The 72,089-nt window shown below is 40.2% G+C and overlaps 2 protein-coding genes across 4 annotated transcripts in view; one reads left to right on the top strand and one right to left on the bottom strand.

Annotated features, from left to right (window-relative positions):
• Positions 1 to 32,727, bottom strand: part of pkig (protein kinase (cAMP-dependent, catalytic) inhibitor gamma) — a 99,718-nt gene extending 66,991 nt beyond the window's left edge. The window contains exon 1 of one of the 2 annotated variants that reach the window (XM_039734760.1): positions 32,633 to 32,727. The gene's annotated coding sequence lies outside the window, so the exon portion shown is untranslated. Of the gene's footprint in view, positions 1 to 12,771; positions 13,162 to 32,632 lie in introns of those variants that run through there. The other variant, XM_039734759.1, reaches the window with a different exon arrangement.
• An 11,202-nt stretch (positions 32,728 to 43,929) lies between these two features.
• Positions 43,930 to 57,471, top strand: LOC120514899. 2 transcript variants are annotated; one of them, XR_005630536.1, is made up of 4 exons: positions 43,930 to 44,229; positions 50,369 to 50,665; positions 56,731 to 57,128; positions 57,218 to 57,286. XR_005630536.1 is itself a non-coding variant. In XM_039735534.1 (3 exons), exons 1-3 carry the CDS (start codon positions 43,996 to 43,998, stop codon positions 56,842 to 56,844), a joined length of 645 nt encoding a protein of 214 aa, XP_039591468.1. In that variant the 5' UTR covers positions 43,930 to 43,995; the 3' UTR covers positions 56,845 to 57,471. The 2 variants fall into 2 exon arrangements, 1 of the variants encoding a protein (XP_039591468.1); XM_039735534.1 differs by having other exon boundaries at positions 56,731 to 57,471.
• Positions 57,472 to 72,089: the final 14,618 nt, after the last annotated feature.

Raw genomic sequence — 72,089 nt, 5'->3', positions numbered from 1 at the left:
TGGTCTCACTCCTATAATTGGCCTGGAAGCCAATATAATGGAGAAATCAATAGAGATTCTGTATCACGGCTGTATGCTCCCGCCACCCACTAGATGGCAGCATCCATGTGCTATGGCAGCATTTCTCTTCCTTTAAGTATTTGCGATCCAAGTTTTCATAACAGTTTTAATTGTGCCTCCCTAACGTTTTTTTGAAAGGAGCCCACCAATACCAATTTGTTCTTTTTTAATTAATGATATATCATAGATGCATATTTTATTATAGCTACTTAACTTTTATTGACATTTATCTAACTCTATATTTATTTTTCTAGTATCAGAATGTAGTTTAAGTTAATTTGTTTTGGTTTCAATAGATGCGTTTTTCATATTTTCGATTCTTGTTTTCTTTTTTTCACACCTTCGCGCCCCCCTAGGGGGGCCCCCCACAGTTTGAGGACCACTGGGCTCTGGTATCCATTCAGACACCTACTGGGGTATGCTGGGAATTGTAGTGCAGAGAAGCAGCCCTGTTGAGGTCCATAGGTGCCAAAGGGCGTTGCACCTTCTACTCTGTGGGACTTCCATATGAGCCAGAAGTGCTCCCAGTGAGCAATGTCCTGGCACCAGAAGTACTCTCGGGTCTTCACTAAAATGAACCACACTGTCTTATCAAAGCGAGTCGGAGCCGGGAGAAGAGACAAGCAACACTTGTCTGGGAGGAGCAGAGTAGAAAAGAAAGAAGAAGAGAGAATTCTGTTGCTGTGCGCAGGCATTCTGTTGAATAAAAGCAATTTGAACCTGGGATTGTGTCAATGCAGTGGGGTTTGGGGCTCCCCCTGCTGACCCCATAGAGACAGTGAGCCTGCTGGCATCCAAACACAGTTTCAGAGCTATGAGGCAGTGCTGTCTCAGCGTGAAACAAACACATTATGCATCAGACATTCTTTGGCTTAATATTTACAAAAAAAAAAAAAAAAAATGAAATGACATAATGAACTGAGAATTAGAAACATGGGTGGGTAGGGGGGGTAAAGTCCACTGTAAACATCAAAAATTGTAAACAAGGGCTTGAAAAGCAGATTGCCTTCCATGTCACTTGGCTGTCTAACTGATCCCACATCTGCTGTGAGTCCAACCAGTTAGCCTAAAGAAAAAAAAAAAAGGAAAAGGAGCTGAAGGGAGAGTTAAACGAGAAACTCCCTTCACCAAAACATGAGTGTGGGCTTTGCCTGACAACAAACTCCTCCGACAAAGCACCTCGCCTGCCCATGCATAACCATTTTATGAAGTGATGCGATTAATAATTAAGCAGCTGGATAAACTCTATGTTTACAGTTGAACTTTGGGTCAAGGCACTTGGTAACGGCCGAGTTTTGTGATGGTCATCTTGTAAGCATCTGAGACCACTACGGCTGAGGAATCCTTTTAATAAATTATTTATTTCAGTGTTATTTTTGTAGAGCTATTTATCTTTTGGAAGATTCATGCGGTTGACCGAATACTAATGTGTGTGTTGGGAAGGCACTTGTCCTGTGCTCAGTGATGCAAGTTCAGGTTATGGCCCCCACAGTTCTGTAATGGAATACTACTTGGCTGGGAGAAATCGCCTTTACCAAGCTTTCAAATGATTTTTGTCACCAAGTTCTTACCATGTGCTACCAAAAATTACCAAAAAAGAAAAGAGAATGTACCATTCAGCCCAACAAAGCTCGATAATCCATTCCCACTTAATTCTTCCAAATTAACATCAAGTCGAGTTTTGAATGAATACTTTATCAGACCCAATTCAGGTCTCAGAGGGTCCCAGCAGCACTGGACGCAAATGAGGATACAAATTTGGGCACAAGTCTATGAAGGAAAATTCACACATGCACTCCAATATACTTGAGTCACCCGTTAACCTAACCTACATATCCAAGGAAGTATGGAGGCAAAGGAAAACCCTCAGGGACATGGCGACCCCAAGCAAACAACAACTGGGACACTGGATCTCGGACGCAACAACATTAATCCCATCACTGTTATACCACCGTTTATTATATTAATACTACTCTACATGTTGCAGAGGGACTAACCTTTGGGGAAGGGTGTCAAATTTAAGTATGTGCTTTTGAATCTTGGATTTTTTTTACATGATAAAAATGTATCAAGGATTTCATTGACAATAGAAATGTATTTTAGCTATACTCGCCCGAGTGTGCACAATGTTCTCAAAGCAGCAAAACCGTCAGCTCTAACTTGAATACTAAAGTACACCACACAATCTTAAGGTTGGCTGTCATACGTACTTCACTCCAGTCCTCTTTATCATGACACCAGAGTACTGCGATAAACACAACCACTACTTGAGGATGTTTCAGATTACTCTGATCTTGGTGCTGCGGGCAAAACAGACCAGACCAGATGATGGATAATCATTATATGACAGACAAACGAAAGTCACTATAAGACAGACAGACAGATATCTAAGGCACTTTAAAAGGAGAGACAGATAGGGAGATAGATCATGAATACTTCAGTATCTTTGACTGATTGCTTCAGATTTGCTCTTGTTCTTCTCCGCTCCATAAATAAGTAACCAGCAGCAGGCTGTCGGATCCAGTTTGAATTAGATGCCCTGTATTTCATTTAGATTTTTTACTCTTTCCTTCTAATAAAATTCTTAAAATGAACAAAAATTATCCTTTAGTTAATGACTGGGTATAATAAAAACTTTCATCCACCATGCCCACTGTGGACCAAGAATGGTATTCACGGTCTAGAGACATTGTAGGAAAACACTAAAACAACTTGTTGAATACAAGGCCTATTTTGGTGAAATTAACCTCCACGTAGTGGTCAATTTCTAGTTGAAAAATATTGTGTCTGAACATTCATTAGATGAACCTTTCCACAGCCTAATCTTGTATTGCTTTAATCCGATTCAATGTCCTAGGAGCCGATACTGGCATCACCAGGCACAAATTATTAAAGTGCTATGAAGGAGGTGCCAGTCAATTGCAGTCAAGCAGATTAGTCTCCAATTGACCTGATGTGTACATCCTATGGAAGTGGGAATAAGACCACTATTATAGTTACAAATGGTACTATAAAAATAGATATGCATGAAAGACACTATAAAATGGTTCGTTAGATGTGAAAGGCATGACCAACCGAACGATCTATAGACAAGCAGGCAGATGGTATGAATGACACTATAAAATGGTTAGCTAGATTTGAAATGCATGACAGACAGACAGATATACCCCTAACCCTAACCCTCAGTGCTCCTGTAGACTACAGCATATTCTCCTTTCCCATACACTCCTTTCTCCAACAGTTCACAATCTTCCAACAGTTTTCTCCATTGACTTGACCTCGCAGTGTGTGTTTCGGCTTTCCTCTTGACTCTTTCCTCACTAGATTTATGGGGTCATGTGCCCTGATCTTCCCTTTAGGTATTGTTGAATGCAAGATGGGGTAAAACATTCAACTCGAGCCAGAAAGAGATTCCTTTGAAGGCATTACGAAACCGGAAACTTAGAGAAGAAAATAAAACCCTACAGGCAATGCAACCCTAGTTGGCTAACTTTGTGACTTCCAGCTATACATTGGTTGTCAGCCAAATTAGTTAACATGTGATGGAAAAACAGTGTTATTATCATTAAAGATAACATCTGCTTTTCCTTAAAATATGAAGATCAGAGCAGATGAGGGACGAGTGGATGGTCCCGCATTATGGTTTGCTTTGAAGGCTGACTTAATTTGGTTTTCACAGTCACTGAGCCACCTGTAACAGAACCCTACATCAAAAGCAGGGTGGCTATTTGAAAATGTAATTACAGTTCCCAGTATAAAACTAATTCTATCAAAAGCAACAGAAATATTATTCTGAAGCCAATGAAAAAATGGACGTCAGAACTCAATTAAGTACGGACATTACAACAATATAATGCAGATGAACAAACGGCCACCTCAGCATTTCCTTTGTGCAACAACAACAAGTAAGCTACCTCAGAGTTAATCACCTAAATTCACATTTTACTCTATGGACAGCAAGGCAACCCCTTGTACTGCCTATTTCTGATTTTCTTATTGCTGCTGGTCTTTATTTATTTATTTACTAGTGAAACACACGGTCCGATCTACTACAAAAGTCTAGATACATATAACAGTTAACTCTCAACCCATCATGTACAAATATAAGCATTTACACTTAAGGTTTCTAAAGATGTATCCACTATGCCCTGGGGGGATTATCAATAGATGGACTTGCAGGGGCCATGCTTTAATTACAATATACTTTTCAACCTTTCCATAAAGTGGCCACCAGGTTGACACAATTTATTTTTTTGAATGTCCACAACATATGGGGTCATAGGCTTTCGATTAAGACCAAGGTTCTAGCCCCATTACTTCACGAATAACTCCATGACTGACAAACCCTTGCGCTATATCCACCTTAAGAAAAAGGATAAGTGTCTGTGTGTCCATCTAGTTGCAATGTCTGTTATTCCAACAGACAGCGCATCACAATCATTTTTAGTAATAAAATGTATTTCATTTGCTATTCTAATAGATGACGCATCACAAACTTTAGCACTGCTTTTACAAATTCATTATCAAATGGTATAGAACAGAGAAATAGCAACCAAATGGACACACAGATACACCAGTCCTTACTTTAAGGTGAAGAATTTACATCGGCGTGTTGCACTTTCAAGGTTATTTTTTTTTTTTTAAGTGAAGATGATTTCACCTCACCTTCCTTATCCCAATACCACTCTTATCTCTGAAAATCTGTAAAAGTTATAACGTAAGATTTCTAAATTTATTACGAATCTTTAATTACTAACATTAATAAAATTATAAGGAACAAAGCAGGCAACCGCAAGAGAAACAACACAAGTGCAGGTGCGAGAAATAAAGAATGAGAGTTAACGTTACACTTCTAGTGGTGAAAATTAAGTGATTAAAAAGAAAAATGAGTTAATGGAACAGTTGGCATTATAGGTGGGAAATGCACTAATAGAAACAATAAAAAAAAAAATGTTATTCCCAATTATACAGTGCCTGTGTCATCATTGTCTTTGGTTTCGCTGCCCGTTGATGGATGTGTAGGGCGCATGCTCAAGAACCGTTTGACTCATGAGTCTAAACTCATTTGAGTCATGAACAAGTTGCTACTCAAGAATCAGTCTAAGGCCGGGGATCTACTTAACGCTAAGTGACGTGTGAACCTGAGGACACGGCTGTTACACAAGCACCATACCATCTATACTTGAGTGCGTACTTTAAATAAATCTGGAGGATTCCACCAGGTGTCAGTGTGAGAAATCACCAATGGGGAAAAACAACGCCCGGTTTCGCCAAGTTGTGAGATGAGGGAAGAAAGATATTAAAATTCAAATTATTTGCATTCTGATACTGTTGATTTGCAAAAAAAGGACAACAACAGCGACACAGAATGTCGAGACAGCATGAGATACCTTTAAATTGATTGCGACATTACGATGAGGTATATGCAGCACTTGTATTGCCTCTGTAAGAAATGGATGAGGAAAAGCACCATGAAAACATTTGCATGTCTGCATTCAAGTCTGATGATTTGCTTCACTGCATCGAACCATTCACCAAACATCGAAGCATGCAGAGTTATCCTGTTGAAGCTGCATTGTCGTCACGTGTTGATGGTAAACAACGATGCAGACATCATGTACCAAAACTTGTGCGCGCGCACACACACACACACACACCACCCATAATTTTTGCTGGTACTGCAATTCACCCACGCGTTGCGTTAATTTCTGATGACATGCACAGAGGACACTTCAAAAGAATGCTGGAAATGCATGGCAGCCGGGATGTATGTGCGTGCACATTCTGAGTGTGAAGTATAACCAGGCCCTTACAACTCTTATTCAGTTGATTTGTCAACGAGTCAGTACCCAAAAGTCAGTCTACCCATTCTCAGACATTTGGCGAATGAATCATTACGAGTTGCACAATTCTCATTCACTTATGATTTTGTAATGTAACGTCTTATTTTTAATTATGCATCTTTGATATGTTATAATGCTTTGTGTTTGGAAACAGGGCAATGGCATATGAATATCATCTTAAATATATACAGTAATTAATCATATCTTTATAATGAATTAAATATAAATTAACAAGCAATAATATGAATTATATACTTACTAGCCGAAGCCCACCGTAGCATACGGCGGTGCAAGAATAGGAACGGAAAACGGTAAGAAAGGAATTCAGTATAACAAAGGCTTAGGAAACCACCGTCGCAGTATAACAAAAACAGCAAGGAGCGAAACCAACGCCGACAATGGTCGACAGAGTACCTTCCTGTAGCAGGCTATGGAAAACATAGACATATATAGATAGACGCCGCATTCACTGTGTTGCCCAGTCGACACGATAAGTCAGCGCGTCCGCCCTATTGCGAGTCGTAAAAGTGCCATTTAAACTAATACAGGTAGATGTAGAAAAACGGGTTTTGTGATGAAAAAACAATAACGTTTTAAACAGTATCGTTTACATACAACAGATTTTGGTGAATCGTTTATATGCAATTATTTATATCCATTTATACACTAATAATGGCAATTATTAAATAATAATTATTATTATTAAATAATTCCTCCCGTATAAGTAACATTTCTCTGACTGCTTTCTTCCATCTCTGAAACATTTCTAGACTTTGTCCTGTTCTTACGCAACACAGTACTAAAGTATTGGTTAATGCCTGAGTCACCTCACGTATAGATTACTGTAATGCTATTCTATCTGTCATCCCACAAAAACGTATCCATAAACACAATTTATTCAAAATTCTGCTGCCAGGATAATAACCTGCTGTTCTAAATCCACTGAACATACTAAACCTATTCTCTCTCAACTTCACTGGCTCCCTGTTAACTACAGAATACAATACTAAATACCGCTCTTAACATTTAAAGCTCTCCACAACCTCACTGATCTCCTACAGACTGACACTCGTCTCGCTCACTCTGATTCTCTTCTGCTGCTGTACTTTCTGTACCACACATCAAACACTGTGCTATGGGAGCTCGAGCATCTCTCATAGTACTCCTCAACTCGGGAATTCTCTTCTCTCTCATATACATCAGCTCGATTCAATAACACATTTTAAAACTAACCTCAAAACTTATCTTTTCAAACTGGCATACCAACTGTAAAAATTTGCCCTGTTACTGCCAGTTATCTTCGTTTGGTAATTATTGCTGTTTGATCGAGAGCGACGGTAGACACAGAAGTAGGATTAGAGATGGCGGGCGGGGCTCTGCTGTACGTATCCCACGGTCTTAGAGTTGGTGGGCGGGGCTCTGTGAGTTGCCGGGCGTAGCTCTCTGTCTTGCATGCCCTTAGTGAATTATATATATATATATATATATATATATAGATATACACATATAAGTTCTTATATATGAAATTAATGTACAATTTATGAAGTTATACATTTGAGATGTGATCAGAGGGACCCCCCCCATGGAACAACAGTATAAGCCATCTCTAAAAATGAATCAAATGACTCATGGTTCAAAATAATCGATCTACTTAAACGAGTAGTTTTCAAGACTTGATTTAGTAACCTGAATTGAAATGTTCATCACCATAAAATGGAGGAATTATAGAACAAAAGGCAGAGCAGAGTCTTCTTTCTCATGGGACTGCGGTCCTTTAACGTGGGTAGTGCCAGCCTTTACATGCCCCGTAACTCTGCTGTGGTGTACAGGGCTTCAAGAGAGGCCTGCAGAATCAACAAGCTAAATAAAAGGGCGGGTCACTTAGGGGATGCACTCTGGACCCCCTAATGGTTGTAGAGAAGGAGAGAATTGAAACAAAACTGTGTGCGATTATGAACAATACTGCACATCCTCACTCTTACACACCACCATTGAGGACTTTTAGCCAATGAATTATTCAGTAGATGTGTGGCAAGAAACAGCACTGGGGCCTCATTATTTCAACAGCAGTATACAGACCTTATTATTATTTTGATGCACATTTTCCAACTCTAAACCATAACCTGAATGCTTATTGGATGTAATCATTTTCAGTTGCTGTGTAGTTGTTTAATATGGGATGGTGTGGATTAAAGTGAACTTTTAACCCTAACCCTAATACTAAGGTAGGCATAATTATTAGGCATCTTTATTAGATCAGTTAAAATGGGTCAAAAAACAGATTTAACCGACACTTAAAAGTTCTAAATTGTGAAATGCCTTTCTGACGGATTCAACATTCTGGAAACTGCTAAACTATTGAGGCCTGACCAATAGACAATTAAACGTTTTGTTGCAAATAGTCAGCAGGGCCGCATAAAATACATGGAGAAGAAAAGATGCCAGTTCCAGCTCTAGCATTCTTGCTGCCCTAGGCAATAGTGAAAATCTCACGCTTAAACCACAGAGTCTTCAAAGCAATTGCTCTCCATATCATATAAAGTAATTGCTGATCAAAAAATGTGTGAAATCCAAAAGGGTACAGACTCCACACAAGTCGAGAGCGCACAGATGTCTGATCAGAAATTTGGGGATGGGGGTTGGGTTCTCCCTATGGACACAACGCTTAAATGGATGTGATATCCAAGGTTGGGGTGTGGGGGTGCCAACTTGGAGACTCATACAAGTCATACATCATGGAAGATCAGCAAAGCCATACCCTCCTGATGCCAACAATTTTGCCTCTCATAGTTGACAAAATACCACCCTCCCAAAACTTTGCTACATTAGATGACCACCTAGTTCACCTATATGTTAGAGATGGCCATCAAAGGTGTATATTAACTGCAAAAGACCTTAGAAATATTAATCAAGAAACTACCAGAAACCCACTACCCTCCACTGCCACCATATTCCAGAAATGCACCCTACCTAGAATGTCCAGACGTACAAGGTGTCAACCACCACTGAATAAGATTCACAAGATGAAGCATCAAGCTTGGGCCAAGCAGTAAGTGAAGACTGCTTTCCCAAGGATTTTATGGACAGATGAAGTGAGAGTGATTATTGTTGGACCAGATAGATGGATCACTAATGGACACATGGCACCAGCAGTGGGGTGGAGGAAGGTAGTGCTGGTGTGGGTGGTTATCATGAAGGAAAAGCTAAGAGTTGAAGATGGACTGAAAATCAATTCCCAGTTTCTTGAACATGTTTTCTTCAAACAGTGGGACAAGAGAAATCAGCAGCCTTGAAGAAGGCCATGATCTTTATACAGAACAATGCCCCATCACATGTATGTAAAATACGAGACAACTAAATAATGACCAGGCCCGTTTTCTCACCTGGCATCAGGTGCTTTCACGCCTTATTTGTCTGGTTTGGCTTTTTCAAACTGTGGAGCGATTTCCCAGAAAGACTAGTTCATTTAGGCAGACATGAGCACACCAAATGCAATCAGGTTCAGGCCAAAACCACCAGACCGAGATCCTGTAGATAAGGTGGTGTCGATGCAGTACCAAGCAAACCCTGGAATGTTTTATATGAGGCATAAATGTGATCTGATACATGACAAATTTAACTACCATAAAACACTGTGCATTATGGGTGAAATTCTGCCTGCTATGGTCCACCATGCTAAGCATCTGCTGTTGGTAATTAGGGAATCTCATTCACAGCATACATGAGTCGAGGGTTATCATGGAGCATTAAATCTAATGAAAAGGTAAAAATAAATATGCAAGTAAGTGCAAATGTCACCAAATTCGCATAAAACAAGTCGCACAACTGCCAGTCAATGAGCGCAACCCTAGCACCAGATACGCAGCCCTCCAGCACTCGATCGTACACCAGTGGATAAAGGAAAAAAAAAATGGTGTAAAATCACTTGTGATTGGGTCAATCAAAATAAATACAACGGTGGCAAAAAATGACTAGCAATGTCCTGTGAGACAGACAATCAAATCCCCTATTCTTACACCTATAAAGTGATGGGCACATGTGCGGCATCCTCTCAATGCGATTGCTTTTCAGGAAAGGTGTGGATACAGTATATTAACTTTGACGTAGGTAGTGAATGTTGATCAGACTCTCCAGAATAAACACTATTAGCAAATAGTTATAGAAGGCAAGACCAGTTTAAGTGAATTAAGTAATTGCAACACAAACACTGACTTAATCAGTTTTGACGTGAAAAGATGCCAACGAAAGAAGAGAAGAAGCGGGCCGCTACGGTGGAGAAAAGAAGAGCTGCTCAGGAAGCAGCAAGCGCATCAACCTCTGAGCAAACGGATGCTAAACAAACAGAGGAAGAAAACTAGGATTGCTCAAGTCAAGAGTATTCACAGCACGTTATGGGGCAGTGAGCCGTTACTGGTCTTTTTAGAGTGTCCTTCATATCTACCTATCTAAACATTTTATAGTGCCTTTTATAGCTATATATCTACAGTATCTAAATGTGAACTTTTAAGTGACCTAAATATGACTGAGTGTGGGTGAGGAGTCATCTGTTGTTTGACCACAGGAAGTGAAGACCCACAGTCTACTGTTTCAAACCGTCCGACTAAAGGTGCCGAGGTTCTGCTGCTAGTCTGACCAGGAGGCACTGCCAGGTGTGGAGATCAGTAAGGGTTCAACACGTTGGCAGGCCTAGTTTTGTGCTTGCTATTTTCCTTAGCAATCATAGATCTCTCTTCATGTACTATACTCGCACAGAACTGCACATTATTTATTGAATTTTATTCACTGAATAATTGAAAATGCAAATTCTCCTTGTGTTCTTATTTAGGTACATCACCTTTATCTACAGACATTGCTTACATGAAGATCTGTTGTTTGCGTGTTCAGATATGTTGGCAACAATTTCCATTTGCTGTTTCACATGACTGTAAACGATGCTGCTAAAGTTCCTAATACAAACCCCTACACTATTTTATATCAGGGCATCGCCGCCATTTGTTTATTTTACTCATTTTTGGTTTGAAGGGAGAAAACTGGAATGGGATTTGGAGTTGGATAAAAACACAGCACACCAACCAACGTGCAAACTCCACACAGTTAATGGCCGGCCCGAGATTTGAACCCAGGACTCTGTAACTGTTAGGCGGCAGCAGCAGCACTAATCCATGCATTATTCTGAGACTTCTAACAGATAAAATAGTGTTACAAAAAACAAAAATACATAAAATTAAAAACAAACAAAAACAATAGGAGTTAAATGTGTATACGCATCTATGGAATTTATATAAGTTGGGTTCCCATACTCCCTAATTTACACTCCTACACTCATTCCTAGCAGGGCATAGCTGCCTGTTTACCTAACATAAATATTTTAGGATGTGGGAAGAAATTCCAAATGTTCACAGGGAAAACACACACACAAACAGTATGGGAGAATGTATAAATTCTACACATATCATGGGCAAGTCACAAGTTGAACTCAGGCCTCTAAGACAATTATTTGAAAACGTAAAATGAGAATCAGTCATCCATCCATCCATTTTCTAACCCGCTGAATCCGAATAGGGTCACGGGGGTCTGCTGGAGCCAATCCCAGCCAACACAGGGCACAAGGCAGGAACCAATCCTGGGCAGGGTGCCAACCCACCGCAGGACACACACAAACACACCCACACACCAATCACACACTAGGGCCAATTCAGAATCGCCAATCCACCTAACCTGGAATCAGTCAGATATATTTAATAATATACAATTTATGTGCAGTACATTAGGTCCTTAAAATCCCTCATGTGAAATGCTTGCATATATTTAACACAGTAAAGAAACAATTAGCAAACAATAAAATAATTCCTTTCTTCTTTGAACATGCCTGCTGCAGCTCTGGTATTGTAGGTAGGATTGAGCCTTTCCTGACAGTCCTGGATGGGTGGCATTTGCTCACTCATGCCCACAACAGGTAATCTAAAACATACAGCACGTCACTGTGAAGTGACAGAAGGTAAGAGACCCCAACAGTGCGACTTCTGGACTTTGAACATGGTGCTATGGGGTTGCAGAGCATCAGTGTCTCCCTAAAAGAGACGGGTCTAGCTGCAGACCTCCTGATCTCTGCTGAACAGCCAATTGGACTGCACATTTTTATCATTGTCAGACAAACCTCCCACAACCCTAATTTTAGCCATACTGTAACGGTGTGTCGAGTAACGTCATTATTAAATAATGCAAATTGACAACCTCCTCAACAGGGGAGAGCTCTGGAGACCTACATCAAATTACCTTCACAAATTTATTTACATCAGCCAAACCCCGCCTCTTCGTTTGCATCTCTTGGCCACACCCTAATCATAGTTGCCTTCTCCAAAACTTTACATTCATCGATCAGTCACGCCCCCAGATTGCTTTGCATCGGTCGGCTCCGCCCCCTCCCACCTAGTCATAACACTGCACAGTGAACCTGAACGCTCCTGGCACCTAAAACCCTGAACTTCTCTTTGGCTTTGATAAAGTACTGTAAAATAAAGTAAAATCCTTTTAAGATGATAAACGGTTAAATTTTACGTGGACACCCTTGAACGAATTTCCCCACGTCTGCTTACATTTCTCCAGATATCTGAAATAATGACAGGTTGCCAGCGCCGAAACAAAGCAGCAGCTTTCTTCCTTTCATTTAAAAAAAAAACAAAAAAAAACGAGATATGTTAACGTTAGGACGCAGCGCGGATTTTGTAAGCGATTCCTTCAATATGCCACGTTCATTCCATATTTCAGAAATAAGCTCCTTTAAACTGACCGACGTTTAACAGCCTGTCGTTTTCCCAACACACAGTAGCAGGTACAACAGAAAGGATTTATTTAGCGCTTCACTTACCAGCTTTGACAGGAAAGATAAATCGCTCTTATTTGAATTCCAGCATATTTAATGCCAGGCCTTGAAATGCAAACTTCCCTCTCCGCTTCCCAGTCCAGTTATTGTTTCCAGACCCTCTCCCTGACGAACAGATTCCACATTTAGATCATGTGGTCGCGGAGCCAGTCCCGCAGGACGTGGGCGTGATGTAATTCGATTTGCTGGATAGCACAGAGAAGGAGGGAGCGACGGGGTCCCACAGCATAGCTGCTCATTTGCTTTCTTCGGGATGTGAAAATGACAATGTTTATCTTCACTTCGTAATTAGTGCCATAAACACCTCGGGCATCCCTGTCCCTGAAGCAGCCAGCCTGTCAGCTTTTCATGGAGCCTCCACGGTGCTGAACTCAAAGGACTGAGCGACTCGCCCACCGCACTTGAGGCGTGACTCATTTCAACGGAGCGCTAAAGAAAGAAAGGCGCAACAGACGGCAAGCTGAGGTTGGCGCGGATGTGTGGGCACTGTGGCACTCCGATGTGCAGACAATGCAGTGGCAGCACAATCGGCAGTGGCTGAAATCAGCTCGAGGGCTCTCTTCATTGCTTGCTAGCACGGAATTCTTGAACCTGGCGAGACCGAAGACGACGATCTCTTGAATATTGTACATACAATTAAAAATGCCTCTGGAGGGCAACTGTGCTGCACCCCTGCCAACAGATTTGCCCTTGGCAGCGAATTTATATGCAGTACATTTGTTACGCCTGTCACTACTCCTGTGTTTTATTATTAGTTTTACTGCTGGGATAGGCTTCGGCGACCCCGCAACCCTGTGCAAGACTAAACCGACTTAGACAATTACTATTATTATTTATTTATTACTACCTTATTTGAAATTATTACTTTCCATTCATTTACCTATTATCTGTTATAGTATAGTTCCTTACCTATCTTCACTTTATGTATATTTTGTACCGCGATCCTGGTGAACGTTATTTTGTGCCACCATATGCTGCAGTACGGAGTACGGATTTTATGACAATAAAGCCACTTGACTTCACTTGGAGTCCATCCACAATTCAGACATTTGTCACATTTCTATATTGCCTGTACTTAATTAAGCAGGTTTGAGAACTTTACAATAAATTGTACAGTATAATCACTGAATGCAAATAGTCTGATACCAGTCAGGCAAAGGCATCGTCAAAACATGGCGAAAAAGGCGTCACGTCCATTTATTCTCAAATCCTGCTTTTTGCCACTGTACACTGTAAAAAAAAAAAAAAAAAGTTTAAATTTACGGTAAAAACTGGCAGCTGGGGTCGCCAGGATTTTACCGTAAAAAAGAAGGCAACCATATTTTTTTGTCTACGGTACACTTTAAAAAATAATGTTCAATTAACGGTAAAATACTGGCAAGCTGGGTTGCCAAAATTTTACTGTAATAAATAAGGTGACAATATTTTTAGGCCTACAGTATAATTTTGTAGTAATAACTATTTGGTCTTTGCAACAAACTCCAACAGAAAGGAATGTTTAACCATAACCAGAAATTCATGTTGTATAATAAATATGACAATCAATAAACAATATGTACTGGCAGGGTTAAACCACAGCACACAGTTTGTATCAGTTAATTAACAACAACCAACAGCAAACATGTTCCACTTAATTATTCACATTAAAAACAATTCAGTGTTTAAGGAAATTACGGCACGTTGCCTGGTAGGGAAGTAAAGTTTTCTCTTTTGTGGTGTATGGTGTCCTACTTATCGAATACAACGCACCATAAATCAGCTTTCATAACCTCAAAAAACCTTCAGCACGTGGGGAAAAATAAGTCTGCTAAATTAGGTTAAGTTTTTTCCCTACTATTCAAAGGTATGCGGTTCACCAGGAACGATATTGTTAAAAAGGGGCGTGTCCTTATGCAAATATCGTAACCGGTTTTACTGAAACAGTGATTTACCGTTTTATATTTTACGGTTGTTTACCTTCGTTATTTAACAGTTTTACACTGTAAAATTAACAGATTTTTTTCAGTATAACTGTAATGCATCAATAAACGGTATTTAGCATATTTTGAAGGTAGAAAAATATTGATTTTACAGAACTTGGCTGTAAAAAATAATGAAATTTATTGTTTAAGATATACAGGTAATTTTCAGTAGAACATAAGGTAACTTTACTTTTTTTCAGAAAAGGTCTTTTACCTTCACCATTTACAGTATTTGTACCGTTAAATTTACTGACATTTTTTACAGTGTAGCCTAAATGCTATGAGAGAGCGATGAAATGTACGATGAACAAACTTAACTTAAAAATACCAGTCTTTGGGTAAGCAAAATTAACGATGACACACTGATCTTACTAGTACGTCATGGTGAGTCTGTGGTACAAAATTCAGTTCCAAGTATCGTAATACTTTCTGCAAATTTTCCGCACAATTGCCCATCTAAAGCAGAGTATAGGGTGGTCCAGATCTAAATTATGCAATTTTCATTACGCTATAACTTAAGTTTATTACATAGAAAAATCACCCGAAAAATCCCGGACCATCGAGAAGTATGCGAATTGATGACATGAAGAACTGGAATTGTCCCCGCATAAATCAAGGTCATCCAGACGATCTGGATCTGCATAATTAGATCTGGACCACTCTGTACATCCATCCATTATCCAACCCGCTATATCCTAACTACAAGGTCACGGGGGTCTGCTGGAGCCAATCCCAGCCAACACAGGGCGCAAGGCAGGAAGCAAACCCTGGGCAGGGCGCCAGCCCACCGCAGACTCGACATTCACACACAGAGTCATTTTCTTAACCAGCTTTGTCCAGGGCAGGGGGAAGCTGTAACATGTGGCAGCAAGAACAGGGCACAGTGTTTTATTATCAATGACATCATGTGTAGGTTGAACTAAAGCAATCCACTAAAATAAAAACAACTGTTCAGAGGGTATAAAACAGGGCTGAGACCGCCATACTAAAGAGGGTGAGGTTGAGGTAGATGTGACGATTATTTAACCAGCAATTCTTACACCGTTGTAAAAATGAGCATAGTGACAATACTTAAGGTGGTCATCCTGCATCATCAAGGTCCTGCCCAGATGCCAGATGTGCTATGCAAACTGAAGAGTGAGGCTGAGGACTGAAAACACAGTGGCCGGCTATGGAAACGTAGAGCAGCAAATGAGAATTACCATACGTCCTTCTGACTTCCTTTTGAAATAAATGATGTCTTGTACCGCTTGCCAAAACTACTGGGGTCCTAGGGTATCCATCTAGAGTCTTCATGGAAGAATTGCAACCAAAAAGCATCTCCCTCAAGGTTGAAATAAAGCCAAACAACTCAGCAATGCATGAAAACACAAGGATTCCAGTGCAGACAAATGGCAGAAGGGACTTTGGACAGATGCATCGAAATTTGAAATTTTGACTCCAACAGAAGGCAGTTTGTATGGGCTGCAGAATGTTATATGGATGAATGTCTACATGGTGGTGGTCCTCTGCAGGTGTGGGGCTGCATTTCTGCAAACTGAGTGGGTGATTTGACCAAAACCGATTCCTGAAGTCCAACTTGAGTCAAGTGATGGGAATCGAGTCTCCCATCTCTGGTCTTACAGCATAACAATGAAGAGCACATGGCCAAATTCATCAAAAGAGGAACAGGAAATCATGCAACAGATGGTATGCCCAAGTATTCAGGAGAAAAGTAGTGATGGTACTGAAAGTATACTAAGTACTAGTGCTTCAAGTTTAGAAGAAACAAAGAAAAAGAACATTGCTGATACTTCAGAATGTGCAATACAAACCAAAAAGAGAAAAGGAAACTCTGTTAGGCATGACGATAAAGGAGTATTTAAAGCTTGGTTTCATTGTAGCCCCTGGCAGTGAACTATCGCCATGGCCTTTGTATGTAGTATGTTCTGTCAAATGACGTTATGAAACCTTCCAAACTCGCTTGTCATTTTCATTCAAAGCATAGAGATTTTACTGATAAGCCACTGGACACCTCCCTTCAGGGGGTCTTGAAATATTTTTTACATTAAGAAATAAAATGGATGCAATCAAAATGAAACTGGCTCTTTGGGATAGTCGCATACAAGAGGAAGATATAGAAATGTTCCACTTCCGGGAGAATTTTTCGATTGCTGCAGATGTTAACCAGAAAGACATATTGAACATAAGTCAAAATTTAAGGGCGTTAGCTGAAAACTTTAATAATGATTTCCCTGAAAATGAGGATCGTCGTAGAGGTAACCTCTGGATTAATAATCCCTTCTTGGAAGATAGAAAATCATGCGCACTGTTGATCGAGTTGTCTTCTAATGTCACTCTGGTGTCCAGACATAAAATGCAATCAATGTCTCAATTTTGTACATCACTCGAAAACGAACATCCATCTCCGAGTTATAAAGCTATCAAATTTGTTGTTTGTTTTTTTCGACTTCCTGTTTGCGTGAAGAGACTTTTTCAGCCTTGTCAGTAATAAAAACCAAGCAGAGAAATCAAATGGATGTTAATGCAGCGCTTTGTCTCTCAGAAACAACGCTGCAGCCATGTACAGTGAGTACAGAAAGTATTCAGACCCCCTTCAGTTTTTCACTCTTTGTTATATCACAGCCATTTGCTAAAATCATTTAAATTAATTTTTTCCTCATTAATGTACACACAGCACCCCATATTGACAGACCAAAAAAAAAAAAAGAATTGTTGAAATTGTTGCAGATTTATTAACTGAAATATCACATGGTCCTAAGTATTCAGACCCTTTGCTCAGTATTTAGTAGAAGCACCCTTTTGAGCTAATACAGCCATGAGTCTTCTTGGGAAAGATGCAACAAGTTTTTCACACCAGGATTTGGGGATCCTCTGCCATTCCTCCTTGCAGATCCTCTCCAATTCTGTCAGGTTGGATGGTAAACGTTGGTGGACAGCCATTTTTAGGTCTCTCCAGAGATGCTCAATTGGGTTTAAGTCAGGGCTCTGGCTGGGCCATTCAAGAACAGTCACAGAGTTGTTGTGAAGCCACTCCTTCGTTATTTTAGCTGTGTGCTTAGGGTCATTGTCTTGTTGGAAGGTAAACCTTCGGCCCAGTCTGAGGTCCTTAGCACTCTGGAGAAGGTTTTTGTCGATGTTATCCCTGTACTTGGCCGCATTAATCTTTCCCTCGATTGCAACCAGTGGTCCTGTCCCTGCAGCTGAAAAACACCCCCACAGCATGATGCTACCACCGCCATGCTTCACTGTGGGGGACTGTATTGGACAAGTGATGAGAAGTGCCTGGTTGTCTCCACACATACCGCTTAGAATTAAGGCCAAAAAGTTAATCAGACCAGAGAATCTTATTTCTCACCATCTCAGAGTCCTTCAGGTGTCTTTTAGCAAACTCCATGCGGGCTGTCATGTGTCTTGCCTCTCCTCAGTGTGTGGAGACAACCAGGCACTGCTCATCACTTGTCCAATACAGTCCCCACAGTGAAGCATGGCGGTGGCATCATCATGCTGGCTGTGGGGGTGTTTTCAGCTGCAGGGACAGGACGACTGGTTGTAATCGAGGGAAAGATGAATGCGGCCAAGTACAGGGATATCCTGGACAAAAACCTTCTCCAGAGTGCTAAGGACCTCAGACTGGGCCGAAGGTTTACCTTCCAACAAGACAATGACCCTAAGCACACAGCTAAAATAACGAAGGAGTGGCTTCACAACAACTCTGTGACTGTTCTTGAATGGCCCAGCCAGAGCCCTGACTTAAACCCAACTGAGCATCTCTGGAGAGACCTACAAATGGCTGTCCACCAACATTTACCATCCAACCTGACAGAATTGGAGAGGATCTGCAAGGAGGAATGGCAGAGGATCCCCAAATCCAGGTGTGAAAAACTTGTTGCATCTTTCCCAAGAAGACTCATGGCTGTATTAGTTCAAAAGGGTGCTTCTACTAAATACTGAGCAAAGGGTCTGAATACTTAGGACCATGTGATATTTCAGTTTCTCTTTTTTAATAAATCTGCAACAATTTCAAAAATTATTTTTTTTGTCTGTCAATATGGAGTGCTGTGTGTACGTTAATGAGGAAAAAAATTAATTTAAATGATTTTAGCAAATGGCTGCAATATAACAAAGAGTGAAAAATTGAAGGGGGTCTGAATACTTTCCCTACCCACTGTATATCAAATTTTCTAACAAAGCAGCAGATGTAACACTAACTAAAAATTGTCATTTTATAACATTAGATTTAATAAATAAAATATTATCTACATTGGTTTTTATTCCTGTCTTAGTCTTCAGCCGGTCCGCGAAATATTTCACCTATTTTCGCTGGTCAGTCGGTGTAATAAGATTAGATTATCCTTATATATAATTTGATAGTATCCGTATGTATGGTATTCGTGTTGATACCCCAACTCAATACAAGTTAGAACCATGTAATGGGACTCTGCCTCTGTAGTTAGAACAGAACGTGGTAAACACTGACGCAGTATTGCATGATTGGCTAAGAATGTTCAAATGCTTCAGTGACGACGCTGGACGACCGAGTATAGTAAGTCAGTGTTGGTTCGAGCAGATAACAGCAAGTTCGGTTGGTTTTTGGAACGTTGGTTTGGTGGGGCGTACTTTCCAGGACTAACATCGTCGACTGACTTAAACACTTCGACAGCTCTGGAACCGTAAGTAATTTAGAATGCATCGCCATTTGCTTGGTACGTCGAAATCCATCTTTGGGCAGTTCGGTTATGGCATCCGTCCTTCTGATATCCGTTGGCAAACTGAGTAATGATGGCTGGGTATTAACAACAATCATTGTTTAAATTTTAGCCGATCTCACATCTAAAATGACCACGCCAACATAATTATTACTCCGACTAGAGTCGTAAAATGCGGTTTGTTTTGAAAATGTTTTGCTGGAAAAAAATCAAATGAGGTGCGCCGAAGAGCTGAGTTCACGTCTCGCAGCCACATTTGAACAGGAAGCTCTTCATTACGTTAGCCGAAAAGGTCTATTTTAAGCACAAATCAGTGCCATGATAACAAAATCATTTCAAGGACTTAAAAAAACATTTTTTTGCAGATAATGTATGGAATTCACAAATGTAGAATTTGTAGCCTGATTCGATTGGGCTCCCAGTCGCTAGTTTTATTTATAAAAGCATTAAAACAGCAGAGGTTGCGGCAAATTGCTGTACAAAAAAGCATTCAAATAAACAATACAATCATGCAAAAGCAGATAAATAAAACAAACAATTATAACATCCACCACAATCCCATCACACACACAGTGAAAGACAGGAGAAAACAAGTAGGTCTTAAGCCGACTTTTAAAAACCTCGATCGAAGATGAAGACCTGATGTGCAGAGGCAAGTCATTCCAAAGCCGTGGAGGAACACCTGAAAAAGCTTGGGCTCCCCTCGACTTCAGCCGAGATCTTGGTACTACAAGGAGCACTCGTCCAGATGACCTCAGTGCTCTTGGTGGCACACACGGGTGAAAGAGGTCACAGATATATTTTGGAGCGAGGCTTTAAAAACAAACAACAAGATTTTTAAATCGGTGCGACGCCACACCGGTAGCCAGTGGTGACCGAGAGGCTAAAACAGGGGAGATGTGACCTCTTCCTTTTTCTCGACCCAATCTAAAATCTAGCTGGCGCGTTATGAACCACCTGAGGGTGCGACAGAGCAGATTTTGGCAGACCCACATATGAGGAATTACAATAATCAAGGTGAGATATAATAAAGGCATGAATGACTGTTTCTAAATCCTTCTGTGATAGAAAGGATTTTAGTTTAGAAATTTGCCTCAGTTGGTAAAAGCTGGACTTTACTACCATGGAGATTTGTTTTTCAAAACTTAGTGATGACTCAAAGACGATACCTCGGTTTCTGACATCATTATGAATCATTGCTGCCAAAGGTCCTAACTGCATGCCGATTTCAACTGCAGATGTGGTAGGACCAAAAATAATGACTTCTGTTTTATTTTGGTTTAATTGCAAGAAATTTTCTGCCATCCAATATTTAATATCCTCAAAGCATTTCAACAGCTTTTTTACAGATGAAGTGGATATCAGAACTGACTTTGAGGTACAGCTGCGTATCATCAGCATAACAATGATACGCGACATCCTGTTTGTAAAAGATGGCCCTCAAGGGGAGCAGATAAAGGGAAATAGAAGGAGAGCCAGGATAGAACCTTGAAGGACGGACGCCATGTGTGAGAGGACCTGACTGAAAGAAACAGACATAGATCTGCCTTTCAGGTAGGACACGAACCATTTCAGTGCACAGCCTTGAATGCCTACTTCATCCTCAAGCTGTTTGAACAGAACTCCATGGTCCACTGTGTCAAATGCCGCTCTGAGATCCAGCAAGACCAAGATGGCAGAAGATCCAGAGTCCAAAGTTAATAGAATATCATTTGTTACCTTCAGCAGAGTAGAGCCGAATCAGTACTATGAAGTTTTTTAAAACCTGACTGAAACACATCACATACATTGTTATCCTCCAGATAGGAAATTAACTGCAAAGAAACCACTTTCTCTATAATTTTGGACAGAAATGGGGGCTTAGAAAGAGGCCTATAGTTTGAAAGAGCTGTAGGATCAAGTGTGGTCTTCTTCAGCAAAGACTGAACAATTGCATGTTTAAAGTTGTCTTTCATTATAGCGGATTTTAGACAGTTGTTAATAATAGCCAACACAATTGGACTAAATGCTCTAAAAGTATCTAAGTAGGCGTGCAGGTAACATATCTAGCAGATAAGTCATAAGGTTGAAGAACGCTGTTCTCGGACATTTATTGATTATTAAGATCTATTCAGGGCATTATTTTTGAAATTTAGCCAACTTTATAGTATTTTATTTTCACAAGCGCCTATGATTTTTGCACAGCAGTGGTTCTTAACCTGTGGGGCGGGTGCGAAGTAACAAAAAGAGGGGAGATGTGAAAAAAAGAAAACAAGAATCAAAAATGTTAAAAATACATCTATTGAAACCAAAACAAATGAACTTAACCTACATTCTGATACTAGAAAAATAAAGAGTTAGATAAATGTCGATAAAAGTAGGTACTGTATAATAAAATATGCATCTATGATATATCATTAATTAAAAAAGAACAAACTGGTATTAGTGGGCTCCTTTCAAAAAAAAGTTAGGGGGGCGCAATTAAAACTGTTATGAAAACTCGGGTCACAAATACTTAGCAGTTGAGAAACGCTGTTGCACAGTATACAATATCTGTCGTATTATTCACCCCTGACGCAGACACAGCCACACAATAAAGAAGGCATCTGTCAAGCAAGTCTACCAAAACGTCATAAAGGCCATCTATTTTTTTTTTTTGTCAGCCTAATGTTTTCCTTCCTTCCTTCCTCATTCAGTCATGACAAGCAAAAACAACAGTAATAAATGCCACACAAGGGCAATAAAGAAAAAAAAGAAGTGAGATGAAACAAGATTTTTCTCTCCTTTCTTATGACACAACTGAAACAAAATCTAAAACAGAGTGACATTTCAGGAGCCTCATTAGCCTAGCATTGCATATAAAGAGTTCATTTTCTAACACGGCAGCCCTTCCCGCTGTGTGTTAACCCCAACCTTTCACGTCAGACTGATTGTGGTGCCTGCCAACTGATCTGGCACGTCCTTTTCATCGGTCACACCGATCCATTGAGTCCACCATGGGGCATCCGATTACACAAACAGGGGTGGAGAGCCCACAGACTGGTGGACGTCAGCCCGAAGCGTGGAAATCATTCCCAGTTTCAAAGGAAAGCATCTGTAGAAGGTGGCTTTTTAAACAATGAAAAGAAATGAATAAAAAATGAAATACAAAATGCAGCATGAATTATAGAACAACGTATTAGAATGTTAACAGAAAGGGAAATTGTAGAATGAGAAATGAAGCACCTTGACATTGCGCTTGTTGAGCAGGGTACCGCAGTGACTATAAACAGATGTGCTGTACGGATAAATCTTATATTTGTAACGGCTTGGTATTAATAGGTTATTCTCAGTAATTCATCCAGGCCAAAGGTCCTGGTAGTGTGGCTGCCGGCTGGGTAGGAAGTCACACTACCAGGACCTGTGGCCTGGATGAATACTGAGAATAACCTATTAATACCAAGCCGTACCTCTAACAAATAATAATTTTTCCCTCCTCCCCAATCGACAGTTAAAGACTAGCAAATGAAAGCAAATATGTAAAAGAAGTGTGGAATATATTAAATACAATGACAAAAATACAAGAATATAAATCCGTGATGTAAAATATATCTACATTCCTCCACCAAAGCAGCTAAGTGAAACAACACCTGTATAATAACAAAACCCTCCTTGCCCCTGCAAACGTATAACAAACACAACACACAAATAATAGCAATGTACGAGTACTGAATGACAATGAACGTGAAATGGAGTCCGGGTAAAATCACTGTCCAGAATACGGATGACTGATCAAAATGGAAGTACTTAAATCTCCTGAAAACAGAACCACCTCACCATGCTTTCGAGACAGATGGTGGAGTATAATGTCCAACCCCGGGATTTCTTGCCGATGATGGTGTTGATGGTACTTCAGAGGAGTGAGAATCAAACTGGAACAAGGCACAATGAAAAAAATAGCAGAATGATGTTGATCGATTGTCGTTACTTGGAATCTCCGTCTCTCTCCCTCTTCCTCCTTCTTTCCCTCCTGCAGGTTTAAATAATGACGAGCCGGATGTAACTGTTAAAATCCCGGTCCTGACATGTCCAGGGGAACACTGCCTCCCTGCAACACCCTTCCCCATTTCTTATTACGGGGACAACATTTAAACAGATACACAATAGTTTAAATGGGGTGCTGAGACGAGACGCAACTGGATGCAACACAATAAACAACAATACCTATGTGGCTCCGCTACATATTTATCATTTAAATTTCATAATGGTACATGCTTATGGCTTCATTTAGTGGTCTGTGCCATTGTGTCTTCCTACCATACTGTTGATTTAATATTGTAACGACACGGACAAGATGCATCACCCAGGGATAAGTCATCCACAGTATGAACCAGCATTCCATCACCAGTGGCAGGGGTGCCCATAAAAATGGCAAACCTGCAATGTCGTAAATAGAATTCCATCTAGTGCTGCAGTGGCCAATACTCCTTTTAAGGACAGGGAGCCACCTAAAACATCCATAAAGAGCTAAAGAGAGTCCAATATGGTACTCAGTACAATCACTACACTATATTGGTGTTAGAAGTGGGATCAGGAGACCAACAATTCAATTTAGTAAAGTGCAGAGTGTCACAAAGACCTAAAATGGACTTGGCTCTTCTCAGGAGCTGCTGGAGAGTTCTGAGGCTGAGATCCACAACCTGGAGTACTGTTTGCAGGTGAGAGACTACGACCTCTATGGCTCTACCACCACTTGTCCATCTGCTAAGGTCCATTGGCCTGGATATGCAGGTGCCATCAGAGCTTCCAGCATATGGAGCATGGAGAAGGGTGGCAGATCAAGTTGCCACTAACACCAGGTGAGCCATATAAAGTGTGGCTGGTGATAAGACCATGCAGGCAAAGATCACAGCAGTGTTAAAGTGTAGCATGGAGGGAAAGTCTCAAAGCTGAAATCTGGACCTGGAACTCTGTCTGCATCATCAGTTTAGTGAAGAAAAACGGCCAAGAGACCAGAACATCTGCAGCTCCACACAAGGAGGTTCACCTATAAGTTACAGATCAGATCACCACACCGAAGCGCAAGGTTCAGCACTTGCCCTTCGCCACATGACAATGTAGCCTTCAAGACCCCCCTAGATGAGCCCCTGCCACCAGTGTCACAGCCACAGCAGAAGAGAAGATCACTCGAAGAGTTTCAAGGAGCGGGAACTGGTCACTGTCAACAGTGACATGGAAGGGACGGCTATGTAACGGCACTGACAAGATGCCTCTGAGCAGCTTCAAAGCCAGGGTCGGGGGCACCTCTATAAAAAAAAGTCTGCAAAGCTGCAAACAAAACTCTATCTAGTGTTGCAATGGCAAACAGTCCTCTTAAGGACAGCAAGCCACCTAAAAGAGCTGTGTAAGGAGCGAAGGATCCATTCCGGCACTCTGCGCCAGCACTAGAATTGTAAAATTTTGCCATGCAGCAGTCAGACGGAGATAATTCTCTGTGTATATCGTCTCTCCCGATCCTTCCATTAAGCAAGCGTCCTGGCTAGGCAAGGGTGCCAGTCATCCACCACACTACTTACGTTTTTGCTTAATATGAATGGACAATGTAGCTTTCACATGGATAACAGAAGTTTCAGCTTTACCCCTGTAAGATAACAACTTAAAGGAATGCACTTAATGTTCAGCCTTATCTCTGGGAGACAATAGAATGATCTCAGATTGTAGTTAGTCAGCTAGAGAGAAACTTAAACTGTTAGGCGGAAAGGCCTAAGGGCGTTTACTTTTCTGACCGCTACCCCTGCCATTACGTTAGCACTAAGTTACGTGCGTATGGTCCTAGTGCATGAGATATTTAGAAACTTTAAGAAGTCTAACCAAGACATTTAAGTTTTAAATGAAATGTCATCGACAAGACGCTCCTTTTCGTTTTTTGTGTCTTTTATCAACTTTCTTCTTTTTTGTTGTGTGACGTGTATACTTTGAACTTCACCAGACGTTTTAAAAATGAAGACACTTGGACTGTGGAGTCATTTTTGAACATGGGTCATGCTAATTGCTGAAGTCTTTCTCGTAGATGCATTTTGAACTGCTTTGAACTATTTGAAAGCCCTAGACAAATGCGGCTACACAGATAGATCAAAATGAATTTTCAACTGAAGGTTTAACGCAGTGTGCATTCTTAGAAATAAAGGTGCCAGTGTGGTTCTTCAGAGCGATGCCATAGAACAGGGGTCCCTAACTCTGGTCCTGGAAGACCACAGTGGCTGCAGGCTTTCATTCTAACCTTTTTTTTTTTAATTAGTGACCTGTTTTTGCTGTTAATTAAATCATTTTCCATTCATTTTAATTGACTTTTATTTTAAGATTTGTTCCTCTACATTTCTTCATCGTTCCTCTGAATTGCTTCATTGCTTTCCTTAAATGGCACCCAAACAGAAATTAAACGTGAAGTGAGCGAGCCAACAGAAGACCAACGAAGTCAGGGCCTCAAATTCCAACCAGTTGCTTCACTGGGTGCAAATTCTCATTGTTAACTAAACCCATTGCTTAATTCCATGGCTTGTTGCTCCTCTCATTGTGTAATAGCAGACATTTACAAAATTGTTGATTCTCTCTTCTTCTCTAAGAGCACTGTTAAAATGATTTGGAGGACCTGAGCAGATCAACGTTCCCAAGACCTTCATCTTTCTTTATTTTCAGATATTGTATGGTTGATCCGCTGTGGCAACTCCTAACGGGAGCAGCCGAAAAAAAAAGAAGAAGAAGAAGTATGGTTGACCAGCAAACGGTGTCCTGTTTTGGCTCATGTTGTGTCTCATTATTGTTTGGCAGTTAATTAAGGAATACGAAACAATTAAGGAATTTTCAAGAGCAAGTCAATTACAATTAATTCAAAAGAAGTTAAATTAGCAGCAAAAACAGGCTACCAATTAAGAAAAGTGTTAGAATGAAAATCTGCTGCCACTGCGGACCTCCAGGACCAGAGTTGGGGACCCCTGCCATAGAGGAGCTAGTTTTTGTTCCCAAATGAACCCTCCATATGAAGGTTCTAGAAAGATCTTTTATTTATTTATATCCATAAAGGGTTCCATACATAATCATGAACAGATGACAAATATGTGACATGCAATAGCAGTGAGCTCCTGGTTTTAAAGGACTATCGCTGCACACAATCACACGGGCCGAGTTCAGGTTTTCTGGATCGGTCACACAGTGGTGTAGCTAGAGTTTTTGTCGTCCAGCACAGTCTTTGAGTTATTCCGACCCCTCACTTACAAAATAAAAACATAATACATTACTCTATATGTAAAATCCAACATCTGCCTGTCTGTCCGCATTTCAAGAGAGAACTACTTTAACGGATTTAGATCGGGTCTTTCTCTAGAATTTGCTTGAGCATTCCGGTTGATTTTGCGACTTCTCTCATGGCACTAAGAATCATAATTCACTTGCGGTACAGATTTATTTGCGTGAATCCGAGAGAGACGCAGCACGCCAAGGGGAGGGGGAGTCCTCCTTCCTCACTTGCCAGCCTCAGAGTGTACCTTACATCTGCTTAGCTAGCAAACAAGAGAACTACTTAACAGATTTAGATCGGGTTTTTTTTCTAGAGTTTACTTGAACATTTCAGTTGATTTTGCAACATCTCTCATTGCGTTAAGAATCAAAGTTCACTTGCAGAAGCGATATATTTGCGCTAATCCGAGACAGAGGCTGCAAGCCGAGGGGACAGGGAAACTTGACGTCAGGAGTAGGGAGCCAGGCAGGGCTCGACTCACTCACATGCCAGCCTCCGTTCAAGTCACTCTACCTCTCGCCATGTGTTGGAGTGTGCCTTGCCTCCTCTTAACTAGTGGTACCTTTTTGTTTATTTATTCTTAAAGTTTGTCCTGTTTCACTACTATGCGGGCGGAAGCGTGGGGGACAGCTAGATTGGACTCCGCCAAAGCTGCCCTTTGTCACCGATTCTGTTCATAACTTTTATGGACAGAATTTATAGCCACAGCCAGGGTGTTAAGGGGGTCCAGTTTGGTGGACTCAGGATTGGGTCACTGCTTTTTGCAGATGATGTTGTCCTGTTTGCTTCATCAGGCCGTGATCATCAGCTCTCTCTGGATCGGTTCGCAGCTGAGTATGAAGCGGCTGGGATGAGAATCAGCACCTCTAAATCCGAGACTATGGTACTCAGCCAGAAAAGGGTGGAGTGCCCTCTCAGGGTTGGGGGAGAGATCCTGCCCCAAGTGGAGGAGTTCAAGTATCTCGGGGTCTTGTCCACGAGTGAGGGAAGAATGGACCGTGAGATCGACAGGTGGATCGGTGTGGCATCCGCGGTGATGTGGGCTCTGCATCGGTCTGTCGTGGTGAAAAAGGAGCTGAGCTGTAAGTCAAAGCTCTCAATTTACCAGTCGATCTACGTTCCTACCCTCACCTATGGTCGTGAGCTATGGGTAGTGACCGAAAGAACGAGATCGCGAATACAAGCGGCTGAAATGAGTTTCCTCTGCTGGGTGTCTGGGCTTTCCCTTAAAGATAGGGTGAGAAGCTCAGTCATCCGGGAGGGGCTCAGAGATGCTTGGGCATCTGATCAGGATGCCTCCCTGGTGAGGTGTTCCCCGGGGCCTCCTCCCAGATGGACGTGCCCGGAAGACCCAGGAAATGCTGGAGGGACTATGTCTCCTGGCTGGCCTGGGAACGCCTTGATATTCTCCCGGAAGAGCTGGAAGAAGTGGCCGGGGAGAGGGAAGTCTGGGCCTCTCTGCTTAAGCTGCTGCCCCCACGACCCGACCCCGGATAAGCGGAAGAGGATGGATGGATGAAAATTTTAACAACATTTTAAATTATTAATTACAATTTCATTACAATTACAATTTAATTACAATCTACAACTATTCAAACAATAAATCTGTAATACTACTTTTCTTGCTTTTATGTTGGCAAAATCATCAATGAAATTACTGAAGTCGATTTTGTTTGTCAGTTTCTACTCTATGGAAAATATGGCAAAATATGAAGATCCGAAATAATTTTTTATAAGTTTCAGTTTGGAGAAACATCTCTTGCAGCTAGCATCACTAATAATTGAGGACAATTTGCAGAAGAATTATGATACTTGGAACTGAATGTTGACCCACAGACACACCTTGACATACCAATAAGATCAATGGGTCATCGTTAATTTTGCTTGGCCAAAGACCGATATATTTTACGTTAATTTTGTTCTTCATACATTTTATCACTTGAAGATGAAAAACTACTTGAGCCTGAAGACGGCTTTAATTTGGAAACTTCTTCACCTGCAGTAACACAGTAGTTTCTTCCTGATTGAGGTATTTCAATAATGTCCTTTCATCCTCTTTTTAATATTTCTTCCTTTCCCTTCATATTTTTTCTAAAAACAGCACTGCTCTCTTTTGTTCGCTTAATCCTGAGATTGAGAGAATAATGAGAATGAAGAGTTCATCCCTTTTGGTCAGAAGAAGTCGATGGAGAGAGTCTTTGATCAAAGTAAGTCAGCGATCCAGTAAAGACTTTATTCATGGCCGTGTTCTTCGGTACCACAAGTGCAGAGCTTGCTCAGTAATGGCAGCAGGCAGGTGAGGTAAGTGAGGTGAAGACTTCTGGAGGATGGCCAGGTGGGTGTCAAGAAGGGCAGCAAAGAAGCCAAGAAAAACATCAGGGACAGACTGATATTGTGCAAAAGGTACAGGGATTAGACTGCTGAGAACTGCTGGGGAAGTCATTTTCTCTGATGAATCCCCTTGCGGATTGTTTAGGGCATCTGGAAAAAAGTAAATGTGAGCGGCGCTACCATCAGTCCTGTGTCACGCCAACAGTAAAGCATCCTGAGACCATTCATGTGTGGGGTTGCCTCTCAGCCAAGGGAATGCAGGGCTCACTCACAACTTTACCTAAGAACACAGCCATGAATAAGGAATGGGACCAAAAAATCCTCCGAGAGCAACTTCTCCCAGCCAGCCATCCAAGAACAGTTTGGTGACCAACAATGAACAATCCAGCCTGATGGAGCACCAAGGCATAAGGAAAAATTGATAACTAAGTGGCGAGGGAACAAAACATCGAAATTTTGGGGTCCATGGCCAGGAAACTCCCCAGACCTTAATCACATTGAGAACTTGTGGTCAGTCCAAGAGGCGGGTGGACAAACAAAAACCCACAAATTCTGACAAACTCCAAGCATTGATTATGCAAGAATGGGCTGCCTTCAGTCAGGATTTGGCCCAGAAGTTGATTGACAGCCTGTCAGGGCGAATTGCAGAGGTCTTGAAAAAGAAAGAAGGGCCAACACTGCAAATATTGACTCTTTGCATAAACTTAATGTAATTGTCAATAAAAGACTTTGAAACGTATGAAACGCTTGTAATTCTACTTCAGTATACCATAGAAACATCTGACAAAAAGATCTTTAACACTGAAGCAACAGACTTTGTGAAAGCCAACACTTAGGTCATTCTCAAATCTTTAGGCCAGGACTGTACTGGAGCATCTCGCCCACACAGAAAGTGCCCCCTGCTGGCCGTGCCAACACCTCTGCTGGCAGGAGCTCAAATCTCAAAGGATCTTGTGGAATCCATGTCATGAAGAATCGAGGCTGCTTTAAGAGCAAAAGGAGAGCCCGACCCCATATCAATATGGTGATCCCAAGAACTTAATCAGCGAGTGCTGATGCACTGTGGGCCTGCCTTCTGCACTGAAAAAAGTATAACATTGATGTTGTTCACTCAACATAAATTTTCTCTTTCAAGCAACTTAAGATTAGTCATTTAGTGTTGTAGCTTGAAAGATTTGGTTTCAGATCTCAATCCAAGTAAAAAAATGTGTTTGTACCAAAGTAAGTTATGGTGGAGGGAATAAATGCAAAAAATCCTATTTCAGTTAACCTAATATTTTCGGTTGTTCGCGTGCTGTGTGGGAGGCTGTTTGTATTTTCTTCCAGTCAAACTTTCCAACTGCCAAAAAAGAGGAACACTTACCCGAGTGGAGTGGACATGGCTATCCAGGTCTGGTCATTTTCAGCAGCAGACTTTTATAAACGGAGGATTTCTGGTAAGTAACCCTGTTTCTTCAACTGTTACTTTTAAGTATAAGAACTCGTAATAAAACATACTTTCAAGAAAGCTGTAGAAATGTTTAATAATTTTTTGTTGTATATTTAAGATTTACACTGCAAAATGCTTATGTATCACTAGATTTTTAAATAAATGTAAAACGTACAGCATTGGAATGGGCTATGTTCATAATATTTCTAATAGCATAAAAACAGGTTACGACTAATAAACCATTTTAAATTGGAACAACTTAAAAAATAGATTTACTTCAGTATAAAACAAGTGAATTGCATTCAATCACTTGAAATGATTTGCCTTAACTTAAAAATTGTAGGTTTAATAAGATAGAAAGAATTATATTGGTTCCGACTGAAAACATTAAGTGTGAATCATTACCTTAATTATTTTAAGTTGAATGGAGGTTATATTATTATCTATATAATTCACTAAGGCAAGAGAACCATGGAAAGCACGCCGGAAGGGGCGTGGACTCACTGAGGTTTTTTCCGGTTTCTTTGGCCACCACCACCTACTCAAAGCTTCATGATGCTCCAACAATGATGGATGGATTCAAAGGCAGAAGTCTACGTGACCATCATCATCATCATCATCAAGCCCTTCCGTGAGAACCCTAAATCCAAAGAGGACTGTTTCATTTCTGTTAGGTAGAATGCCCAGAGGGGACTGGGCGGTCTCATGGTCTGGAATCCCTACAGATTTTATTTTTTCTCCAGCCGTCTGGAGTTTTTTTGTTTTTCTGTCCCCCCTGGCCATTGAACCTTACTCTTATTCGATGTTAATTAATGTGGACTTATTTTATTTTATAAATTGTGTCTTTCATTTTTCTATTCTTTAATATGTAAAGCACTTTGAGCTACTGTTTGTATGAAAATGTGCTATATAAATAAATGTTGTTGTTGGAAGGGGCGTGGACTCACTGAGGCGCCGATGGTTCGTCCCGTGCATTGTTATAATGTTGCCTTTCTTGCTGATTTATTACATTACCGATTTTTCAAATGTTAATTTTCTCCCTGTGCTTAAAAATCATGAAAAAACCGGCCTGATTATGCGGCGTATGGTACGCCGCGGGTTGGCTAGTATAAGATAAACTTGGATGAAACTGAGCTGACCCATGTGTGCAAGTCAGTGTTACAGCAGGTGGCCATCTCTCCCGAGTTTGGTGCCACCAAGGAGGTTGTTTGCTCCTTATACTGTCAAACTTTGCTTGGCATTCTATCCATGGCTAGAACTTTCCATATGCCCCAAGCTGCTCTCCATGCTATAAACCAAAATAAAAAATTGTCCCGAGATGGTTTTAACATCCTTTCTCTGTGAGCTCCCTGTCTTGTCTCGGATGGCTCTCTCAGGTGAAGAATGATTAACTAAATGAATATTTAGGCAGTGCGGGAGTGTACGACTGGCGTCCCGCCCTGGTAGGGAGACGCTTTACTCATAATGCAATCTGAATTGCTTTAGGCACGCCATGATATCGGTTAAAAAAAATAACCGTTTTACCATTCACAGTCCAAATAAACATTTCAAAATGTTAATTACGGCAAAATAAGTGGCGTGCTAACGTTACAGATCAGCAATCCTCACAGGGGGCTTCAAGCATCTGTAACAAATAAAGAGTACATGCAGTTATATAAGATCTTCGTTCAAATACAATCTTCTTTCCTGTAAAGAACGATATTACTTGTTTTCTGTTTGAAATGTCTTTCATCACATGTAACAAAGTTTATAATTCCCTGTTAATGTAAAAGCATTTAGGGGACACCGCAGAACTGCGAAGTTTTGATAAAGTGAGAAGGATTTAAAGATTTAGAGACAGCGCGCGTCAAACGTACAAGTTAAAAATTAAAAAAAATGTCATCACCAATCGAACTTGAACTAGATTTTAAAAGGGCAAATCATGGTTATTTGAAGTTGTGCGGACATCGCAGCCGGACGCGCCCCCACAACCCACAGCCGCCCTGAGGGCAGCATTCGCCGGCCCAAGCTGCTCAGACAGGCGGAGTCCTCTCTCAGAGTAGCTCGGATCGCTTCGCTCGACCAGAAAAGCTAGTGGAAAAGTTCTGTTGAATTTTCAGGCGCAACGATAAAACCCAACTCATCATCCGGCGGTTACAACACCATAAAAAGAATTTTGCCTCACCTGAAATCCACGACGCTTCCAACGCTCCCAGACTGGAGTTGAGGAAGAGAAACAGGGAAGAGGCTGTGCTACCACCAATGAACATAAGGTGGCGACAAACACACGGCGGCTGTAACAGCAGACTTCGAGTCAAGTCAACGAGCTTTTTATTGTCATTTCATGTGTATCTCAATATCACCGTAAAGTTAATTTATTTCAGTAATTCAATTCAAAAAGTGTACCATATTAGAAAGATTCATTACACACAGAGTGATACATTTCAAGCGTTTATTTATTTTCATCTTGCTGATTATGGCTTACAGGTAATGAAAACTCAAAATTCATTATCTCAGAAAAGTAGAATATTACGTAAGACAAATAAAAAAAAGATTTTTTAATACAGAAATGTTGGCCTACTGAAAAGCATGTCCATGTACGCACCCTATACTTGGTCATGGCTCCTTTTTCATGAATTACTGCATCAATGCTGCATGGCATGGAGGAGATCGGCCTGTGGCACTGCTGAGGTGTTATGGAAGCCCAGGATGCTTTGATCGTGGCCTTCAGATCTTCCTCTTGATAGATTCTCTATGGGGTTTAAGGTCAGGCGAGTTTGCTGGCCAATCAAGCCCAGTGATACCATGGTCATTAAACCAGGTGTTGGTACTGTTGGCAGTGTGGGCAGGTGCCAAATCCTGCTAGAAAATGTAAATCAGCATCTCCATAAATCTTGTCAGCAGAGGGAAGCATGAAGTGCTCTAAAACTTCCTGGTAAATGGCTGGGCTGACTTTGGACTTGATGAAACACAGTGGACCAACACCTGCAGATGAGATGGCTCCCCCACTGTGGAAACTTCACACTAGGCTGCAAGCAACTTTGATTCTGTGCCTCTCCACTCTTCCTCCAGACTCTGGGACCTTGATTTCCAAAAGAAATGCAAAATTTACTTTCACCTGAAAAGAGGACTTTGGACCACCGAGCAACAGTCCAGTCAGTTTTCTCCTTAGTCCAGGTAAGACGCTTCCGATGTTGTCTCTGTTTCAGGAGTGCATTGACACAAGGGATGCTGTGACAGTTGTAGCCCATGTCCCTGATACGTCTGTGTGTGGTGGCTCTTGAAGCACCGACTCCGGCCGCAGTCCACTCCAGTGAATCTCCCCCAAATTCTTGAATGGGCTGTGCTTCACAATCCTCTCAAGGCTGCGGTTATCCCTGTTGCTTGTCCACCTTTTTCTGCTGTCACATTTTTTTCCTTTCACTCAACTTTCCATTAATATGCTTGGATACAGCACTCTGTGAACAGCCAGCTTCTTTAGCAATGACCTTTTGTGGCTCCCCCTCCTTGTGGAGGGTCTCAGTGACTGTCTTCTGGACAACTGTCGAGTCAGTAGTCTGATTGAGTGGCCTACTGAACCAGACTGAGAGACCATTTCAAGGCTCAGGACCCCGTTGCAGGCGTTTTTAGTTAATTAGCTGAGTGGAGTGGGAAACCAGGAGTCTACAATATTGAACTTCACAATATTCTAATTTTCTGAGATACTGAATTTTGGGTTTTCATTAGCTATAAGCCATAAATCAGCAAAATGAAAAGAAATAAACACTTGAAATGTGTGTAATGAATCTATAAAATATATGAGTTTCACTTTTTGAATTGAATTACTGTAATAAATAAACTTTTCAATGCTATTCTAATTTATTTACTTAATTTAATCTATTTACTTTAACATGGCCTTTCTATAACTTCAATTTAATCGTAATTTAACTTAATCCTGATACTCTGTATGTTCAATTCATCATAATAACTATTCATGGTGGCTCTAAAATCCGTACTGACCCCTACTCTCTTTTCTGTTTCTTTTTCCGGTTTCTTTGTGGTGGTGGCACCTACTCAAAGCTTCATGATGCTCCAACCAATGATGGACGGATTAAAAGGCAGAAGTCTACGTGACCATCATCATCATCATCAAGCCCTTCCGTGAGAACCCTAAATCCAAAGAGGACTGTTTCATTTCTGTTAGGTAGAATGCCCAGAGGGGACTGGGCGGTCTCATGGTCTGGAATCCCTACAGATTTTATTTTTTCTCCAGCCGTCTGGAGTTTGTTTTTTCTGTCCCCCCTGGCCATTGAACCTTACTCTTATTCGATGTTAATGTTGATTTATTTTGTTTTATAATTGTGTCTTTCATTTTTCTATTCTTTAATATGTAAAGCACTTTGAGCTACTGTTTGTATGAAAATGTGCTATATAAATAAATGTTGTTGTTGTTGTTGTATTGAGGTGCACCTCTGCAGTTAGCATAGTTTTTCTTTTGCCTTATACAATTTCTTTTATTAGGAATTTGTTAGTTTTCGCATACCCCTTGGGGTCAGAGCGCAGGGTCAGCCATTGTACAGCGCCCCGGGAGCAATTACAGGTTAAGGGTCTTGCTCAAGTGTCCAGCAGAGTTGGATCTCTTTTGGCAGTGACGGGGATTCGAACCGGCAGCCTTCTGGATACCAGCACAGATCCTTAGCCTCAGAGCCGCCGCCACTCCGCCCCAAAGTTACATGCAGTAGTGAAACGAAACAATGCCCCTCTATGAACACAGGGCTTACATTGAACACAGAAAAAGCTACACATTACAACATAACGTGCATGTGTGCCAGCTTGTGCAAACATTGCAGGACGGTGCAAAGACAGACAATGGGACAAACAAGGAGAGTGCAGTGCCAGTACACATTTATGATATCTAAAGTGTCAGGGATGCCAGGGGCAACGACCCGGCCGGGACACCGTGAGGGACCGGATGTGGGTCTGCGCCCACCCAGGATCACGTGGGGGCCACCGTCCTGGTTGCTTTGGGGGCCACGAGTTGAGGGCATGGAAGCCCCACCCTGCAGGTGCCCGTGGTCACCGCCAAGAGGCGCCCCAATGCCTTGGGGACCTGTTACCTCAGCGCTTTCGCCACACCAGGAAGTGCTGTGGGGAAGATTAAGGAGGACACCCGGTGAGCTTCCGGGAGGACAGCCGGCATTTCCGCCACACTGGGGCGTGTCCAGAGGGGAATGCCGGGATCCACCTGGAGCGTATAAAAGGGGCCGTCTCCCTTCATTCAAGGCTGGAGTCGGGTGGAAGAAGGACGAGGCATGAGAGGAGTGTGGCGGCGGCCCGAAGAAGAGGCATTTATGTGGCCAGGACTGTGTGTTGGGGTTTGTTGTGCACAAGACTGAGTCTGAGTGACTAATAATTGTAAATATTATTGTAAATAAATACGTGTGGGGGTGATTAACAACATGTCCACCTGTCTGTGTCCGGGTCGGCTCCACAAAAGGTGCAAAATAAGTCATGTTGTTCGAAAATTTGACAATATCTTAATAGAAGCAACAGATGTAAACATGACACTAGAAGTAGGACAAATATAACAGTATAATAATAAATTTATACATTGTGGAAGCCAAACCCGGACACAAACAGGCGGACACGTTAATGTCACCCGACACACATTTATTTACATACTCCATTATGTACAAGTGTAGCAACAACCCCAAAAGTCCTGGCCACAACAATGCCTCTTTCCTTCTTCAGGCCGGCTCCACTCCTCTCCTCTGAGACCTTGTCTTTCCCCTCCTGACTCCAGCCATCGTCTGAAGGGAGGCAGCCCCTTTTATATGCACCTGGATGTGCTCCTGGTGCTTCCCAGCAATCTTCCACCGTCACTCCCCACTGTGGCAGAAATGCCAGCTGCACACTAGGAAGTACTCCGGGTGTCCCTGCTTGTCTTCCCCCCGGCACTTCCGGGTGTGGCGGAAGTGTTGAGGTCCAGGGCTCCCAAGGCACAGGGGCGCCCTCTGGTGGTGACCACGGGCTCCTACAGGGTGGAGCTTCAAAGGAACCAGGGTGGTTGCCCCCACGTGATCTGAGGTGGATGCAAGCCCTCTTCAGGTCTTCCCTGGCATCCCGGCCAGGTCGCCACCCCAGGCATCTCCGACTACATATATATATACTATATATAATCAAACATCTGGCTGTCTGTACGTCTGTCCACTTTTCACGAGACAACTACTTAATGGATTTACAGTAGATCGGGTTTTTTTCTATAATTCGCTTGAACATTACGGTTGATTTTGAGACTTCTCTCATCACGCCAAGTATCATAGTTCGGTTGTGGCACAGATTTATTTGCACGAATCCGAGAGAGGGGCTGCTGGCTGAGGGTTGGAAGGCAGGGCCCTCCTCACTCAGACGCCAGCCTCCATTCGAGTCATTCTACCTCTTGCCACGTGTTGGAGTGTACCTTGCCTCTGTTTAGCTAGTGATACCTGATTGTTCAGCAGACATTATCATGTAGAGATTGTTAAACAGTAACATTTGTCGTGTTTGAGAGAGAGATCAGAGCTACATGTGTTTTAGAGGGTAGCTGCTGATTGGCAGAGATATCATGGCCACGTGCTTTTTTCCTATTGCAGGAGACGCTCTCCCTATCAGATGCAGTGCCAACATTTGACATTGGAGCAAACCTACCTTCTGCTTGCCCATAATTACATTTATTATTAACTTTTAAAGTTTGTCCTGTTTCATTACTATGTGGGCAGAACCACAGGGGAAAGTTAGTATAATAATAAATATTAAGACATGATCTAGTTGAGTGGGATCAGTCGAGTACCTGAGTGTTTAAGAGTCTTATAGCCTGAGGAAAAGAAACTATTACACATTCTGGTATTGAGGGCCTGAATGTTTCAGTACCTTTTTCCAGATGGCAGGAGGGTGACCAATTTATGTGAGGGGTGTGTCAGGACCTCCACAAAACTGGTGGCTTTGTTGATACAGCTATGGAAGATTTAGTTAATATACGCCATATATACTCGTGTATATAGTCCGGTCTTGAAACCTGAAAAATCGATCATAAAATCACATTGACTTATATGCCCGTGCAAAAATACAAAAGTTAATTTTATTTTTTTTTTACATCTTTTTGCATCCTCCAATTACACACCAGTTTCTCAAACACATCGAATTTTGTTGCAGCAGCGCAGTTACCAAATTTCTTTCACCACTTCAATGGCTTTTAATTTAAAACCAGGTTCATATTTTCTTCTGATCAAATGCTCCATTGTAGATAAGAGATCCTCTTATGATAAAGGTGTATGAGGGTGTGAAATACAAAAAACACAAATTAGTGTAAATGTCACTTTGGAATAGTTTGGGTATTACCTTTGTCAGGGATGCCAGGGGCAACGACCCAGCCGGGACGCTGTGAGGGACCAGATGTGGGTCTACGCCCACCCTGGATCATGTGGGGGCCGCCTTCCTGGTTGCTTTGGGGGCCACAGGTTGAGGGCATGGAAGCCCCACCCTGTAGGGGCCCGTGGTCACCACCAGGAGGCTCCCCAATGCCTTGGGGACCTGTTACCTCAGCACTTCCGCCACACCAGGAAGTGCTGGGGGGAAGAATTAAAAGGGCGCCCGGAGAGCTGCCGGGAAAACAGCCGGCACTTCCGCCACGCTGGGGCGTGGCCAATTAAGGAGTGTCGGGAATTACATGGAGCTCATCCGGGAGAATATAAAAGGGGCCGTCTCCCTTCATTCAGGGCTGGAGTCGGGTGGAAGAAGAACAAGGCACAAGAGGAGAGTGAAGGCAGCCTGAAGAAAGGCATTGTGAGGCCAGAACTGTGTGTTGGGGTTTGTGCACTGACTTTTGAATTGTAAATATTGTAAATAATAAACGTGTGGTGGTGAGAAACAACATGTCCGCCTGCCTGTGTCCGGGTTGGCTCCACACCTTGTATACTTTGTATACGTTGGCACAATACACAGAAAAAAAGGCTGTGTGCTCCATGGTTACTCTCTCAGGTGGGCGTTAGCATAGCATAATCTCTTGGACCAATAGTTTGAGTTTTCCGCATTCGACTTATACGACCAACGTTATAAAATACCAGAAATTATACTGTAAAATCAAGTCCCAACTTGTACACGGGAGAACTTAAATGCGAGTATATGCAGTATTCTTTACAAATTACAAGTATGTACTTAAATGAAGTTGTAACAATTAATTATCTCTCTATTATAAAAAAAAAATCCTGGGAGGGACACTAGGGAGATGAGACGTGGGACAAGGCAGTGAGACAACATTTAAAACAAGTTCACGGGCATCTAACCAAGCAGTAGTTGGAATGCTTTTGGCAGACAGACATCATGTGCTCCCAGCTCCTAAAACTTGCCAGCAGCAGCAGCAAGAAGCCAGCAGATGATCCGACCACTTCTCCTAAGCATGTGTTCAACCCACTACCCCCACCCCACCCCCTTTCACAATACGAGCGGCAAAGACGCGAAGTGTCAAAAGGACAGCTGCTGTACAGGCTTTGAAATGATCAATGCAAAGCAGACAACGCAGCTCCTCAGGAGCAACAAGCCAACAGATGATCCAACTGCAACTCCATAACATGCGTTCAGCCCCCCCTTCACAACGCAAGCAGCAGAGACACGAAGTGGCAAAAGGACAGCTGCTGTACAGGCTTTTAAATGATCAATGTGCAGTGCGACAAAAAGAACATGCAGCTCGGCAGCAGCAGCAGAAAGACAGCAGATGATCCAACGGCATCTCCTTAGTGTGCTGTGCGTTCAGCCGCCCCCCTTCACAATGCGAGCAGCGTTATATGTTCTGTGAGAAAGAGACTTAACCACACCCAGGGCCAGAAATAAAGGACAAGTATTGTTTTATCAAAAGTTTTAAAGTAAAAGTGAAAATAATGTAACAATTCCCATGAAAATAACAATCTCTTAAAATTGTATATCCGGTAAACCAAACGTGGGGGTGAAGTGAGCAGGGGCAGAGCCCCCAAGTTAAGACATAAGGAAAAGGACTGAAAGTAACTAAAGGCTAATTAAACATGGCTTAAAGCTTGAGCATGTGAGGTCTGCCTCATCATAGGTTAAAATGAGGTAAATGAGTAATGAACATCCCTCTACAAAATGAGGATAAACTAATGGGAAAGCCAAAAGACCCCTCCTATGAAGCGGCACTAAGTCAATAGAAAAGTCCACAGGATTCCTCTTTCAATGAGGTGTCATTCAGGTAAATGGGAGAGTCTACAAGAGTCTGAAGATATCGGTGGCAGCAGATGATTGGATGAAATAGTAGAGCTATGAATATTAAGAGTCAGATACTGTGATATATTAGATGAGGTACTAGTAGTAGAAAAGCATTAAAGCAAGTGAACTGTTGAATTAATTGCTCCCTCCATAAATCAAGATATTTGTGCATATCTAAGTACAAATAAAGAACTGTTCTTCATTCTCATTTGGTCTGTGGGAATGACTTCTTTGAAAACAGGATTTTTTTTTCCCATGGCATCTCTGTGATGGAGGGAATAGAGATTCCAATGATCTTCTCAGCTGGTTCTCACTATCCACTGCAGGGTTTTGAGATCCAAGACAGTGTAATTCCCAAACCAGACAGTAAAGCATCTGCTTAGGATGTTCTCAATAGTCCCTCTGTAGACGGTGGTGAACATGGGTGATGGGAGATGGGCAATCCTCAGCCTTTACAGGAAGTAAAGATGGTACTGGGCATTTTTGGCTTTGGAGCTGGTGTTGAGGGATCAGGTGTGGTTCTCTGCCAGGTGAACACCAAGGAATCTGACACTCTTGATGATCTTCATGCTTGTACAGTGGATAGTGGTCGCTTCTAGCTCTTCTGAAGTCAACAACTATCTCAATAGATAGATAGATAGATAGATAGATAGATAGATAGATAGATAGATAGATAGATAGATAGATAGATAGATAGATAGATAGATAGATAGATAGATAGATACTTTATTAATCCCAAGGGGAAATTCACATTCTCCTTTGTTTTGTTTTGTTTCAGAGACAGGTTGTTGGCTTTGCACCAGTCTGTTAACCGCTGTATCTCCCCTCAGCATCTTGGCTTGTCATTCTTGCTTTGAGTCCCACCAGTCGTGTCATCAGCAAACGTGATGATGTGGTTCGAGTTGTGCATTGCTGCACAGTCATGAGTCAGTAAAATGAACAGCAGTGGACTAAACACACAGCCCTGTGGAGCACCCGAGCCCAGTGTGGTGGTGCCAGAGATGCTGTTTCCAAACCCAATTGTCTGAGGTGTCCCAGTCAAGAAGTCTAGGATCCGATTACAGAGGGAGGTGTTCAGGCCCATCAGAATTAGCTTAATCTGTTATAATCTATATGTATTAAAAATGTCTGTTTTGTCAACATACAGTTAAGTCAGAAGTTTCCATAGACCTAGGATGAATTCTTTAAAACTCACTTTATATCCCTTCCAAAGATTTTATACTAACAAACTATAAATTTGGCATATAATTTAAGCATCAGCTTTGTGAAGGGCAAAACAAACTTTTTCCAACAATGTTCACATTTCACTTTTTATTCCCTATATCACAATTCTATCTCACAATGACATAATCAACAATCAAGGAGTTTGGAGAAATGGGGACCCCCGTGAAGCTTCTGGCACCCTGGTAAGCAAAGAGACACCGTGGACGAGCTTTGTCCCCCCATAACATCACTGCAGTTCAAAACCAGATGCACCACACAGTTTAAACTGCTGCGCTACTGCCGGGACCACCAGCAGGAGAGATGGGCTGAATGTATGCAGCAGGGGTTGCATCTGATTCAGTCCCCCTTGTGAAACCCCCACCTGAAAAAATGCCAATCAAACTTCAAAATCAATTACATTTCATGATCAGGGCTTGCACAGAAGTTAATACTGGACCTCACCCTCCTCTACGGATCATTGCAAGGTGCAAATTCCATTCTTTTTAAAATCTTCTCCTTTATAAAAGCTTCACCTGGAGCAAGGAACCTGTGAGAACATGCATTTCTGTGGCTTATTCACAGGTGACAATTGTGTGTGCAATGCTTGATTCATTTTATATCATAGAACAGGAGCACTAACCAATGAATGACCTACAAATGACAGGACACTGCAAGACACCAATTGCACTATGATAATGTCACAGAACGCACCTCACTCAGTTTAGGAGAATCTCGATGTTGCCTTCCTCTTTGTCGCACCCCCTGAAATGCCATCTTTCACAACCAGGGATTGTGGGCATCCCAAATTGGGAACCCAGGCTATAAGATTTTTTCAAATCAGTTCATCCATTCCAGAGGAGCATGGAAATGTAAATTAGCCTGACAGCAAACTCAAGGCAGATGCATGGAAAAATACAAATACGTTTAGAAATAATGAAGAATTAATGCACAAAGGCCATGCAGACATTTACAAAGCATTATTTTGTGTTTCACTGCTGCACTGGTTAGCACTGCACTCTCAAATCTAAAAAGACATTATATTACAGCCAAGAGACAATCTGTTTGGAGTTTGTATGTTCTCCCTGTGTCTGTATAGATTTTTTTGGGGTACACCAGTGTTATATGCACATCATAAAGACATGCATGTAAGGTTGATTGGAGACTCAGAACTGGCCCTGTAAAAACAAGCATGCACTGAAATGGACTGGTATGCCATCCTACACCTAATGCTATAGTGCAGCACCCAGAGACCCAGAAGTGGCTTAAGTAGGTAAGAGAATGAATGGATCTATTGTATTGTACATTTACATCCATCATGATTAAAAGATAAGTATGTGTCTGTGTAGTTGTGTTTCTATCCATTGTTATGTCTCTACCATTCCAACAGATGGTGCATCACAAACACTTGAAATTATTTCATTTCAACAGATGGTGCATTACAAATAGTAACAGTCCAAAGACATGTAGGTTAGGTGCATTGGCGATCCAAAATTGTCCTTAGTGTGTGCTTGATGTGTGGGTGTGTGTGCCCTGCGGTGGGCTGGCGCCCTGCCCAGGGTTTGTTTCCTGCCTTGCACTCTGTGCTGGCTGGGATTGGCTCCAGCAGATCCCCGTGACCCTGTAGTTAGGATGTAGCAGGTTGGATAATGGATGGATAATACAATAATCCCAGACAATCCCACCACTTGGAATATATCATATCCTAAGAAAGGCACCATTCATTAAACGGGCTTCTGTTTCATTCTAACCCTAGGCCTAAGGAATGGACCATTATTATGTTGTATTTATGGCATTAACTGAAATGGATTAATAATAATAATAATATTAAGAAGAAGAAGAGGAATAGTCTGGCATGTTTTTTGAGAAAACTGAGGACCTGTGTAGATGCGTTTACTCAAAATTACCGACATTCTGCAGCTTTAGTTTACTTCATGGGATTTCAGGCAATAATGTGACGCACGTTGTGATGATTCTGCAAAATATCTTCATTTTTAAAAGTTTTAGTAAAGAATCAAAATAAAACATTTCACACAAAAATAGAAAAAAAGTTCGTATTGCAAAGTAAAGAAAAGTCCTTGTTTAAAGAAAATTCAGTTTACGGCTATATCTTGTTTCATTTCTCTACGTTTGTTCATACAGTCTTACCATTTCTAAGCGGTCAGAAAACAGTATGCGAACCCGTTTCCAAAATGCAAATAGATCTATCAGTCCACCCTAGCAAGGAGCCAAATTCCAAACTGACTCCATTAACACGCTGTATTACAGATATAGCCAAGAAGGTTCTATTTCACGTTAACCACAGGGGGTGAGGGCTGTACTATAATCTATAGCTATGAAAGAAAATTCAATATGAGTTTCAGTTACGGCAATTACTTTCTAAGATTTGCTCTTACAACCTGTGAGGCGTTTGTTTTATCGAAAGGCGTCTCTTGAGTTACGTAAACAGCGCCCCTCGGTGTCCGGTGAGCGTATTCAGGATTATTGGAGGGTTTTTTTTTCCGCCCGGCATCCGGAACACGTGCCTCTCGGTGTCAATAGCGCGACAAAACAAATTCGTAGGCAGAGAACCGTTACCAGAATGACATGATTCTTTGACGAGCAGAAATACAGGCAACCCGGTAAAATGCTGTAACCGATCTATTATGCTTAGGAGAGTAGCTCTCTTATTAATGCAGCCATTGGTATTTTGTAAGGGGCAGACTCCATATTTCTATGGAGCCTGCAGTAGGTTTGGAAGATGGATGGATGATTGATTTTATTTATCGATTTTTTTTTTTTTTTTACCAACTATTGCTACGGGTACGCTTTTTCGCGTATAGAATTAGCGGACAGTTTTACTATTTTCTCACTGAATCTTAGTGTGTTTTAGTTCGATCCTGTACCTCTTCATGCAAGATGCTGTATTTTTTCTATTTCCTAACCCAAAAGGTGACGCATCTCGTGGGCGAACGCGATTTACAGTCACGCCGCTGAGGCTTTAGTGGTTTCCAGGATCGCCCTCTCTCCAAATTGTTCAGCTATTATTACCGAGAGTAAGAATGAAGCCAAGCGCTGTCCGACGGACCCTCATTGGTTCCAGATGGCAGACCCTGTGTCAATGATTAACTCTGGATGACCCAGTTTATTGGCCAAATCATTCCTAGGAGGACAGGAGGAGGGTGTGGGAGACGGTCACATCTAGTCATCCGCTGTCCATGGAGACAGAAGATGGACGCGAAGTCGCTGAGCGCCCTGTCCTCCCTATGCAGGACCGACCCGCTGTACTCGCGCTGCGCAGCTGATCTCATGAGCGCATCGCACAAGGTGATTGGGGTCTTTCTGAAAGAACAGGCAGACCTGACTCAGGTAGGAGACCGGGGGACCTCCCGTCAGTCGCCAGTAATAAGTTGAAATGCCAACAATCTGATCGAAAGTTTGTACAGTGCGGTTCTCTGTAGAAAAGACTCGGTCGGAGACGCGGCAGGTAACCGCATTATACTAAAGTCGTCTTCACTGAAAAAATACGAGTCCACTTTTTAAGACTTACACATTTCAATAGTATGACAGGTTTCCATCAATCTGAATCAAGCAATATTAAAAGAATCAAGGGATTGATACAATTCAAATGATTCAGATAATAAAGAATCATATAATGCATAATACCTTAGAAAGACAGGTTGAACTTGATGTGATTTGTTTTCATTAGCTATGTTCATTTTATTACCGTTTCCCCATTTGAAGAAATATTTGGGTTCAACGTGTAAGATTTAAATGTTAGAATGATATAGGAAGCACCTAATAAATGGCATCGTGTAATTTTAAAATACTTTTTTTTTCTCTGAAATTCTTTAGAAACGTAAATGTAAGTGAAAGATTTATATTAATCATAATATACTCCAAAACATAGATCATTGAATTAACTTATAACAATTAAATCAGACATTTCCATTCAATTAATAATATTTAAATATTTATTTATATGGCATTTATTATAGGCAGTTAGAAACTTGAAAGACCATTGTCTTGCCCCTTTATTTTGAATGATCCCACACTTATTGAGCAGTCGGAAATAAATAGTCAATATAATATTAATCTAGTATTTTTTTTGACTTACTTGAGTATATATGAAAAAAACAAAACATGCTTTTGTGAGGGAGGGTGGGCAATAAGTGTGCGTGTATATGTGTGCGTGTGTGTGTGCGTGCGTGCGTCCAAAAACAAAAAAAATAAATAAATAAATAACTGACCTTTCACACCTATCACAAAATTCGGGGAAAAAAAAAATTTACTAAAAATATTAATTGTGTTTCCAAATTTATAAAAATATTGGGATCTCTTGGACCACAATGCAACAAAATGGGCGGATCTTTATGCAAATCTACGGTAGGATAGTCGCGTTCTTAAAACGCGTTTGTTTGAAATAAAATCAACTTAATTCAGCTGTGTGTAGTGGAAATGGGTGAGCGCTTTGGAAAATTAAAAAAGTGTTCATTAAAAAAGTAAAGACAATAATCGCCCATGGCTGCTTATACTTCTGTTAAAAGAAAGAAAAAGACAAAAAGTTAATGGTTTTGTTTCAGCATAATTTAAGTACGACATTTTAAGAGAATTATGTCAGCATAACTTGAAAAAGTTTCAAAATATCATAAATATGATTATTTTAAGTTACAGTATATTCAATTCGAATTAGACAAATAAGTGAATAGCCTTATCTAGCGCTTAAAGTTTTGCAGCATACAAGGACAAATTGAATGTGGTGTGTTACCAGTAACTTAAAACACGTCAGATAGCCAGCCAGCCAGCCAGCCTCTTTCAGGAAGAACCGTCACACCGCGCAAGCGCACTATGGCAGGACTTCGCTTTAATATAAAAGAAAATATTTGTGTAGCTTTTGCAATATTGCCTATTAAATTCTCCACTAATTACTTAATTTACTGCAGAAAAAAAAGATTTTTGTATACTATTTAATTGAAATGTGGTGTGCATGGTTAAAAAGAATGAAAAGCATTTAACAAAACTACAAATTCCTAAAAAGCTGAGGTCAACTGATTTCATAAGTATAAGGTAATTTGAGTTTATGAGGGTGAAAGCAAACAGTATTGCTTTGCACACATCAGAGTTAATGTCATACTCTGTTAAAGTTTAGCATTTTTAAATAAATATAATGTAAAATGTCTATTTACATGTTAACAAAGTCAAAGATCAATTTTCGAGTGTTGAAGAGGAGACTCAATGTGCTCCATTGACATCAACTTACGAGCTCAGATATCATTTATCTGAAAAAAAAAAATCTCTCACAACAAGATAACACACCAAATTAATTTAAGATCTGATTATTCGCCTCAAAAAGTATAGACAGGCAGCTAGAGGAGTCTTTTGAGTATCAGGAAGAAATTAAGGATTAGGGAATCTCTTTTGGGTCTCAAACAAGTGGAGAACAATAGCATCGTACCATTTGATATAAAGGCCATGAAAGGCTGATTTTAGGGTCACTGATCGGCAACAAGAGTTTCCTTCTTTTCAGTTCAAACAATTGACAGATCAGTAAGGGGCTGGGATGAGCTAAAGAGACAAAGAGAGAATGTAAGGGCTGGAAGAAATGACACGTCATTAAATCAGTGTAGGGAGCTGTAGTGGCATTTTCATTTTTTTTCTTTGGATTTGAATCATTCCAACCTGTTTCAGAAAACAAAAAGAAATCTGAAATGTATACAAAAAATGCATTAATGGCTTATTTTTATATAGCCTTCCTATACTACGAGCTCTGGCTGCAGCAGGGTTGCTTGGCCTACTTTCGGTCATTTCTTATCATTTATTAAAATGGTCCATCAGGGAAAAGTAGTGTTTCTTCCCAATGAAGAGGCGTATCCGCGAGAATTAAAAGATTTGTTCTTTGGTGAATGTGGAATCCACAAACATGAGTGGCAGAGATGTGAAGTGGCTGGTGCGTAGCGCAGGCTTTGTTGTTGAGCGAAGCAAGCAGGGGGCAAAGAAGCCCCCTAGTTTCAAAAAAGAAACACGTGAATGCATTACCTACACTGATGAATTTATCTAAACTTCATTTTGTCCTTCCAATGACAGCAGATAACAATAAGTTAATCAGTAATATTAGCATCAAATAAAATTAATTTAATTAACTCTTTTAAATGTTAAATGTTTTGTGTTGGGCTCAGAGTTTGTTACAGTAAATTGTAATAACTTCTCCCCTCCATGCCACATGGATCATTCTGTCTCTCTCTCTATGTTACCTACAGTACTCCTGTTATCATCCTCTGGCTTTACTTTCTCCATCCACTTGATTTCTTGACTTATCTTACCTCCCTGCTTTGGCTGGAAAGCCCTTTTAAATCTGAGGCTTCTTCAAGGATCATCCTTGCAGTCTCTTACGGGTTTAGGAAAGATCTGTGCACAACTTCCCACTACTGGCCTTTGGAGTCCCTGCCATCCTTGGCCCCAATACATATATCTCTCTATTATAAAAATAATCTTTGGGAGGGAGACTAGGGAGACGAGATGTGATCTTCTCAGAGGACAACTTGAAGTCCTGCAAGACACACTTTAACTTGCTCCCAGCTCTTAAAACTATGACAAGCGACAAGCAAAACATGCAGCTCGCCAGTAGCAGAAACCCAGCAGATGATCCAACCTTTCTCCTTAAAATGCGTTCAGCCGCCCTCCCTTCACAACGCGAACGGCAGAGACGTGAAGTGGCAAAAGGACAGCTGCTGTACAGGGTTTAAAATGATTGACGGGCAGCATGACAGCAGCAGAAAGACAGCAGATGATCCAATGGCACCTCCATAGCATGCATTCAATCCCCCTTCCCTCCTTGACAACGTGAGCAGGATTATACGTTCTGCGAGAAAGAGATTTAACCACGCCCGGGGCCGGAAATAAAAGACAAGTATTGTTTTTACAACATCACACAAGACAAGGCAGTGAGACATCATTTAAAACAAGTCCACGGACATCAAACCTAGCAGTTGTTTGATTGTTGTTGGCAGACACGCTTCATGTACTCCTAGCTCTTAAAACAACGACAAGAGACAAGCAGAAGAGGCAGCTCGCCAGCAGCAAAAAGCCAGCAGATGATCAGACTGCTTCTCCTTAGCGTGCGTTCAGCCAACCTTACCCTCGCCACCCCCCTTCACAACACAAGCGGCAGAGATGCAAAGTGGCTAAAGGACAGCTGCTGTACAGGCTTTCAAATGATTGGGCAGCGAGACAAGCAGAACAGGCAGCTTGGCAGCAGCAGAAAGACAGCAGATGATCCGACAGCATCTCCTTAGCATGCGTTCAGCCGCACCCCCTTCACAACGCGATCAGTGTTATATGTCCTGTGAGAAAGAGATGTAACCACGCCCGGGGCCAGAAATAAAGTATTGTTTTTACAAAAGTTTTTTAAGTGCCTCTCAGACAGCCTTGGTGTCACAATCCCTCCTAACCCATTAACAGCTGTGTTTGGTGTTCTTCTAGATGGGCTTAAAGTGGAGAAGGACAAACAAACTGCAATCGCCTTTACTACCCGATTGGCAACAAAGACTTATTTTGTTAAACTGGAACAATCCTAACTCTCCTCTTTTAAGTCAGTGGGTAACTGATATTATATACTATTTGAAAAAATCAAATTCTTACTTAGAGGATCCGTGCAGAACTTTTTCAAAACCTGGCAGGATCTAGTCAATAATATTTTAGAATTATCTCTTAAAGCACTGAGGAAGCAGATTCCCTTCCCGTTTCTTTTTCTTCTCCGTTTATCTTTATCTGCCTATTAAACTCATCAATTTAAGTATTTTTATAAGCTTTAAGTTTTACTCCGTTGGCCATGCTGTTTTTCTCATGGGTGGGGGTTGATTTGTTTTCAATCCTATTTTTTGTAAAATCTATAGAGTTAAAAAAATGAAAACGAGGCTAACATATTAATTCTCAAATTGGCACAGACGTGTCAAAGTAAAAATTAAAATGCACTGCTTAAGACTGTTTTAATTGAAAGAATAAGCATCTGCTAAATAGGCATACATTAAAACTTGTGTTAAAACTCCAGAAATAATATCCTCAATTGTTCATCACCATCAATGACTTGATACTGACACTCTACCCATCTCTCCCTTTCATTCATTGGTCAAGAGTCCTCTCTTCAATTCAGACACACAGTTTTATGGGAAAGACGTCTTCCCTGTTTATGATGTATGCTAAAGTATTAACATTTTAGAAAAATTCATTCACTGTTTCCACTTGTTCAACACGAAAATAAGAGATTCAAATGTCTATTCAGCCCCAGGTACAAACTACATGGGGTAAGCAACATATAAATAAAATATTGTTTTTGGGTGGAGTATTTCTTTAGGTTTGCAGATGCTACCAAACTAGGCAGAAGGGGAGATAATGTAGAATCAGATAAACTGTTACAGAGGGACTTGGTTAGCAGACTGGCTTGGGCCATGAAATGTAATATAAGTGGATGTAAAGTATTAATGTTAGATTTGAATACAAAATGGCAGGTCTGAAACTTGAAATTACTGCTTGTGAGAAGGCCCTGGTAGTCATAGTGGACTTGTCGCTATCAACACCCAAACAATGGATAGAAGTGATGAAGAAGGCTATTAGGAGGTGTCACAAGAACAGTCCAAAGGCATTGAAAAAGGTTTAGGGGCAGCCACCCATATATTGTGCCTTGGCTGCAAATGGGTAATTTGTACTGAGTTCTTTACAGGTTTGAATCCAAAACAGAACCGACTTAAAGGTTGTAAATATGGCGGCTTTAAAGGCCGTGACAGGAAGTGAAGTAATCAGGAACGGAAATGGAAGTGACATCATCCATGTGCTCAGAACCAGAAGTGACGTCATCCATGGGGCCAGAACCGTGCGGGATTTCCCGTGGATGGCATGCAGAGGATTGAGAGAGAAAGTCAGTGTAGCTCGTCACCCCCTGGTCTGACAAGAACTACTATTATTCAGGCCCTTTAGCTGCCCCCCTCTCGCATATGTATGACAGAGGTTATGGTATATACAGTATATCATGATGTGTGGAGTACAAGTGAAAGGAGATTGTCTTTAAACTTCAGAGCACACTAGTAAGGAAGCACCTGGAGTACTGTGTAATGTGTTGGTCAGACATAGCAGCACAAGAGATATTCCAGAGAAGAGTGACTTGGTTGATTCCAGGATTCAGATGTATGAACTATGAGGAGAGACAGAACGAGCTGAACCTTTACAGTTTAGACAAATAGGTATTAATAGGTAATATGACTGAAGTGTTTAAAATAATGAAAGAAACTAGTATAGGCTATTACTTTAAAAATAAATTATTGAAAAAGAACCCAAATATATGGTTGGAAACTTATGGACTCTAGAGACCTTCCAATGTGAACCTGATGTTATTTTAGACCATCTATGAATGGGATCAATGAGCCTGTTACACTGACTAGCTTGTTCTTGCTATTGTTCTGACGCTCTAATGTTCTGATGTACTTGTCTCAGCATAATCATATTCTGATTTACCCAGACTTTAAAGAAACTGGAACACCAGAAGGTGACACGCATACGGCAGCTCAACGAAGAGAAAAAACAGTTTGCTAAGCTTATGAGGAAGAGACTTGCCCAAGGAAAAATCTACGCCCAGGCCCCGTGCTCGAGATCTGCCTTTTCTGCTGAGCGAATGGGGAGGAGTGTTTTCCCAGACTTCTCCAGCAGTGGATACAAGAAAAGCCGTGAGAGCAGCTCAAGAAGTGTCCGATCAGATTTCCTTTCGCATTATGGTTTTGAAAATAAATCATCAGATTCTGCGGTCAAGAAAATGACAGTAAGTTCATGAATAACCTTACAGATTATTTTAAATAACAGTTATGTCAGTTAACGCACAGAGAATGCAATGTTCTGAAATTTCTGAACAAATTAAAATGATATAATAGCCATAATTATATTTTGCCTAATGACATTTCTGTAGTTAAACTTAATTAAAAAAATAAATAAATTGATCAGTGTTTATCCACATGATCCTGAACTGGACTAAGTAGTTTCAATAATTAATGGATAGATGGATGCAAAGCATTCCTAATAAAAATAGCGGACCCCTGAAAGCCTGACAATCAAAAAAGCCTGGGGTCTCTAACAGAAAACATTTTTAAAACATATGATAGTGTTTTCAATTGATCTGCCTATTCTTTAGAGAGTTTGCTCTGAAATACCAATCATACCACTCCTGGCTGTAAGATTTAAGCTCCTCTGGATGGCATCAGCTTCAGCAAACTCGCTAAAATTAGAGTCTGTTATTCATGAAAAGCTAATTTCATTTAGAAAGTTGTTGAAGTAAATTGTAGAGGGTCTTTTTAAATATCAATTAAACACATGCTCAGCATCCATCTCACCTGCATTTCAGAACAGGTGGTCCACATAAAGCTAAGCTTGTCTGGGCCCAGCTAGTATTTGGATGGGAGACCAACTATGAAAAGCTTGGGTTGCTGCTGGAAGAGGTATTGGTGAGGCCAGCAGGTGGCGTTTATCTTGTGGTCTGTGTTGGTTCCAGTGTAATGAGACAAAAATGGTGCCATCCTTTAGATGAGACATAAAACCAAGGTCCTGACTGTCTATGGTCATAAATGATCCCTGGGCATCTTTTGAAAAGTGCAGGGTGTTTCCCAATGTTTTGGCTAAATTGGCCACTACAGCCTTGTCCATTCTCACACTCTAATGATCCCCTGTCTCTTACTGGCTGTCTGTCTCACTCCTTCACTACGTAATACAACAACACATTTTCATACACATGATGTAGCTCAAAGTGCTTTACAAGATGAAAAAAGAAAAAAAGAAAAATATTAAAATAAGATTAGGCAATACTAAGTAATAAAGAATAAAGTGAGGTCCAATGGCCAGGAGGAGCGAAAAGACAAAAAAGAAACAAAATCTGCAGGGGTTCCAAAGCCACAAGACCACCCAGCCCCACTGGGCATTCTACCCAACAGAAATGATCTCAATATGTTCTTATGGTTTTCAGGCTTTACGTGGAAGAATTAGATGGGGATGGTCATGTGGACCTCAGGCCTTCAGTCCATCAATGTAGGGATCACATGGTGGTTTGATCAGGTGGTGGTGGTGGCACAGATCGCCACCACAGAAAAAACGGAAAAAGAACAGCAGAGAAAGTAGGGGTTAGTATGGATTGTGGAGATATGATAAAAAACGATCATCAAATGCATATACAGAATACCAGGGTTACACTAAAATGAAACTATAAGAAAGCCATATTAAAATAATGGGTTTTTAGCACTTTTTTTTTTAAAGTGCTCCACCGTATTAGCCTGGCGAATTTCTTTCGGTAAGCTATTGGAGATTTTAGGTGCATAACAGCAGAAGGCTGTCTCACCACTTCTTCTTAAGTTTAGCTCTTAGAATTATAAGCAGACCATCATTTGAAGACCTAAGGTTACGATTTGGAGTGTAAGGTGAGAGGCATTCCAAAATATAGGATGGAGCAGATTATTTAAGGCTTTGTAGATCATAAGCAGTATTTTAAAGTCAGTTCTAAATGGCACAGGTAACCAGTGTAACGACAACAAAACTGAAGAGATGCGCTCTTCTTTTCCTAGTTAAGATTCTGACAGCTGCTTTCTGCACGAGTTTCAATCGATTGATGCCTTTTTTGGTTAATCCTGAGAGGAGTGTGTTACAGTAAACACAAAAATGTGAACTAATTTTTCAGGATCTTGCAAAGATATAAGTGATCTAATTCTTGCTTTATTTCCTAAGTGAAACAAATGCTGTCCCAGTAATCTGAATAATATGTGATTTAAAATTTAGGTCAGAGTCAATAATTACCCCTAAATTCTTTACCTCTGTCTTGACTTTTAAGCCTAAAGGGTCAAGTTTATTCTTAATACATTCAATATATCCATTTTTGCCAATCACTAAGATTTCTGTTTTCTCCCTATTTAGTTTGAGAAAATGACTACTCATCCACTCAGAAACAAAAGTAAGACATTGAGTCAGTGAACCAAGAGAGTCGGGGTCATCAGGCGCTATTGATAAATACAGTTGTGTGTCGTCAGCATTGCTGTGGTAGCTCACGTTATGCCTTGAGATAATCTGACCTAATGGAAGCATGGAGATTGAAAAGAGCATAGGACCCAGGAGAGATCCTTGTGTAGCCAGTATGTGGTTAGTGTACTGCAGTCACATCATTTTAGTGGATTCTACGTGTTGGTGAAGGTCCAAGTGGTTTACTGTCTATGTACAGTGCTTTGAGCAGTGAGAAAAGCACTACATAAATGTAATTAATTATTATTATTATTACTACTATTAAAAATGGGGCAAAAGGGTACATGAAAAAAATGTTATTGTTAATCTTTGTCTATTGCTATAATATATTAGTATTTTTTTATATAAATTTCATTTAAAAGGATAGTAAAGACATATTAATGCCATTAACCAGGGAAATATTTTATATATGAAGCTCAATTCGGACAGGATTAGTTCAGAACCAGGAGATCGATCGATCTATCTATCTATCTATCTATCTATCTATCTATCTATCTATCTATCTATCTATCTATCCATCCATCCTTGGCAAACAAGTCACAGAACAAAGTCATGAACATCTAAATCCTTTAAACAGAGTAATAACAATGCAGAAACCAGTAAATCTAACCATACCAATACTACTTGCAAACTCCACCAAAAACGAATGCTCTCCACTACCAAGTCTTCCCAGCAGACTGATATATCCGGAGGCAGGGTTCACCTTCTGTGGCTCCACCTTCCAAGAACAAGGGACATAAACACAAATATCAAGAAATATGATAAAAAAAAACACATTAATCCACGACACATTTAATATTTCTCTATTTGTGTGTTCATGGGGGCACCAGAATTGCTAATGCCCAAGGGCACCATAAAGTCTTAATCCAGCCCTGTTCCTGGCATGTTCCTGGCCAGTGTTGCTGGGATGGATCTACATCTTTGTAACCCAAAAATGTCATTAAGTGGTTACAGAAATTGTATTGTTGGAGTGGTACATGAATGTGTAGTCTAGTCTCATATAGCACAGCATGGTATAGTATATATGTTCCTTATTTCTATAGCTGGCAGTAGAGATGACTCCCTAATTGTCACACGGTCACTTGGGTAGTGGTTGATTTGGTCCTTGCCTTTTAATATCAAAAATGTCCACTCTGCACTGTACTAGAAAAATATATATATTCTACCATTACACCCAACCATGTTTTTAAACCGTTTCACACATTTTGTGCACATCTGCCATTTAGTTATCCTGATGTGTGATTTTTACTTTCCAAAATATGAAGGGATATCCCCAAGACTGAGTTGCTTTTTGCCCACAAACAGGTGTTTCCTACACATCAGCTGTATTCCGGAAATAAAAAGATTTTATTTTTGTTTCATTTTTTTGATGAGCTATGAAGTAGCAACCTTGATGTGGCTCACTCTGTCTAACAGCTGTGCCTATACTTGCAGATCAGAGGTTTGTGCCAAAATGACAGATACAGTCAACAACACAGGTAGCATACACAGATACAGTTAACAACTGTTTAGCATAATTAAGGCAGAGATCTTGGGTAGTCTGCGGTGGGTTGGCATCCTGCCCAGGATTGGTTCCTGCCTTGTGCCCTGTGTTGGCTGGGATTGGTTCCAGCAGACCCCCGTGACCCTGTGTTCGGATTCAGCGGGTTAAAAAATGGATGGATGGATCTTGGGTAGTGAAGAGTGGAATATAAAAAATCTAAAAACTGTCAGTTACTCAAAACACCAGGAGAGCGTCATTAAATAAATGTTATCTTTTTTTCGGCAGAAATCCAGAAAGTGCTACTTTAGGTGCTTTGATATTTCCTAAGTATTGTAACGACCCAATGGCAAGGAAAAATGATGAAGAGACACTGGTAACTGTTAAATGCTTTAAGTATTCTATGCAATGCTGGATGTTAAATCGCCATCTTGAACTCCTGAGAGACAATGCTGCCAGTAATTAAAAGGCTTCAGGCATCGGGCACCGTCTGGCAATGCAGTACCAATCATGCAGTCTGTACTGTCTGAATGCTCTACGAGGGTCATTCCTAGGTAGCTATCCTGGTCCCTCTCCTTCCTCAGCTGCTGCATGGACCTCACATGTGTGGTTTCCTCAGAGGTCCAGTGTTACATTATTTTTAGTCTGGATGTCATTAAATTTCTGAACCCCATTGATGTCCCATTCACATAACATTACACCCACATCCCAAATTTTGAATTTATTTCTTCTGATGTCCAGTTATCACAACATGAACAGTTTGTACTGTATATCCGGATGTAAGAATACTGCACAATCGATCCAGTTTTCTGTTTTCATGCGAAACATTCTGAAATGGCCTCAAAGCCACCGATTCGAACACTGGAATGCCCTCAATATGGTTTATGTTCACCTTTAAAGAAGTTTGTTGTGTTTTTTGTTATATTTTGCATCAGATTACATACCACAAGAAATTATATTTAGTGTTTATTGTCATATAAAAAGTAAAAGAGTTATTATAACTCATAATAAAATTATATGCCATGTATCCTTCCATCCATCAATAACACATTGTAAAAGAATAGACAACACAATGACGAAGCTTTGGAGATCCACCCTGTTTAGTCAAAATAAGTTGTAGAGAGATCAGTCTTTACAAACAGGGGTTCAGAACGGAACTGAAGAAAAACAAAAATGGATGCCATGTATAGTAGGTAGACTGGAAATGATGTAATTGGGAGAATGGTATTCTGGGAACCAGAAGTGACATTAGAAGGAGGTGGGGTCTTGACAACCGGAAGAGGAAGTAATGGTGCTTGTCTCCTGAGGATAGGAAGTGGCATTAGGTTGATGGCTCATCTGTTGGTCTGGAGGGAGAGAAGTAAAAGAGTTAGAGGACATCACCAACCCCTGGTCTGGCGGGAACACATGGTTATTCAAGCCCTTAAACTGTCTCCCAAGAGCACGTGTGTGACAACATATAATAAAATTCAGCTATATCAGTATAGTTGGGGAAGTGGCAGCAGACCTTCATTTTATACTTTTGTAATGTCAATAGGATGGCAAAAGTACAAACAAGCTATGTTGTGGATGAGGAATTTTTAATCTCCACCATTGCCAACAGACCAGAGTTCATCAATTAATTAATTAATGGACAGATGTTGTTGGTTTCCATTCATGTTTAATCAGTTCCTACCATGTTCTTTATGTGTTTTAACAAATCTGCATTTATATGTGCATCAGTTCTAGACTTACTAATTTATTATAATCTATTAATATAATATATAAAAATGGGACAAAAGGGTAAATGAAAAAAAAAATGTTATTGTAATCTTTGTCCATTGCTATAATATATTAGTATTTTTTTAATATAAATTTCATTTAAAAGGATAGTAAAGACATATTAATGCCATTAACCAGGGAAATATTTTATATGTGAAGCTCAATTCGGATTAGGATTAGTTCTGCAACAGAAGGTCAGGCTATCTATCTATCTATCTATCTATCTATCTATCTATCTATCTATCTATCTATCTATCTATCTATCTATCTATCTATCTGTCTATCTATCTGTCTGTCTGTCAACTAGCCACACTACCTATAGGTAGTTGAATAACTCAAAAATATTTGCAATCTTTTGCCTAAAGTGTACCTTCAGAGCCGTCCCTCGGTATCAGCATGTCTATACTTCTCTTCTTTGTTCTATTTTTGATTTAGGGCGATTTTTTTTAGTTATTCTGAAATTAATTCAAAACAGGTGATGCCATAAACAGATTTCAACTTGAGTACGGTTATATTTTCTTCTATGATAAAAAAGATTACTTAGAATATTTCAAATAAAGAATAACGATCCCATGTTTCTAATTTCTCTCTAGGTGTTGCAGGCTCACTCAGTTACTTCCAGAGTAAAGTGTGTCTGCGAGTGTGGATGCCCCTGTAAGTTGATCCAAGAAAGTGCAAGCAGTCTGCCTGCTCCAAAGCAGCTCTAGAAGACATTTTACAGACCTGTAATCTTTAAGACCATAAAAATATGTTTATGTAAATTTATAATTCCTACATTAGCAGGACCAGTTTACAGGAATTCAATTTTGGAGCACATTAAAGTACACGTTACGAAGAGGAGGTTTGGTTTAAAGTAATGTCATCATGTGATGAGAATGAACCCAATAAAGCTTTGAGCTATTGAACTGTCCTCTCCTTCAATCAAATATAAAGAACTTGTTGGGGCTTTTCTTTATTTAACAGCTGAGATCTCCCCTGTAGTGGCTTCAAGGTAAATCATTTATTCAATAGATCTGACATCTGAAATCTGAGTTCTCAATGACAAATGCTAGATGAAATTCTTCTGATTTTTTTTGGCAGTTGGCAAACCAACATAAGGAACATTACTGCCATCTACTGACTTGCAGTGTCGAACGGAGACTCGGAAATGTACCCTAACTTTAAAGAAGAACAGCAAAAAAAAAAAACTAAAAAAATATCAAAAAGTCAGATGCTTTTAAAAAAAAAACCTCAAAACATTTAAATATATTTTTACAACACTGACCTAATATACTTTCATGGTAATTAACTCCATTGCTTTCAATTAAGATATTTCCTTGAATGTACTGCTTAGGCAGCACATTCCACCAATATATATATATATATATATATATATATATATATATATATATATATATATATATATACTGTATATATATAATATAATCACTGTTTCAGAATAAATGTACATTCCAGAAATGCCTCTATTGTGCTTATTCATTCTGAGCAAGAAATGATTCAGGCCAACATGTTCAAGACGTAATTGTGTGATAATTACTTCCTCCCCTCTATTACTTCCTCCTACCATATTCTTTCCCACCACCTTCCGAATTTCATTTAAATGTCTTCCTTTCTTTTCTTTGTTTCAGCTTTGCTGCCAAAGTTATTAAAGTAATTTTTAAATTATGGCTTTCCTTCCCCTTTATGCAATGGTACAATTACATTTACTTTCTTATTTTTAAGTGACTGCTTTGCTAAATTGTCAGCTATCTAATTTCCAAGAGTACCTACATGAGCAGGAACCCATAAGAAATAAAACACTTATGCCAAGGCTCTTTAGTCTCCACAGTTGCTGTAATTTCTAATAAAATATCTGACCTACTTTTGGAATTTCCTGTTTTAATAATTGAATCTGAGCATACAAATACATAATCTGAATGTACATTTTATACCCGTTCCAGGGCTACAATAATTGCAACAATTTCAGAGGTGAATACTGAGAAATTCTCTGATAATTTTTTCTTAATGTTAATCTGGACCATGGGAAACTAAACCGAGACCCCGTCCCCTGGCTGAGGTTCTTGTCTTACGTCTTTTTCAGTCGTCAAGGTATGTTAATGTTACTTTTGCTTGTCGTTTGCGTTGTCTTCTATACCTGTGCTAGGTGTGTTTTGTGGGTGGTCCTTAAGAGGCGGGGCCACCTGCCAATCACTGCCAAGAACTGACCTGCACCGTATAAATCCAGAGGGTCTTCCACAGTTCCTAATGGCTCATTTTGAATGTGCTAATGATTTGATTAGTGTGACTTATGTTTTTTGCTGTGCTTTTGCTAATTTGATCCACCGGATTTTTGGATAATTTTTGCTGTTTTTTGATTTGGATGTTGCCTTGATGGCAACTCCTTTTTGTGCTTTTGTTTGCTCTCTGGAGCTTCATGTAGTTACAGTGCATTTTTTCTGAAAATAACCTTTTTATTTTATAAATATTATATGTGGTACTTTTTCTAAATAGCCAGAATTTTTGACTTGATTTCTCCCTCTAGTATACATTTCTGCAAGTGCTTTTGGGACTCCCAGTTATAACAGAAACCTGGTTGGGTTTATTCAGTCTTCACATTCAGACCTAAATGGCAGTTCCCAGGTGACTTTTTTACTTCAAGTACAAATTATGTATCCTTAATCAAAAACATTGAAAAGAAAAAGATTTCTTACTGGAGACAGAGTGTCCTGCAGCTAAAGAGATAGAAAGCTCCAAGAAAGTGTCCAAAGGTTCCTCTCGGAGTATACAGTTTTGAATTTTAGACTTAAGACTTTTGGTTTAAGGTCTATCACCTGTCTGTCAGCTACAAAGTAGTAAGGAGGTACACGGGAAGCCGAAAAAATGGTTAAACGTCTGGGGTCACTATTATTCAAATGCTAAGATTACCATCCAGGTTTGCCTTCACGTCACACGTTGGGATGTCAGACATTTCCAGTGTCTATGAAAAAGAAAAGTCACATTTGCTACTATTTTGGAAATGGAAAGCAACAGCACTGATATGTGCGAGATCTGCCACTCTAAACTCTCCTTCCACAATTCAACCAGTACAATACTCATTCATACGACACTAAAGCATCATGCAAAAATGCTTGAGTCAAAAACTAAATACAAGAATAGATTATAACTGCATTTATTAAGTCCACCTTGAAGAGGTGATTTAGTCCGAGTGAAAAAAATCTCAGAACTGATCACAAACGTAACAGAGAAAGGCATGCTACACATCAGCTTTGCTGAACGGAAGGGCTTTAAATTATGTTGAGCGAGAGTATAATGTACCGTCGTTGAAAACCCGTAATCAAGAGGGTGGAGCGACAGACTGAAGCGCTTACAACCGTCAGGTGCGGATCTACTACGAAACTAAAGAAGCTAAACCTTCTGGGCCCTAATCCCAGAGGGGCCCCAGGAATGATATTCTAGTCCACATTGCTGAAAACGTTTGGGTACCTACTGTATCAGAAGTTGTTTTGATGAATGAGTAATATTAATAATAGTGTGCCGTTGAATATAAAGGTTATTAAAGTATCATATACTGTAGGCTAAACGAAAAAAAAACATTCAAATTAAGGATGTTTCATTCTAAATATGTTTATTATGAAATAATTATAAATGATTTAAAATGTTATTGACATTCATGATAGAGATTAAAATTTTTATTCAAATTATTTATCCCCATCACAAGATGTGAAGCAGAAATTATTTTTTCAAAGCTATCCTTTATAAAGACCAAATTTTGGTCTATTATGACTGAAAAGCTCTTAAATTCCTTATAGATATTGTCACTAGAAAACGACACTGCAAGGAAGCTCTCAAATGTCAAAACTGTGTGTGAATATATTGCTAGAAAAAAAAAAGTACCCAGAGTCTAAACACCAGAACCAACTCAGCTGCACACAACTTCAAGATAAAATAAAAATGTTATTTATTTGGTAACAGCACCTTGTCATAGTAACAAATCAGTCCAGCACCACACCAACAACCAATAAAGCACCTCCGTCTTCCTTTGTGTCTCTTCTGTAAGTGTCATCCAGTTTCCTCCCAACTCTGACTCCTTGCATGTGGCGAGATGCCTCCTTCTGGTGTCATGGCCTTGTATGCTGGAAGCTTTTCCAGGTCACATGGAAGCTCCCCTAAATAAGGAGATTAATTCTTCAAAGTGGCACCCAAGGATCCCAACAGGGTCACCCTTCCATACTACAATTCCCAGACACCCTGTGGGTATCCAGACTTGACTTCAACTGGGGGAGCACTGACACTCCTCATGCTGGGGGACAAACTGTTCAAAATATCCATTCTTTCCTCATCCATCCATCATTTGGACACCCTGACTGGAACAGAAACCAAGGACAGGGTACATCTCCATTTTTGTTCTCTATCCATTATGGTCTCCCATAGAAATTCATTCTCGATTCTAGTCGAAATGCCCATCTATTCAGTCTGGTACTTACAGGGTCTTTTCTGTGTTTTATTTCATCTATGACGCATCATGCATATATATATATATATATATATATATATATATATATATATATATATATATATATATATATATATATATATATATATATATATAAATATATTGTGAGACTTGCCCAGACACCACCAGTCGGAGACCACATCTTTATAAATGCACACAGCAATTAATCTCCCCAATAAACCTTCTTTTTGTCAGTCTTTTAGCCATCAATCTCCTCCTGGGAGCTTCGTCCTGCTCCCTCTCCCGACTCTATCTCCTAGATTGTTGGAAGGCGGCGCTTTTTATTCCTGCCAGGATGTGCTCCAGGTGACTGATGAAATCCATCCGGCAGCACTTCCTGGTGTGGCGGAAGTGCTGCCCTTTGCACCGGAAGCACTCCGGGCATCCATGGCAGGTTCCTCCGCCATCTTGCAGAGTGTGGCAGAAGTAACTATTTCCAGGTCCCACAAGGTTTAAGGTGCCCTCTGGCGGTTGCCACGGGTCTCAACAAGTTATAATCTTTCCTCTCTTTTCCCGTGGTCCTTTCTTGTTCCAGGGCAGTTGCCCCCTCGTGGCCCGGAAGCTATTCTTGCCCCCTTGCGGTACTTTTAAGTATCCCAGCCGGGTAAGAACCCCAGCCGTCTGTGACAATATATATATATATCATTTCCCTAATTTTTGTCCCCCCATAACTCAAAAACTGTTAGGCATTTTTCACAACAGTGACTTTGACATGAGAAATAATCCAGTAACGCAATTTTAATCAAAATATGAGAGGGGATAGTTACTTTTTTAAAATATTTGTTGTGATCTGTTGTGGAAGAACCCCAATTATGAAGATGACAATGGCTACTCAGACCCCGTTGCTGCTTGTGAATCGGCCCCCATAACAGTTCAAGCTTCAGGACCCCAAAAATGTAGGTCCACCACAGGCAACAGCCACACGAAATAAGCTCCAAACAACACATTAGGAACTGTGGCAATTAAAACAGACCTTTGGAGTCCTTCGTAACAATCATTACATAGAAGACGAGTGGGAATTAAAAAGTATGTTTTTGCAACCATGAAACTAGAGGAATGATACACCAGACAAAACATAACTGATCATCCCGCAACAGCTATTGATGCCTGGGGCCTGTTATACAAACTTATTGCATGTGTACTTGATAATGCCTTTAATATGATTTCAACAAACACATTGTTGGAGTGGGTGTCTGTGTCATGATTCGCTCAACTTGATATTAATGATGAATTCAAAGCTGCTAACATGAATTGTCAGATGGGAGCCTGCCGCAGATTAACATGCCACTTTTATCGCAGCAGTGTTGCTACTAATGCACTCAAAGACAAACAATGACTTCAGAATCTGTCTGAGTACAGACTTGTACAGCGTTGTCGGACCTGCTGGAATTCTGTGTATGACACATTTGAGCGAATGTATAAACAGTGATGAGCGAGTTGTACTACTCTGTCTGACAAGAATGTGCCCAGTTTAGCAGAGGCCAGGTCACAGGAGCTAATGGATGATGACTAGCAGACTCTGGAAGACATGCTTACCTGTGCTATGCAGGCGTAAATGTGCTAGTCCAATGTCTGCATATCCATGATCTTGTTCTGCCAGCAAACTAGTAGATAAACTTTCTGAGGAAAACTGGGAGATGTAGATTAAAAATTAAAATGAAACAAATAAAGAAGGCAAAAGGAAAATGAAGCCCAATATGACAGACAATAGTAAAAAACACAGCCTTTTATCCTTTCGCATCTATTATGCATGGGTCATGACCTTAGAGGCCACGCCCTTAGCAACCATCTAAACAGATGTAATGACAGAATTAAACAATGGTGGTGTTTGAGGACCTAAAATCATATAAAATCATGACAGGTCTATCCTGTGACTGTCACACTCCTAAACAGGTATATTTCATGCCTTAAATCGGAGAATCTGCCAAAGTGTTTGAATGTAAGAATAAAGCAAAAACTTAAAGAAAACTTCCACAACTGTGAACCAGGTCTTCTTATCTAGCATCAGTTCCTGGCCTCACAAATGCTCTTTTGGCTGAATGGACACAAATTCCCACAGACGCACTTCAGCATATTATGGAAAGCCTTCCCAGAAAAGTGGAGGCTGTTAGAGGCGCAAAGTCAGGGCCAACTCCATTTTAATGTCCATGGTTTGAAATGGGACGTCCAAAAAGCTCATAGAATTTCTTCAAATGTTTGGAGATATAATATATTTGTAAACAATGTGCTATAGCAGGCAACATATGGCCTGAGTTTCTTCATGTAGACAAATGGAAAACTATCATGTTATAGGCCTAGTTATCTTTATTGATTAAACTTCTCTAAAAGTCAAAAATGATTTATTACTTCTATAGCCCAAAATTACATAACGAATGTCCCAATGGGCTTAAATGGCCCCTGTGTTTTAGACAGTCGTCCAAATATGACACCCTAAAAATCGGGAGTTGTCTCCCCTAGACTTTCTCGTTTACTACGATATAGGGATGGATAGTTGAGGAGTAAACCGCAAGACAATGATTATATTTTTATATTATGTACATTAAAGAACCATCAACAACAAATCAAATCAAATTAATATATTGAACAATTATTATAAAAGTAAAGTTGAATAAATCTGACTCTGCCGCTGCATAAGGTAAAGTACCACCTCCAGTTAATGGAAATAGCCCAAAAGTTGATAGAAATCTACATTTTGTACCTAATACTTACTTGTATGCAAAATTTGGTTGACTTAAGTGAAAGCATATTCAAGTTAATGTGTTTACATACACACACAGACACAAATTCCAAAAAAGGTATTATTGAACTCAGGAAGGTCTAAAACATTGAGATTCATCAAAATCTCGAAATGGAATTTTTGGAGGATTCCAATGCTTTCTCTATACTTCATATTCTAGCAAGTCAAGGAGGTCTAAAATTTTGAGGTTCATCAAAATCTCAACATCGAATCTTGGGACAATTACAATACATTCTCTATACTTTGTATATGAGAAAGGAAAAAGAGGAGAGAAAACTCCCAAACAAAATGTTGTAGGGAAAAAATGGAAAATAAATTGGGAAGGACAACTCAAAGAGAGAACCCCTTCCAGGTAGGTTGGGTGTTAAACGGATATTAATAAACGAGGTAAATACGACATACGACGGTATACAAGTAATCCTCTTCACAGAGCCAGACAGCCAATCTATTATGGCCAACTCAAAAATACAATCCAACAGAACAGATGACTTTGTTCTTGCACAGCACTGCTCGCGAAGTGCAGGCACAGTGTCACACAACAACTCTTAAAGCAAAATGCAAGAACAGATTATTCCACTCTCCAAATACAGAAATATCACATATAAGTATACAAATGTGTTCAAATACATCCAAAACAAAGGAGAAACTAGATGAAAAACAACAATATCTGTCCATCAGCTAATTGTAGAATCACTGCCAGATTATAGAAAAGAGCCAGACAAGCCAGACACAGTCAGAGTCCTGGAAACCACCTCCCTATTGGTCATTCTACCGCTGAGTCAGTGCTGGGCCAGCCAATCTGATGAAAGGATGCTTCTGATATCAATGAACCTTTAACCATGGTGGGCAAAACACTTGGCAGTAGAGCAGTGGCACCAATTGCCACATGAGGAAACAAAGAGGAGAAACAGAATAGGGTCAGTAACAGTTTATAAATATTGTATACTTATATTTTAGTACTAATGACTAATAGCAGAGATGTGGCTAATCAGCAGCTCAACTCAGAGTATGCTAAACTGAAGTCTTCAGCTGGGAATTAAAAAACTGAGACTGAAGGAATATTTCATAAATAGTCAGGCAGGTCATTCCACAGCTTTGGGGCCTTGTAACTAAAAGCTCGACCTCCTGCTGTTATTTTATTAACCGTTTGGAATCATAATTAGGCTGGCATCTTGAGATCTTAATATGCACTCTTGGTTCTAAGTAATGATAAGTTTAGATAAGTAAGCAGGGGTCTTGGAAATGTAAGGCTTTATATGTTAAAAGGAGGATTTTGACATCTTCCTTAAATTTAACCAGGAGCCAGTGTAAGGACTTAAGAATTGGTGTTATGTGTTTATACTTTTTTGGTGTTGTAATAATTTTTGCCATGTTTTGGACAGTTTTGTAATGTGCATTTAAATTACAGGCTAGTGCCAAAGTTAACGCCTTGATTGCAGGCTGATTCGGTAAAACTAATTGTGATTACGACTGAGTTAAATAATTGCACAATATTGTTGCGATCAGCATAATTCACTCCAATAAGTAACTGTTACTCCAATATGTAAATTTCTGTTTTATCTGTCATCAAAGACAAGTAGTTCTCATCCATTTATGCCTTTAACTCAATAACACATCAAATTAAGAACATCGGAGAAATGTCATTTGGCCTAAGAGAAACGTATAATAAGGTTTCATCTGTGTATGAGTGAAAATTAACGTTATGTTTTCTAGTGACAGGTCCCATTGGAAGCATGCAAACATGAGCCCACCATATCTCACTTCTGTATATAATGATCGAGTACTGTCAGCACATTTCTTCACCCACCGTAAAAGCCTTGGCTTCTTGGAAGGAAGCATCATTTTGACAAGAGGTACCTGCCGGACTAAGCTCTCAACCAGACTATACCATTTTTTTGTTGTTGTTTGTTTTCAGTCTAGAACCCTATAGGACAAACATACCAAACAACGTTTCTTTTGTTTGAATTGTGGGACATTAAACGGGACAACCCAGTTGCCACCCCAAATCTGTCATTCCTGCACCTGGCCACAAGGTATAATATTTTGTAATGTTTTAAAATTGTGTTTCAAATGCATCTGTACAGTATTGTGCATATAACAGAGCACAATATGAATTAAAATTAGGATTTATATAAATGACAAGCAATATTTAGCCACATTAGTTATTTCCTCATGCACTACAAACGGACACAGGCAGACATAAAAACCATGCATTGCTACAAACAGACTGGAGCACACAAATTGTCCTTTAGGAGCACAAATATTTTTTGCTCATATTTCATGAATGAGAATAAACGCTTCTGTAACAACTTTAAATGACAAAAAACATATATTGACAGGAAAGAAATGCATAAATGGTTGAAGGTTATAAACAAGGTTGACTCTTCAAAGCATTTCTATCAGGAAAGTCGGGAGCCACACCAGAATAAATCTGAGGAAAGGAACATTCAAGTCAGAGAAGTGTCAGATCATTTTCGTACAGCAGGTGTTGACCTCTGGAGTGTATCCCTGATGCACACAATATGGAAGCAGACACACTAGGCACATTTCAGGAGAGTCTGGATTTGCGTTTCCTGTCCAGCGTGAAGAGGGGTGAAATAGTGGTCAGGGACTTCCAGATGTTTTTTTTTCCCCTTCAATAAGTGTAAATTGTTTTTTTTTTATCACCCCTATCCATCATTTGTGCAGAAGCTACAGTCCAACTTTCAGATAACGATTTAGCCTGGTCCGCATTAACAATCCTCCTCTACCTTACAATTCTCATGACTGATGGAAAAATGAAAGGCGAAATTTATGGTTGCACTGATGTTTATGAATTATTCCTGAAACAACAGTTAAGAAATTATAATAATCAGAAAAAAAAACAACAAAACAACAAGAAAATAATAACAGCTATGAATACAAACAACAGCCTAGTCCTTCAGTATCTTGTGTGGTCACCTCCTGCAGCTACAATATTTGGTGCGGCAAGTGAATGAGCCTCTGAACATGCAGTTGTGGAAAGTTATCGCATTCCTGCAGAACAGCCCTACAATGTTGCTGGCTATTGGCAGGTATGGGCTTACATCTCCCGATGTTGGCGTCCCTATAAGGTTAAGGTCAGGAGAGAAAGGAAGACAAGGCCGCGCCTGCACACTACTATCCATCCCTTAATACAGCTGTGACCACAGTGCACTGCCTTCACTGGGTAGTAGCAGTTTCAGCGGAAATCGGAAAATCAAAATAACAAGCCAAAGGTTGAATCTGTGAAGATGTGAAATAAATAAATAAACAAAGCTCAGGTTTGAATCAAAGATCGAAGTGTGGGATACAGTGTGGGACTTCATAGCTAAAATGGAACACATATCAAGAACCAGATTGAGCAGATGTTCAGTGAAATTAAGGAAAAGAAGAAGGATTTTTGACCAGAATGTGTTAATAAGAATACTCACTTAAGGTTTGTCCTAAGATGAATCCCAAATCACAGATGATGAGAGTAATGCATACGGTATCTTTGATATCTCCACATAACAATAATGACTTCATGCATCACACACTTACGATTATCTTGCCTGGTAACTGTAGAGCGACAGTTAACAAAAATGGAGATGAACATAACACAACAATGTGTTCTGTGTAAGACCATAAAGCATTTTCAATATCATTTAAAATAGTTTGAAATAAAAAAATAGGTAACCAATGGATTCTATCCTCTTTAAAACCCTGGAAATGATGCACGGAAAATTATAAAAGACCAGAAAAGAGTCAGATAAAAAACTGAAGTCACCAGTCAAATCAAATGTGTCCACCAGCATTGTCCTGCATCTACATCTGCATACATTGTGTCTGCTGGCATCTTGCGTACCAGTACAAGTGACAGGCCTGAAACAACCTCTCAGATGGAGAGAGATTCTTATGAACAATCTGATGTACAAAAGCACACAACAACATAGGAAATTTGACAAACGAGAGACCATTCAATCCATCAACCTCACCTGTTTAGCTTATTGCTAAGCTGTCCCAATATGCGATCCAGACACTTCTTTAAGGTTGTCAAGGTTTCTGTTTCAACCACATGACTTTGTAGTTTGTTCCTGAATCCCAAAACTCTTTGTGTAAAGAAGTGTTCCAGGGTGTCAGGCCCTTAATTTCCACTGGTGTCCACAAGTACATGAATTCTGCTGAATCTGCTTCATCAATGACTTTGAAGATTTTGAAGACCTGGATTAGTTCCCCATGCAGTCTCTCCTGGTTAAGCATAAACAGATTTAATCCTCTGAGTCATTAAGTCCTGGGATGCACTTGGTTGCTCTCTTTCTCCACAACTTCAGGAGCTATCATGTCTTTCTTGTAATGTGTTGGCCAGAACTGCACACAACATTCCAGATGGTCTCACAAGTGTGTTATATAGTCTAAGCATAACCTTCCTCAAGTACATTCAACAGTTTTTACTATATATAACCTAACTTTTTATTTGCCTTTTTAATTACTTATGAGCATTGCTTAGATGATAACAATGTTGGGTCAACATAAATCTCTCAATCTTTTCAGAGGTTGCTTTCTCTAAAACACTGTCTCCCATCTTGTATTTATAACTGACATTTCTTTTCCCCACGTGTAGCACTTTGCACTTTTCTATATTAAACTGCATTAGCCAAATGTTTGCCTGTTTCTGAAAATGGTGCATGTCTCATTGAATTGTTGTTGCTGAATCCTCAGCATTCCCCCAATTATAGTATTATCTGTAAGTTTCACAAGTTAACTATCCATCCATTATTCAACCTGCTATATCCTAACTACAGGGTAACGGGTGTCTGCTGGAGCCAATCCAAGCCAACACTGGGCATAAGGCAGGAAACAAACAAGCATACAACCAGTTTCATCGATAACTTCGCATCCAGCTTTTGAGAGTTTAAACATTCATAAACATCAAAGTGTCCACTACTGAAATTGTCACCTGTGAATCTAAGATGTTTAAGAGGCATTGGCGGTTGTCGAAAGGTGTAAAATATTTGGCCATTTCGGTACACTTGAAAGCGACAACCGAACAATTCAGCGGCAGCCATCAACTCACGTGCAGATCCATAGGTGAAGGGATTAAGCATTTCACTCTTTTAGTGCTCCTGTGTAGTATAATTATCTCCTGTACCGTCATCAGTCCACACCTTGAACCTGTCCCAGTCATTCAATACATAAGACACAATGTTCCTCCAGATATCAAGAGTGAGCCTGATATGGCCGTGCAATATGTAACAAAGAGAATGGAAAAAGGTATGTGCCATCTCCGGGCATGGAAACCACTCGGTAAGTGACAGTTCTTTGATTGATGGTGATCACCTCGATAAACATGTTAATGTGGGTATGGTTGGAACGATAAAGGAAATGGGTACCTGAACAATGTAAAGTAAGTCTAAAATACCAACACAATAACTATAATCGTAATAAATGAACAATAAAACAGCGGAGAAGCCGTGGATTAATTGAAAAGGCTGCAGTTATCAGCTGGGTGACGTAAATCCCGTGGTGAAGCAAGGAAGGAAATGTAGAGACCGGAGCGACGGATGGCCTTATATAGGTAGGCAGCCAACAACGTGGTAGGCATTGGGATGGGGGACACAACGCCGCCTTACACGACGACCAAGCTGCAGGCTATGGACGTATATATGTACGTAAGTAGGATTCAGTTAGCGTTGGGAACCTGCGTACCAAATTTCTTGAAGATGGGCCCATAAGTAACAAAGACCGTTGGAAAGTTCAATATGGTGGCCGACAGTGATGTCATACCACCGAAATAAGTACGTACATCGGTTTCGGTTAGCGCAGGGAAGCCGCCTACCAAATTTCGTGAAGATGGGGCCATAAATAAGAAAGTTCAACATGGCAGACGTTGTCTACGCATAGAATTTTGAAATGAAACCTGCTTAACTTTTGTAAGTAAGCTGTAAGGAATGAGCCTGCCAAATTTCAGCCTTCTATGTATATGGGAAGTTTGAGAATTAGTGATGAGTGAGTGAGTGAGTCAGTCAGTCAGTGAGGGCTTTGCCTTTTATTAGTATAGATTTACTCGGAGAGGATTGCAAAGATTTTAACAAAAAAATAAACAAGCTCTTGGTGCTCTTGTGTCCTCAGTGTCGGTGTGTTGGGGGTGAGAAGCAGCAGTGCGTTCGAACATCCAAAATCGATTCAAGCATGAAAACTTGCGCACACAAAATCAAAAAAGGAAAATGTGTATGACAAAAAAAAATCAGATTTACGAGACCTGGCATATGCACATTTTTACGCAATTTACCAGTTTTTAAATCGTGATGACATTGTAAATATGCATACATAAGCACGTCTCGAACACCACCCTGAAACATCCATATATGGAGTATGCTAATCGACCTCATTCATAAGCAGTCACGATGCTGCAGAACTTCATTGGTTGGTAGAGCAGCCTCCCCACTGATGCATCGAGGTAAGATGCGATTTAATAGAACAGGCTAGAATGTGAAGTAGCAATTGTAAGTAGAGAATTGTAGCGAGAATGTCAGAAACAAAAAATAATGAATAGAGCCAAAGCCTAAATGTTAAGACTTAGATCTTAGCTGAGGGACAGAAAAGAGTTTAAAACTAGAGATTCTTTTAAAAACAAAAAAACCTTAGGTATTAGGCTGTTTCTATAAACTTGAGTGATGAACATTTTGTGTTGTTAGCTTATGAGTTGTCACGCTGATGGTGTCACTCAGCATCCCTGTGAACACATTCCTAATTATGGGTGCTCGAGTTAGTGGTGGTCATAATGAAAACAAGATGGTGTCATCTGAGAACGTATTTGCTTCTAAAAACTATCAGATACAAACACCAATGTGATGAACAGATTCCTTGACCTCTAAACCTCAGAAATGAAGTTGCAGTTGTTTTTATAGGCCAAGGAGAAACTGTAAAAAACAAAAATAAACTTCAAGGCAAGAGATACACAGACTTGGTGACAATTTTACAGTCACCAGTTAAATTAATAGCAGTAAGGGTTGTAGTAACCGTAGCAGTAACATTAAAATATGGAAGGAAACTGGACTACCTGGACAAAATTCTTGTGGAGACAGGGTGAAAACATATAATTCACATAAACTGATTAAAGAATTCAAAATTCTATATTTCCCAAAAAGATTTATAACCCTTTTTAATACTTTAGTCCAAAAATACAGAAAATATCCGTTATATATATTCAAAATGTCGCTTCTGGTACTGCAGTGTTGTAGAACAATTCATGATCCAAAGACCAAGTGTGATTTATCCTCAAAATGGTGACTACTATTTGGACAGAGAAGGCTTTAGTACTAAATATTCGTAGATAAACATTTTTATCATTGAGCCTCATGAACTGATGATTCTGAAAAAGGTCAAGTAGACCTCATTGGTGCAAGTCGCTCTGACAGACTAACAGCAGCAATCACTCCATTGTTGCTTCAACCTGTTGCTTAGTGGCCCAAACAAGTTATAACCAGAAGGCTTGGAACTAAACGTTGAGTATTCAAAGTATTTATAAACACTATCCATCCATCCATTATCCAACCCGCTATATCCTAACTACAGGGTCATGGGGGTCTGCTGGAGCCAATCCCAGCCAACATAGGGCACAAGGCAGGAAACAAACCGCAGGCAGGGTGCCAGCCCACTGCAGTATAAACACTATCATCAAGATATTCAGTTTGTTTTATATGTTAGGGTCCAATAAATCAAAACTGTCGATCACAAAACTATGTAGAAAGAGGCATGTTTATATTTGATCTTTCATTGTGAGGCTGAGAATGAAAGGTTTTGTGATGGATCATCATTGGAAATGAAACATGCATCCATAACTTTGAGCTGGAGACCTAAAAACAGCCAATGGATTGACATCAGCCATCTTCTCCTTTGTAAAAGCAGTTTAAGGTGATCTCTTCAGCAAGTAAAGTCAAAGCCATCATCTTTTGGGATGCAGAAGGGGTGATCTTGTTGCACATTTTGCTATATAGTCATATGCCATAAACTGACATCTTGGTGTATGACAGGTCGTGTAGGTTTATTTCATATATTTTTTTTCTTCTCATTTTCACATATTTGTTTTGACCTTGTTAAATAAAACTTTGATCACAAAAAAAAAATTTTAGACGTGTGTAAAAGAGAATTCAGCGTCGCAAAAATGTTGCTAAATTCTTACTTCAACAAGACCATGCACAAGTCCACACAAACTTGAGACCAAAGAAACGATTAGAAAGCTCTAGAGGATAGTTCTTCTCAATAAACCCTACAGCCCACATCTTACTCTCTCAGACCTGCACCTCATTTAAACCCACATTGATGCCATCTGTTTGAGAAGGATTGGGAGTGATGGCATGGTTAAGAAAAGAAGATAAAAATGAGGATGTGTGCAGGGTTTAGATTGGGACAAGCAAGGGTTACTTGATCTTGTTTCTTGTTGGTCCAGTGTTTTTGACTTTGCACAAAAATAAAGATTGTGGCGAATAAGTCAAGTTATTCTATAAGCAAATTCTAACCAATTCATTAATAAATTACTAGCAATAAAATATTTATGTTGTAAAAGTTTCTTCGCAACCCTCTACAGCAGCTGAGAGCTACTTTTACAAAATGAAAATGGCCGAGAGCTACTCATGTTTTCTAACGTTTATTCTCATAGCTTATTTCAACCCAAACAAACTGAATAAGCTTGTTTTGCCTGAACATTTACAAAATGTTGGTGTCCACAAGTCACATTTTGCATT

The sequence above is a fragment of the Polypterus senegalus genome, chromosome 14, assembly GCF_016835505.1.
Source record: "Polypterus senegalus isolate Bchr_013 chromosome 14, ASM1683550v1, whole genome shotgun sequence".
NCBI lineage: Eukaryota > Metazoa > Chordata > Cladistia > Polypteriformes > Polypteridae > Polypterus > Polypterus senegalus.
Note: the sequence above shows the minus strand (reverse complement) of the source record. Positions and strands in the feature narration are given on the sequence as shown.

What these genes read in the sequence shown, in the direction of transcription:
- LOC120514899 (XM_039735534.1), top strand. Translation starts at nt 43,996, where the DNA reads ATGACCCAGTTTATTGGCCAAATCATTCCTAGGAGGACAGGAGGAGGG. An exon ending in AACAGGCAGACCTGACTCAG is followed by an intron (nt 44,230 to 50,368) that starts GTAGGAGACCGG and finishes TGATTTACCCAG; the next exon opens with ACTTTAAAGAAACTGGAACA. An exon ending in CTGCGGTCAAGAAAATGACA is followed by an intron (nt 50,666 to 56,730) that starts GTAAGTTCATGA and finishes ATTTCTCTCTAG; the next exon opens with GTGTTGCAGGCTCACTCAGT.